The sequence below is a fragment of the Lacerta agilis genome, chromosome 6 (assembly GCF_009819535.1).
Source record: "Lacerta agilis isolate rLacAgi1 chromosome 6, rLacAgi1.pri, whole genome shotgun sequence".
Classification (NCBI taxonomy): Eukaryota; Metazoa; Chordata; class Lepidosauria; order Squamata; family Lacertidae; genus Lacerta; species Lacerta agilis.
The window spans coordinates 11443383-11515471 of NC_046317.1; positions in this window are offsets into that span (position 1 = coordinate 11443383).

The window sequence follows — 72089 nt, forward strand, 5'->3', positions numbered from 1 at the left end:
GATAATTCTAAGAAGAATTTATGCTTTTGAATTATGGTGCTGGAGGAGACTCTTGAGAGTCCCATTGACTGCAAGAAGATCAAACCTATCCATTCTGAAGGAAATCAGCCCTGAGTACTCACTGGAAGGACAGATCCTGAAGCTGAGGCTCCAATACTTTGGCCACCTCATGAGAAGAGAATACTCCTTTCTTCCTGGTTAGAGGGGTCCCATGAGAGTGTCATGTCCAAGGTTCCTGTGATTGATGCAGGAGGGCTTCCATTAATTTATAAAATGGGTGAATAGCTGAGTTCCAGCTGATAAAGACAGGGGGCCTCCATGATTGATTGCTGAGGATCTGCACAGCCCTCTGAGCTTGGCAAGATGCCCTGAGGGAAGTCCTTCAAAGTTGGGACAGCTTTGTTTCTTGTGTCTCTTTAAGGCATGGGTAGCCAACATGGTGCCCTCCATAGACAGTTGACTACAATTCCACAACTATTATGGCCAATGGTCAGTGAAAATGGGAGTTGTAGTCTAAAACATCTGGAAGGCATCATGTTGGCTACCACACTTTAGGCACTGTGCAGAGGCTGTAGATGTTTTTTGAGGGTGTCCCAAAGGTTCTACCCAGGGATATGAGAAGGAGGAGGAGGAGAAGAAGAAGAAGAAGAAGAAGAAGAAGAAGAAGAAGAAGAAGAAGAAGAAGGGGAGGAGGAGGGGGGAGGGGAGGAGGGGGAGGGGAGGAGGGGGAGTTTGGACTTGATATCCCACCTTTAACTCCCCTTAAGGAGTCTCAAAGCAGCTAACGATCTCCTTTCCCTTCCTCCCCCACAACAAACACTCTGTGAGGTGAGTGAGGCTGAGAGACACCCAGCAGCTGCATGTGGAGGAGCGGGGAAGCCAACCCGGTTCACCAGATTACAAGTCCACCGCTCTAAACAACTACACCGCACTGTCAAACCAAAGGAGGCTCAAAAATATGAATATGTTGCCCATATTTTAGGCAAACAAAATAACAGTACCTCATTGTAAAGGAGAAATATATTGCTAACTCCTGAATAAATTTGTGAATGCATCTGCGTTGTGAAATGAACATCTCTGTGACTTGAACATCTGAGTGTATCGACTTCACCAGTCTTGCCAAAACTTTACTTTGTTCTGTTTTATGTTGCTTTATCTGTAGCTGAACAACTTAGTTTTGATCTGTGGTTTTACTATTCATCGTTCCTTTCGTTTTGTTTCTTTGTGTGCTATTTGACTGATTTATTATGCCGTGTGCAAGTTGGAAAGCTAACTGGTAGGAAAGCAGGCTCATAAATGTTGGAATAAATGAAATAAAACAGTTATGGCTGCTGTCAAAATTCCTTTGCTGGCTCGCTTGAGAAGAAACCCTTAAATTTGGTCCAATGGTCATTTTAGGGAAATGTTTAGAGGCAAGTTGAACACATGGGTGTCAGAAATTATCATAGGATGCTGCTACATACTACCTTAGCCCGGGACTGAGATCCCAGGGGCATGACCTGTGTAAAGGGCACAGCTGTGGAGAGTCCTAAAGGCCAGATTGAAAAGTCTAAAGGGTCTCATTCAGCCCTGGACCTGAGGTTCCCAACCGCTGCACTACAGACCAAATTTTGAACTTTCTTCGTAGGAAAAGCTGTTCAAGTCTTTGTCTCCTTCAGGTATACGCTATTGTAAGAATTTCAAGGTCTTTCATATATGAAATTGTTATTAATTTACCAAACAAATAAGGCCACATGTCTGAAAACAGCACAGAAAGACAGGCCTCACTCCATTTTGACTCCTAGCTGGCCAAGTGTTTTCATCTGCAGGGAGGAGGTGAGAAGTCTCTGCCTGAGAATGGGCTATTTGCCTCACAATGGACAGCCATTAGCCCTACCGGCCAGGGCAGGAAACCTTTGTGATGTAGCTCTGATGTATTGGGGGTGTAGTGGTCTTGGGTTACATCTCTTCTGTTGATTGGATGATGCTTCTGGGGGTGGGCTAGACTCCAGGAGGGATTTTGAAATGTCTTTATAAGAGCATGCCTGCATTGTTCTGGGTCTTTCCCCCCTGAGAAACACTGTTGTTGCAACAGCTTCAATAAAGATCAAGCTTACTAGCTGCTTTGCTTATCAATCTTCTCTGGTTGGTCTGTTTTTTACTCCTGCCAATGGAGAACCTGCAAGGGACATTGTAAGGGCTCTTGTGTACCCCATAAGGGAATAAGGGCAGATTTTTTTTCTTATTACAACACAACCTCAGGTATAGGCTTCAAATGGTATGGACTGGTGCGACGAACATCCCTGCCAACTACCCCTCTGTTACTAAGTGTATTATTTCTGAGGTGTTCCGGGTCACATTTTCTCTTCACCCCACCTCGATGCCTTGAATACCTCTCAGCTGTCAGTTCTGGGGCTCTCTCTCATTAGATCCCCCCACTGCGTCAGTTAGCTAAACCCTTTTAGTAACTGTGTAGCCTTACCAAAGTTTCTGCCCTTTTGCCCCTCCTGAGTGAAACTCCAAGACACAAACTATCACGCTGCAGGTCAGTTTTGTCTTTTCCCTGAGTTCACCTCCTCATGAGCATCCATATATTGCTGGACCAAATGAATGCCTCTTTTCTCTTGGCTCAACAAAAACAAGTCTTTATTTATTTCAGAACATCATGTTTCAAGTACTTCAATAGTTCATCAGCTTAGTTACATCTAAATTATAAACTCTTTCAGTATAACCGACTGATCTTCATCCTATCCTAGCCTAACCACCACTATCCTGGCCCCACACCCCTCTTCTTCCCTGTCTCCACACACACCCTCCCTCTTCTCAACTGCCAAAACGGCCGTTCCCTCCTTTTAAACCGGGGACCGCCCCGCCCCCAAAGGATGAACTGTCCGTCAAGATGAATGTGGATTAACTCCTTCTGCGCTGGGATGTAATACCTCCTCCACCCTAGGGCCAATCCGTCACACTGGTTGCACCGGATTAAAATAAATTCTTTATAGCTCAGCTAGATATATACAGAGTACATATACAGAGTGCCATAATTGACTTGTCTCATAGGCAACCAAGGCTTCCAGTCCTTTAGAATGCAGTTATTTTCAGTCCTGCGGAATGAAGAGGGGTATCTTTTTTTATTTGTCACAGCATGAAGTCAAAAAAGGTAGATAATTCATGAGCTTCTCCCCACTTAAAACTATCTAGAGCAACAGAAGCTGACAAAGAAAACAGATGTCAGCATGATAGCTCAGCAAACAAGTGCTGAGGGCCATGTTTTGAAATCCAGTTTTACCTTAAGCAGCAAGTCTCAAATTAACAAGATGTGGTTAATCTTTAATGTGCTGTGTCAGTCAAAGGGTCATTTCCCTGACTGGGAAAGAAAGAAAGAAAGAAAGAAAGAAAGAAAGAAAGAAAGAAAGAAAGAAAGAAAGAAAGAAAGAAAGAAAGGGATTGGAACTCCTTTGGATGATAATTAACCACAATAGCTTCTATTAGTCTTTTCCTCAAACACTCCTTTCACCTGGCAAAAAAAAAGGCCTGAAGCTTTGCTTGGTAGATTAATCAACCAAAGCGTAGTTGTTTAATTGCTGTGGGATCAAACACACACCCTTGCAGAACGCTGGCTGGATGCTTGTCAGTCCTCATATTGACAGTGAACTTTGTATTTTCTCTGCTAGCTTGTGACTCGCCTCAAAACCCTGGGAGGGTTAATGTCTGAGCACACTTGAGGGAGAGGTGCCAGTGAGTGAAATTGAGTGAAAGCAGTGAAATGCAATCTTGCATCCCCAGGGTACATGCAGACTAATCTCACCTCACCTTGAGAGTGCATCATCTTAACACTGCGGGCTCTATCACCAGCTTTCTTACTGAATGCCCCACGCTTTCATTATGGCAGCTGTAATCTGATATAAACAATAGTGGTGAATTGCCATTTTAGTAATTAGAAGTACGGTAGTTATCTGATTGCATACAATCACATCATAAGAGCCAAACTAGATGGAAAGCCGTATGTGTTTTTTGTGTAGCTATATGTGTCCCGTCCATATCCAAAGCCTCATTCCCAGGGCCCTTCAGAATTTCATTAAAATTTTGGTAGTTGTGTGGAGTTTTCAACTTTCGTTACTATGAAGTGGCCTGGGGCAGTGTTGTGGTTTTCTTTCCAGTAAGCAATTCTCCAGAACTCTGCAGCTTCCCCAGCTGAAAGAATGACCGCTGGGAGGAGTGCAGAGAGAAGAAAAAGAAAGATGCAGCTGCAGCAGCACAATTGGATGCCTTCATCTGCCCCAGCTGCAACAAAACATGTCTCTTCTCTATTGATCTCTACAGCCACAGCAGGTGCCATAACCTTCCAACACTTTGACTTCACCACCAAAGGCGCACTCCTCCATTGTCTCATGAGACAGACAGATGCCAAGCAAAGCTGCCCTTGTTTCCTGAAGGGAAAAAAGACCATGAGAGCAATGATCACATAACCTCATCCCCTAGGCTTCAGCTGAAGCACAGGCTATCTGAAAAGGCTGTTGGGAGGGGGGGAACTGATGAGATGCATAATGAATGATGCAGGTGGTGCTGTGGTCTAACCACTGAGCCTCTTGGGCTTGCCAGTCAGAAGGTTGGTGGTTCGACCTCCCCATGATGGGGTGAGCTCCCATTGCTCTGTCCCAGCTCCTGCCAACCTAGAATTTTGAAAGCGTGCCAGTGCAAGTAGATAAATAGGTACCGCTGCGGAGGGAAGGTAAATGGTGTTTCCATGTGCTCTGGTTTCCAACACGGTGCTTTGTTGCACCAGAAGTGGTTTAGTCTTGCTGGCCACATGACCCGGAAAGCTGTCTGTGGACAAACACTGGCTCCCTCAGCCTGAAAGCGAAATGAGCACCGCAACGCCATAGTCACTTTTGACTGGACTTAACTGTCCATGGGTCCACTGAGAGCCAGTGTGGTGTAGTGGTTAAGAGCGGTAGACTTGTAATCTGGTGAACCGGGTTCGTGTCTCCGCTCCTCCTCCTCCGCAGCTGCTGGGTGACTTTGGGCTAGTCACACTTCTCTGAAGTCTCTCAGCCCCACTCACCTCACAGAGTGTTTGTTGTGGGGGAGGAAGGGAAAGGAGAATGTTAGCCGCTTTGAGACTCCTTCGGGTAGTGAAAAGCGGGATATCAAATCCAAATTCTTCTTCTTCTTCTTCTTCTTCACCTTTACCTATAATGAATGAAACAACACACCTTTGGCAACTTCAAAAGTACTGTAACACTGACAGAAGCCCTCTACCCCAGGCAGGAGAAATTCACAAACTTTTCCCCTCCCCTTTTGTCATAATCAAATGCAATTTATTTTACTGGTTAGATGATGGAGAACTCTCTTTTTAAAGGGGGGGGATAAATTTTCAACTTAACGCGAACATTTTCCTCTTGCTCCTATTCCCATCACAACTTCTGAATATGTTTGAATCCACCCCCCACCCCCCGCTTTGTCAATGAGGTTGTAATGCTTGTGTTTATGCTCGGTCCAAGTCAACACTGTTATATTGTGACTTTTTAAAATGGCTCCTGTTGTTCTTGGAATACATCGAGGCGCTTGGATTTTTGTTTTGTTTTGGGAAATAACCTTGAATGCATCCTTTGCAGAGCTTCTGGACCTTGTGGATTCTCTCCCCAGTTATTAACAGCCCCCCCCCCCCGTCACACACACACACACACACACACACACTCCACCAAAACCTGACATTCAACTCATAAACTTGAGACCTCAGGCTAAAAAATGAGATAAATACAATTCTTCATAAGGTGGGTTTCTGCATAGAGAATGCTGTGTATTTGTATAGTTGTGTGCTTGCTATTGCCCTCCAGTGTAATGGCTAATTGCTAACACCCTAGGGGGAAAATTGTTCATACTCTAAATATGGCTTTTTAAAGAGAAATCAGATGCTTTGCAGTGGGAAGTCATAAATTGTACTTAGTGTGCTTGTTATAATGATGGCAGCAGATAGCTGTATAGCCGCTGCTATTACTCCAGCAATATACCATTTGTTTTATGCATACCATAATGAGCAGCAGGCTTCAACTCATCTCTAATGGGCATTATCCCTCCTAGCTATAATTTTACATGGTAAGGAAGCAGACGCCTCTTTTCAGATGGGTAACACTGTGAATAGATCCCCCGAAGTTGTCACAGTAGGATCTTTTCCACCCACCAATGCAATGAAATTTCTCTGATGTGAAGTTAATCGAGCAGCGAGAGACTTTAATTTTACTTTAATTTTTATTTTATTTTTAAAGGAAACAAAGCACATTGAAGGATCACTCTACAAATGCGTATATACAGAGGAGGGTTGTGCTGAATGATCTCCCGCTTCAAGACTCAACTTAGAAAATAACACAGCCAGACAAATCACTGGACACACATGTTGTATGTCCGGGCAAAAAAGTATTTGACTCTATTTAAGGGCAGAAAACGGGATTTTGTTGAATTCTCCAACACATGGAGCAGGAAGCCGATAATCAAAACGTTCTTGGAAATAATTGACTGAATTCAGATAATACCAAATTAAACTTTTGTTGGTTCATATGTGGGGCTAGGGATGGAATTTTCTCAATGTCATCCTTATCTGCACATATATTTTCAAATTTGTGCAACAGTTTGGCACCATTTGTGAGTGAATTGGATAATGTCAGATTTTTGGTGAAATTGTGACCCCGCGGGGTTAGGGATTTTTTTCGAAAAAAATGTTTTTCCGCGGGTTAAGGAACCGATGGCTGATTTTTTGGTCTATGATAAAATGTGGTTTTTGGACCCTTAAATCTTGAAGGGGGGAAATTTGCAATGGTTTGGTACCATTTTTGAGTGAATTGGATAACTTCAGATTTTTGGTGAGATTTTTCGGGGGGGGATGTGTTTTTTTTTTTAAAAAAAAATTATTTTATTAAACAACAAAATCACAACACATCATATACATGACTCATTAAAACACAACATGACAATTTCGCAACACAAAAACACACACACTTCTACATACAGCCCATTAACCTAACATGGTACTTATTACACAATCAAACAAGACTAGAGAAAAGAAGAGTCATGGAAGAGGGCCAAAAGAAAAGGGAGGATAAAAAAAGAATAGCGGGGAGGAAAGAGGGAGAAAGGAAGGGGAGGGAAAAAGGAAGAAGAGAAAACTACATTGAAGTTACAACTTACAACATTGATATACAAATAAATAAGTTTGTACTCTTTGTTCCTTTATCTTAAACCTTCTTTTTCCAACACAGTTCTTGTTACATCCAATTTTGTCTTGTGTTTCTATCTAATGGTATATTAATATTCAATTCATACACAAGAGTCAGCTTCCTACTACCAAGAAATTTTGATGTTATTGTACTGGTTTAAATAATCTATAAAGACTTCCCATTCTTTTTGTGTCTTTTGGTTGAAGTGACCTCTCATTCTTCCCGTCATTGCTGCTAGCTGCATATATTCCATCATTAGATGGAATGATAGAATGATGATCAAAAAATGTTTTTTCCGCGGGTTAGGGCACCGAAAGCTGAGTTTTTTTGGTCTATGATAAAACGTGCTGTTTGCACTGCCAAACGTTGCAGGGGAGAATTTGCAACCCTTTGGCACCATTTTTGAGTGAATTGGATAACATCAGATTTTGGGTGAAATTGTCACCCTGCGTGTTAGGGATTTTTTAAAACATCAGACATTAAAAACTCCCCTAAACATGTATTCCATGTTTAAATCTGTTTAATACACTTTCCTCCATTAGCCCTGCTTGGTAGATCAAGGAAGTTACTGGTGAAGGGATGAGGATCCTGGAAATTGTAGTGGCTAAGTCCATTGCTTTCTTCCAAATTAAGATCTATTGTGTTTTATTTGCAGTTATACCTGAAATTATTTAACTTATCCAGCTCGTTCACAGGTTAAGAAATGTGGGAGAATATTTTACTGAATATTTCCAGGGGCTGAAATTCTTTTAGAAAAAAATAATCAGGGGTAACCCACACTGCGTTTTTGTTGTTGTTCAGTCGTTCAGTCATGTCCGACTCTTTGTGACCCCATGGACCAGAACATGCCAGGCACCCCTATCTCTCCTCTCTCTCTCTCTCTCTCTTCTCTCTCTCTCTCTCTCTCTCTCTCTCTCTCTCTCTCTCTCTCTCTCTATATATATATATATATATATATATATATATATAATCTGAATTGCCTTTTATGAGAAATGTCAGCTCAGTTTAAGTTCTGATGCTATTTGGTATGACATAGTATGACTCCCTGATGGTGGCAGCTGCTGATACCAGAACCATCCCCCCCCTCAATTTGGCCCCCCTGTCATTGGATCTGTTTGGCTCTAGTCACTATGTGATGCTGATTACAGGTTTCTGGGATATTCTTAAATTGCCAATGTCATGACAGAACTGTAAAAAACCACATAGAAATGAGTCAATAAGATGTGTACGGTGGTACCACAGGTTACAAACGCTTCGGGTTACAAACTCCGCTAACCCGGAAGTAGTACCTCAGGTTGAGAACTTTGTCCCAGGATGAGAACGGAAATCGTGTGGCGGCAGTGCGGCGGCAGCAAGAGGCCCCATTAATGAAAGTGCACCTCAGGTTAAGAAGGGTCTTGGGTTAAGAATGGACCTCCGGAACGAATTCTGTTCGCAACCCAAGGTACCACTGTACTGCTGAGCAGTGGCAAGACCTCATGGGGTCCCAGGCATTCACACAGGAGCTTTGCTTCATTGGAGAATTAAAGACACGGCAGAGACTGTCATGGCTTGAAGAAATATGCTCTTTCTCTGACAGATGACCACACCCGGATGGGGTGGATTTTTCTTCTAAAAGAGAAGAGTGAGGCCGCCAATACAATTAAGGAGTGGATTGCTGCTGTGGAACACCAGTTCCCGCACAAAGTAAAGTGTCTGCAATCACCTACAGTGGTGCCCCGCTAGACGAATGCCTCGCTAGACGAAAAACTCGCTAGACGAAAGGCATTCGCTAGCAGAAGGCCGCACCGCAAGACAAAATTGTCAATGGGGCTGCCTCGCAAGACGGAAAAAAAATTTCCATCGCGAAAACCGCTACTTGCTTTGGTGCTTCGCTAGACGAAAAAATCGCTAGACGAAGACACTCGCACCACTGTATTTACCTTTTCAATCTGCATGGAGGGAGTCCAGATCTCACAGCATCACCATTTCAAGAGGTGGCAGTGCAGGCAACCTTCAGCCCACCTGCCCAAGATGGATCTCCGCTCTTCCTCTTCCTTCTTCCTCTCAGCAACCCTTCCCCTCACCCCTCCAGTGTGGTGTAGTGGTTGAGAGTCAGCGTGGTGTAGTGGTTAAGAGTGGTAGTCTCGTAATCTGGTGAACCGGGTTCGCGTCTCCACTCCTCCGCATGCAGCTGCTGGGTGACCTTGGGCTAGTCACACTTCTCTGAAGTCTCCCAGCCCCACTCACCTCACAGAGTGTTTGCTGTGGGGGAGGAAGGGAAAGGAGAATGTTAACCGCTTTGAGACTCCTTCAGGTAGTGATAAAGCGGGGTATCAAATCCAAACTCCTCCTCCTCCTCCTCTTCTTCTTCTTCTTCTTCTTCTTCTTCTTCTTCTTCCAGTTACCCTGACAAGGGGAAAGGAGTTTTCTTGTATTGTTAATGTCTCTCAGTTGTTCCTAGCTCATCCAGGCTGTTTTGCATGAGCTAGCCCAGGAATTCTTCCATCCGGCACAGCTATGCAGCTTGTGCTTTAATCCATATCCCAATTAATCAAAATCCTGGCATTTATTAATTTCTAGGGTTCAGAAGGATCCCCCTCCCTCCATCTATAACATTTCTAAGAAACTACTGACCGGGAGATATCCTTCAACATTCATAAGAATGCACTTTGAAATAAAGTAAGCAGTGTGGGCTCGGCCCTGTGGAGTATATCTCCTTTGATGTGAATCACATGGTGAATTTTGTCAATTGCACCTACTGGGGTGCGGAACAACTGCGCCCAATGTTGTGCAACCCGATGGCCCCTGTTATTGGCTTGGTGATATTTACTATATAGAAGGCTGCAGCCCAAATACAAGGCAAAGGCGGTAACAAACTCTGATTGTTAGCAATAGCTGCATGATTGCCTGTTTGTGCATCACTTAATGCTTGTAATTGCATGTTTGTGCTGATAACCATGGAAAATCAGCTCTTGCTGTTCCTTTCTATGCATCTGTCTCAGTTTATTGGACTGGCAGCCCCACAAACAGAAGCCAAAGTGCAGCTTGCCTTGGCTATTGACTCGCGCTCAAATTTATACCTATTAAGTCAATATTGTTTTGTGCTTTGTGCAACTAAACAGAAAAAACTGCTGGCGGAGAGCTCAACCAGATATCTCAGCCTTTCCATACCGCAACAGACAATGATAGAGAAAGAATGCTTAGCTGTGTATAGGGTTTCTGATTTTTCAGCCTGACAATTTATTTGTCTACCTATCTATTAAGAACATTTGTTGACCACCCGTCAGCACACTTCTGGGCGGTTCGCGTGGACAATGCGCTGTTAAAACAGTAACACATTAATTAAAACATGGTATGCATTTAAAAATCAGTCAATATCCTGTGTTGATTGCTGCTGCAATGTTTTCTTTAGAAAGCATAGTTTGTTTTTAAAAAGGGAACTGGGAGATGAAAATGTGACTACCAAATGAGCCTCACAGGAGAAGGCAATCCTTGACCACCATCATAGAAAGGCCCTCTCCTCTTTAGGTGGGAAGACTAGAAGAAGGGCCTCCAAGAAAGATCTCAAGATCTGGGCAGGAATATATGAGAGAAGGTACCGTACTTTTCTGTGTATAAGACGAGGGGTTTTTTTAAAACTCTAAAATAATGTTCAAAAATGTGCCTCGTCTTAGTGAATGGGGTGGGCGGGTGATTGGCTGCAGTAGCAAGCAGGAGCTTGTCCGCGACGATTTGGTAGGTGGTTGGTTGGCTGCTAGAAGGGCTGCTTCGGATTGGCTGCTGCTGCTGCTGCTCTAATTGGGTTGGTGAATGGTTTCTGCAGCAAGGACTGCTGTGGATTGGCTGCCGCTGCTGCAATTGTCAGCTGCTGTTTTGGGATGCGCACGATTGTCAGCGGACAGCTTTTCTCAGGCGGGTTAGTGATTTTCTGTTGGGGAAGGGTATGTTGGCGATTTTTGGCAATTCCCCCCAACCCCCCCAACCCCCCCAAAAAAACTCTGGGCAATCTGTACAACTCTGGTTAATCCTCCGCAAAAAAAAAGCTCAGCAACTCTGAGCCATCTCCCCCCCACCAATTTTCTTAAATTTGAGTCCTCAAAAATATAGATGGAAAACTATGGTAATTCTTCAGTTAACCTGGCCCAAGCCATTTGGGGCTTGAAAAGTTAATGCCAGCATTTAGGGCCAGAAAATTGTCCTCTAACTTTGGATACCAATAGTCAAAACAAAATACTGTATATTCTGGCGTATAAGACTACTTTTTAATCCAGGAAAATCTTCTCAAAAGTCGGGGGTCGTCTTATACGCCAGGTGGAGAATCTGCGGTCGAGTATATCTCAAACTCTGTATTTTAACTGGAAAAGTTGGGGGTCGTCTTATATGCCCAGTCGTCTTATACGCCGGAAAATACGGTAAATAAATAAATAAAAATCCTTCCAGTAGCACCTTAGAGACCAACTAAGTTTGTTCTTGGTATGAGCTTTCGTGTGCATGCACACTTCTTCAGATACACTGAAACAGAAGTCACCTGACCCTTATATATAGTGAGAGAGTGGATACCAATGAAATACAGTTGCAATGGCCAAACTGGTCGTGACTCAATTTAGATGAATTTGATACATTCATGTTGTTGTTGTTCAGTCATTCAGTCGTGTCCGACTCTTCGTGACCCCATGGACCAGAGCACGCCAGGCACCCCTATCCTTCACTGCCTCTCGCAGTTTGGCCAAACTCATGCCAGTCGCTTCGAGAACACTGTCCAACCATCTCATCCTCTGTTGTCCCCTTCTCCTTATGCCCTCCATCTTTCCCAACATCAGGGTCTTTTCCAGGGAGTCTTCTCTACTCATGAGGTGGCCAAAGTACTGGAGCCTCAACTTCAGGACCTGTCCTTCTAGTGAGCACTCAGGGCTGATTTCTTTAAGAATGGATAGGTTTGATCTTCTTGCAGTCCATGGGACTCTCAAGAGTCTCCTCCAGCACCATAATTCTAAAGCATCAATTATTCGGTGATCAGCCTTCTTTATGGTCCAGCTCACTGGCAAAGTGGCTAGCATAGTAATTATTGTTTTAGTATACAATCTCTTTGGTTGGGGACATGACTCTTAAATGCAACTTATTTTGGTTAACTGTGTTGCAAATTCAGTTTGCACGATGAGCCAAAGACTCGGACTGAGTCTGCAAATATAGTTTGAAAAGGAAAGATGCAGCGAAAAGTCTTTCAAAACTTTGTCTCTCTCCTCATTCCGAGATGAGTCGTGTTGCACCGATAGCTAAAGGAAAGGAGCAGAGAGGGTGAGGAATGAGACATTTCCCCTTCAGAACAAGCCCATTCCAGCTTCAAAGCTGCTTTATTGTGGCAGGAGAACTCAGACCTTTTCAGCAGCATCAAAGTGAGTGCAAACAGATATTAAAGGCAGACTAAGTCATTGAATGGAATCTTGAACCAGCGATCTTAGAGAGGTTGGGCTGGAAAATTTCAGTCTCAAAAGAAGAACATGATTTCAAAGAGAGGTTCCTCTCACAAGCACTCATGTGTTTTCAACTTTGCTTCTGCTACTGACGGGGTTTAAGGGCGCATTCCTCAACATACCGAAGAAAATGAAAGAGAATATGAGTCAATTTTAAGAGATGAAGGGAAGAAAGAGTGCATTTGCTGCCTAGTGGAAAATTGGAGATAACAGCAGGCAAACTCTGTTGTGTCCAAACGTCTCTGTTCACTAGGGGCTGTCTCCACTTTCTCATAACTGAACCACAAAGTCCATTTTACCTTTTAATTATGCCCAGTGCTTTTTTTCCTTTAAAAATGTTTAGGGGTACTCTCATTATCCTACTCATATTAAAATACTGCCCCTCAATGAGGCCAAACTTAGATTCACAAAATGTTTAGGGGTATGCGCCCCCCTGCATCCTCCTAGAAAGAAGCACTGGTTATGCCTTTTGAAAATAGTGTTGGGCATATTTGTTGTTGTTGTTCAGTCGTTCAGTCGTGTCCGACTCTTAGTGACCCCATGGACCAGAGCACGCCAGGCACGCCTATCCTTCACTGCCTCTCGCAATTTGGCCAAACTCATGTTAGTAGCTTCGAGAACACTGTCCAACCATCTCATCCTCTGTACGCCCCTTCTCCTTGTGCCCTCCATCTTTCCCAACATCAGGGTCTTTTCTAGGGAGTCTTCTCTTCTCATGAGGTGGCCAAAGTACTGGAGCCTCAACTTCAGGATCTGTCCTTCTAGTGATTACTCAGGGCTGATTTCTTAGAGAATGGATAGGTTTGATCTTCTTGCAGTCCATGGGACTCTCAAGAGTCTCCTCCAGCACCATAATTCAAAAGCATCAATTCTTCGGCGATCAGCCTACTTTATGGTCCAGCTCTCACTTCCGTACATTACTACTGGGAAAACCATAGCTTTAACTATACGGAAATTTGTTGGCAAGGTGATGTCTTTGCTTTTTAAGATGCTGTCTAGGTTTGTTGGGCATATAGGTAAAGGTAAAGGGACTCCTGACCGTTAGTTCCAGTCACGGATGATTCTGGGGTTGCGGCACTCATCTCACTTTACTGGCCGAGGAAGCCAGCGTACAGCTTCCGGGTCATGCAGCTAGCATGACTAAGCCACTTCTGGCAAACCAGAGCAGCGCACGGAAAAGCTGTTTATCTTCCCACCGGAGCAGTACCTATTTATCTACTTGCACTTTGACATGCTTTCGAACTGCTAGGTTGGCAGGAGCAGGGACTGAGCAACGGGAGCTCACCCTGTTGCGGGGATTCGAACCGCCGACCTTCTGATCAGCAAGCCCTATACTCTGTGGTTCAACCCACAGCGCCACCCGCATATACACGCTTGCATTAAGGTTCTCTAGTTTTAAGCCTTCTTTCTTTTATTTTCAGCGGGTTAAATGTCTAAGTTGGATGTGGACGCATCTTGATCCTGATTAGGGATGTCAGAAAATTCCGACGAAAATAGAAACAGTAGCGGAAAGTGCCAATGTCTGCTTATTCGACCCATGTCTGGAACAGAAATCAATCCAGTGGTTACAATCAGGATTCACTGCTGCCATAGTTGTTTTCAGACCACATATGATACACAAATGATTACAGCCCACTCCCCAAATTGCATTGTGTTTCCTTTGCAGTGAAATAAATGGGGTAGGATTTCATGGACATATAATTTACGTCAGTGCTAATTTTCTAGACAGAGAGGTGCCAGAACTCACCATGAAGGCTTGCTTTGTTCTCTTATAATGGCAGTGGCACTTACCTGAGACGTGTTGGAACTGGCTGAAAACCCCCCAGGATTTATGCCATTTTCCCACAGCGAACAGTGAGATAAAATCACATAGTTTGGGGTGGAAGGTGAACTAATGCAGAATGGAAACAGTGCTGCAGGGCAGAATATGACACCTTCTTGCATGTCTAATCCTAATGCAAAGGTCTGTAAAGGCATGCAGATGGACACAAATGTCCATGAGCTTCTCATAGTAATGCTGGGCCAAAATTTCCAGCAATTTGTGGAGAGTGAAAAGAAAACCCAAGACCATCCCAGGTGGTCATGGTGGTCGTGTAATATTCTGTTTCTCGTGGATGCTTAGATAACCTACATTTATTCTTATTTTTCAACAACAACAAACAACAACATCCTGCCCGTCTGACTGGGTTGCTCTAGCCACTCCCAACAAATATATATTTTGTTGTTCAGTCGTTCAGTCATGTCCGACTCTTCGTGACCCCATGGACCAGAGCACGCCAGGTACCCCTATCCCCCACTGCCTCCCGCAGTTTGGCCAAACTCATGCCAGTCGCTTCGAGAACACTGCCCAACCATCTCATCCTCTGTCGTCCCCTTCTCCTTGTGCCCTCCATCTTTCCCAACATCAGGGTCTTTTCTAGGGAGTCTTCTCTTCTCATGAGGTGGCCAACGTACTGGAGCCTCAGCTTCAGGATCTGTCCTTCCAGTGAGCACTCAGGGCTGATTTCTTTAAGGATGGATAAGTTTGATCTTTTTGCAGTCCGTGGGACTCTCAAGAGTCTCCTCCAGCACCATAATTCAAAAGCATCAGTTCTTTGGCGATCAGTCTTCTTTATGGTAAAGCTCTCACTTCCATACATCACTACTGGGAAAACCATAGCTTTAACTATGCTCACCTTTGTCGGCAAGGTGATGTCTCTGCTTTTTAAGATGCTGTCTAGGTTTGTCATTGCTTTCCTCCCAAGAAGCAGGCGTCTTTTAATTTCGTGACTGCTGTCACCATCTGCAGTGAACATGGAGCCCTGTATATATATATATATATATATATATATATATATATATATATATATATATATATATATATATATATTCTCTGCAATGCAAGCTAAATGCTTTCCTTTGCAATAAGACTTCGTAATAAGTTCTACTCAAGGAGCTTTGTATTAGAACTCATTATCCCCAAAAGAAGAAAATAATTGAAGAGCATGCTTTTAATCACACTTTCAACTTTTGTGTGATGTCTTAGTGTTTTGGCTCAATCTCTCCCCCCCCCTCCCCGAGCAGATCAATACTGAACTTACTGAATTTACAGGGCTAACTTTGTAATTGGTTTAGGTGCTTGGATGTACACAGAGATCAGTTCAGCTTGACGTGACTGGGGAGAAACTGAAGCTGCAATCTTATGCCCACTTACCTGCCCCATTGAGAATAGAGGACTTGTGAGTAAAAATTTGTAATATTACACATCATATCTTTGCCATTCATTTCTTTTAACCTCTTTGTGCTTGAGCTAGAGAGCAAGTTCAGTGATGATACAGAGGTCAATTGCCTTTTCTTTTCTTGGGGATGGGTAACGCGACAGGTGGGATCTAAGAAAGCAGCCAAGAGAAACAACTCCTCAGCAGCCTCTCACTTCTCAGTGGAGAGGGGTCTGAATAATAATAATAATAATAATAATAATAATAATAATAATAATAATTTATTTGTACCCCGCCCATCTGGCTGGGTCCCCCCAGCCATTCTGGGCGGCCTCCAACAGATACTAAAATACATTAAAATATCACAGGTTAAAAACTTCCCTAAATAGGGCCGCCTTCAAGTATTTTCTGAATGTCAGATAGTTATTTATCTCTTTGACTTCTGCTGGGAGGGCCTCTGCCTGGTTCCCTGCAGCTTTGCTTCTCGTAGTGAGGGAACCGCCAGAAGGCCCTCGGCGCTGGACCTCAGTGTCCGGGCTGGACGATGGGGGTGGAGACGCTCCTTCAGGTATACAGGACCGAGGTGTTTAGGGCTTTCAAGGTCAGCACCAACACTTTGAACTGTGCTCAGAAACGTACTGGGAGGCAATGTAGGTCTTTTCAGGACCAGTGTTATATGGTCACACCAGTGTTGCTGCCGCATTCTGGATTAGTTGTAGTTTCCGGGTCACCCATGTAGAGTGCATTGCAGTAGTCCAAGTGGGAGATAACTAGAGCATGCATCACTTTGGCGAGACAGTCCATGGGCAGGTAGGGTCTCAGCCTGTGTTCCAGATAGAGCTGGTAGACAGCTGCCCTGGACACAGAACTGACCTGCGCCTCCATGGACAGCTGAGAGTCCAAAATGACTCCCAGCGCCCTTTATTCAACAGTTTCCTGGACCGGCACTCCCAGTGAAGAGTATGGGATGCGGCAACTGCTGCCGCCTCGTATCTCCCACTTCATGCTATTCAGTGTGCTACCACAAACACATAGCTCAGGTTGCTCCACACTCGGTAGTCAAAGAGTGTTCATGGAGAGCCAGTGTGGTATAGTGGTTAAGAGCGGTAGACTCGTTATCTGGGCAACAGGGTTCGTGTCTCCGCTTTTCCACATGCAGCTGCTTTGTGACCTTGGGCTAGTCACACTTCTCTGAAGTCTCTCAGCCCCACTCACCTCACAGAGTGTTTGTTGTGGGGGAGGAAGGGAAAGGAGAATGTTAGCCGCTTTGAGATACCTTCGGGTAGTGATAAAGTGGGATATCAAATCCAAACTCTTCTTCTTCTTCTTCTTCTTCTTCTTCTTCTTCTTCTTCTTCTTCTTCTTTTTCATGTACTATCGTTCTGCTTTAATTCCAGTTCTAACACAGCCCAAGTCCAGACAGCTTGGCTCAGGGCCAGTCCACCTATGAGGCAAGGTGAAGTGACTGCCTCGGGTGGCAACCTCTCGGGGGCGCAAACCTGGGCAGTGTGTATGGAGGTCCTGGGCTGCCCAGATGACACCCTTCACCCCCAGCCTTGTTGATTTGGTCCAAAGCAGAGCAATATGTCCGGCACCAGCTTGGCTGCAGCAGTTGCTGGAGGGAGACGTACAAGTCGCCATTCAACTGCCTTACGGACTCTGCTGCAGATCTGTGTAGGGTTTACTCCTTAGCCTTTCCTTCTCCTGAAGATGTTCCTCCAGGCAGCAGGTAAGAACACTAACAAGATGAGTTAGGAATGACCACAGCTAAGTGCATGCAGAACACCCCAGGTTCAATCCTGAGCATCTTCTGATGTGGCTGGGAATGTCCATGATCTGAAACCCTGGAGAGCCACTGACCACCAGTATGGAGAACACTGAGCTACATGGACTATTTGTGAAGTAGCTTCCTATGTCCCTACGTTATCTGAAACAATGTGTGTCGTTGCCCCCATTCTTTCATTGGTTGGTCATAAAGACGTGTGTTTGCTACTTGCACTGTTTCTCTACATAATCTGCTTCAAGTATTTGGAGAACGTAGTTAGTTGAAATCCAAATAAATAAGCTGCCTGAGAGTGCATGCTGAGTGCATTTTATTCATGTGAAAGACACACATTGCACTCAACAGATGCAGGAACCTATCAATTCTAATTTCAGATACTATTCTGCTCGTTCCACTTTTCCTCTCAAGTACAGATTTCTCCTTAATTTCATTGAACTTGTTCATTTCTAGAGTCAATTTCTTCCACACAATGATGCCAGAGGGGGGGGGGACTTTACACACAACTTTACTGGGGAGAACTTAAAAAAAGAAGAAATTGAAAAAACTCTAAACTTTAGAAAAGCATCCATTAAAAAAAACATAAGGAGGTTTTTTTGCAGACTACAGAACAAAATAAGACATACTTTGCTATCTATAAATTTCCCAGTTATTGTTACCTTTTTTTCTTTGCTTTTTTAAGGTGGTTGAAACATTCAAAAGACAATAAATAGTCAAGTGTAGGAGATCATTTTCAGCACTGAGAATATGCAGAAAATGTATAGAATAGTAGTCGTTGAATTGTGAGGTACCTCTGACACAATACAAAAAAATAAACTAAAAGCATAATAAACCATGCAGGAGGAATTGCGCAATGTGCTGTTCTTCTTTGGTATGCACCTCCTGAATTTATCTGGTTTGTTATGTGTGCCTCAACTGCCGATTGGTGAGTTGGTGGCATTTATCTGACTTCCTATCAGCAGCGCTGCTGCAGCTTTCTACTACTACCACAGAAATTGTTCTGAGCTTCTTTTCCTGGCCCACAGGGCTCTGCCCTGCCCAAGTACACAAAGTTGTGTTTTTAATAATAAATAATAATAATAATAATAATAATAATAATAATAATAATATAGTATTGTTACATCCCTTCAGGTGTCTAGAAGAGGTTTTATAGTTACTTATCTCCTTGGCTCAGAGGTCGCATAACTCCATAAAGGTAAAGGTAAAGGGACGCCGGACCATTAGGTCCAGTCGCAGACGACTCTGGGGTTGCGGCGCTCATCTTGCTTTATTGGCCGAGGGAGCTGGCGTACAGCTTCTGGGTCATGTGGCCAGCATGACTAAGCCACTTCTGGCGAACCAGAGCAGTGCGTGGAAACACCGTTTACCTTCCCGCCGGAGCGGTACCTATTTATCTACTTGCACTTTGACGTGCTTTCGTACTGCTAGGTTGGCAGGAGCAGGGACCAAGCAACGGGAGCTCACCCCGTCGTGGGGATTCGAACTGCCTACCTTCTGATCGGCAAGCCCTAGGCTCTGTGGTCTACTACCCGCGTCCCTACCCTACAATATTTCTCTGGCAAAAATAGAGGCGTCCTAAGGAAAAGCCAGACATTCCAGGATCAAATCAGAAACTGGGATGGCTTCTGTAAATCTGGGACTGTCCCTGGAAAAAAGGGACACTTGGAAGGGCTGATGTAGAAGTGATAACATTGGTATACTTTCCATGACTGCTTGAAGCGAGATTCTGTGTCCAAAGCAGATTGCATGGAAATTCTGTATACCAGTGGCAGGAAACCCCCTTGTTCTGCATTCCTGTCTCAACACCCTTCTGGGGACCTGAGGTTAATATGGGCAAAGCAACAGATGTGCCTTGCACACCCTTCTCCATCCAGGCAAGTGAGAAGCGTTACCAGAGTAATGCTCCATACAAATGTTTATTATAATTTCTTCATCTCCATTTGTTACCCAAGCGTCCCTTCTCCAAGAGTGGCACACCCTCGTAACTCGAAACGAAAAAAGGAGCAGAATGAAATAGCCGCGATCATGAAACATTTCTTGGCAATTTAATTAGAAGTGTCCCAGTACTTTGCTTCAATTACTCTGAAGCTTTCCACATTGCAGGGAGTCTTGTTTAGAACATGCCTTGGAGACTGTTTGTCTTACCCAATTAGAGCAAAGTGGAATAATCCCACTGGTGTGTATACACACACACACACACACACACACACACGTACAGAGATGCTTCTACCGGGGTGAAAAAGGAAAGAAATATGCTTCCTCCCGACTGCAGTAATTCAGTACCGTTTGAATTTTAAAGGAGCCCGCATACACAATTTAGAAGGCAAAAGACTGTTTTTTTTGTTTCTTTCTTTGTTAATTCTGATTTGTCAGGCAGAATCCCCGGGGTCTTCAGTAAAAGCTACCAATGGGGGTTAATGGAAGCAGTAACTGACCAGAACTATTAAAGGGTGCCTTGATGGTGACAATTTCAATTTGCTGTTGACTTCCTAAGAAATAAACGAACGGAGAATGGAATACTGTAATGAGGCAAATGCTTCTAAGCTGCAGAAGGGTGAATCAAAATAAGCCGGTGGGGGAGGGCAAATATAGTGTGCTGAATTTTACCATGCTGGCATACTAAAGAAGCCATCCTGTCTTAGAGTTATAGTAGTTGCACAAGGATTTCTAATGTCTTATTTTGTTTGTTAGTTTGTTGGAAGGGGAGCAGTCTTTTGCTTTTATTAGGGGTGGTTGGGTCTTGAATTGATGACAATTTCTAACGACTCCAGAGACACCGGTGCTGAAACCAGCTTCTGAGGGGCTTTTACTTCAGCCCAAATTTCCCAGAGGGACGCAGGTGGTGCTGTGGGTTAAACCGCTGTGCCACTTGGGCTTGCCGATCGAAAGGTCGGCGGTTCAAATCCCCACGGCGGGGTGAGCTCCCGTTGCTCGGTCCCAGCTCCTGCCAACCTAGCAGTTCGAAAGCACGTCAAAGTGCAAGTAGAAAAATAGGTACCACTCCGGCGGGAAGGTAAATGTTGTTTCCGCGCGCTGCTCTGGTTTCGCCAGAAACGGCTTAGTCATGCTGGCCACATGACCCGGAAAAAACTGTCTGTGGAAGTGAACAAATGCCAGCTCCCTCAGCCTTTAAAGTGAGATGAGCGCCAGAACCCCAGAGTCATTCATGGACTTAATTGTCAGGGGTCCCTTTACCTTTGCCTAAATTTCCCAGATACGCTAACTCTTAGCGTTACGTGTTCACTTCTAATACATTGAGGATGGTGGTACTGCAATCGATTCTCCTGTGTTCATCATATTGCTTGATTCCTTTGATGACTTACTTGTTATGGGACCTGGTTTACTTTCTCTGTGGCAAATATAATGCAGACGTCTGCAATTCTGTTGATGATACAGTGCAAGAGGCAGTGGAGGGAGGGGGCTCACCCATTCACCCACTGGCACAGAGCCACTTCCTTTGTGACCTTAGCATTACAAAGAAACTATACCAGCAATGGAATCCCTGTTGGGAAGAGACTCAGGCATACAGCCTCCCCCCCCAAAAAAAAAGTTAACAGAATGAGGCCTTGAGCATCTCTTGACATCAACCGAGGTCACAAAACACAGAGAGAAGCGTTTCTCTACGTAGCTAAAATAAACACCTGTATCCAGTGGCATTATTCTTCTCAGTAACTGGGACAAACCACAGGGAAAGTTTGTGAGCATCCCAATAATATTCAGAGTTGGCTCCTGCTGAAAGCAGAATGCTGGTCTGACCCAGCATGCCAATTTCCATGTCGCCATCCATTTCGAAATTATGTCCAAGTGACTAACAGTGTTTTCTAATATGCTTCTCTGTAGCTGCTGAGTTTGCCTAATCAAAAAAGGTGAGGGAGATTTTGGATGACTGATTACATCTCTGAATAACTATACTTTTTATCATTGTCCTGATGTCACTTCCCCATGCATCACCCGGCTCCAAGACAACCTGTTTCTTTAACACCATTGTATTATTATTTTTACCCCGTTGAGATCTCTGATCCTCTATTTAACAAGGCACTTTGTCATGTTCACTGCGGTGTTCTTGTGTCAGGATAGCTCTGACTCCATCTTCACTAACGTGAGCATCAAACGCAGGTGTCCAAGTGAGGAAAAAGGTAACTAACCATGAGTTGCAAGCTTCAAATATATCTTGACAATCCTTTTCCCCATGCCATTTCATGCTTGCTCGTATGGTGGTTAAAAAAAAAAAAATGGATGAAAAATAAGATACCCACTCTTGCTGCTAACTAAGATAAAGCTGTTTCAAGTTGCCAGCTAGTTTGGAAGGGCCTAGTCAACCTTGGATGTGAAGAAAGACAATGGAATGTAGAATTCAACATTCATCTTTAGACATTTATAGTTAGGAATCCTCTTTTATGCTAATACTTTTTATGATAATGCAGCAAAACCACTAAGTGCCCTGGGAAGAAGTAGTGCTATAAAGTAAAATAGTGCAGATTGGAGACTTTTTAAAAATGGAGGGGAAATCTTCATAAAGTGAATTTCATGAGAATTTTGCTCATTTGAAAAATCTCTTTTGGTAATTCGTAAATGCACTTTCTGCCATTTTGATAATTCGTACATGCATTTAAAACTTCCCTATTCAGGGCTGCCTTCAGATGTCTTCTAAAAGTCAGAGAGTTGTTTATTTCCTTGACATCCTATGGGATGCGTGCCACTACTGAGAAGTCCCTCTGCCTAGTTCCCTGTAACCTCACTTCTCGCAGTGAGGGAACCGCCAGAAGTATCTGGGCTTAACAATGGGGGTGGAGACGCTCCTTCAGGTATACTGGACCGCGGCTGTTTAGGGCTTTAAAGGTCAGCACCAAAACTTTGAATTTTTCTTGGAAACGTACTGGGAGCCAGTAAAGATCCCTTAGGACTGGTGTTATATGGTACTGGCAGTGCTAATAATAGAAGAAATCTTCCAGAGGTTTAGACCACTTATTGGTCAATATACAGTATGTTGCCAGAGGCAGCCCAGTCATGTGAAGCCTTGGTTTGCTTCTTTTCTTGAGGAATAAAAATGATGTGAGGAGGCCTTCTGGGGAAACAAAGGGAGTGTATCCAGGGGCGTAGCAAGGGGGGGCATAGGGGGAGGTCCGCCCCATGTTCCATGATGGAGGGGGTGACAAATTATCAAGGAACAATTACTGCCCTACTAGGACGGTTCATTAAAAACTTTTTTTAAAAAAATGCCTGCTCCGAAGGTCTTAGCTTACTATACTAGGGATTATATAGCTATATATGAAATTTTATGCATATTGGTTAATATCTTGACCCTCCTCCACCAAAATAGCTGTTTTCCAATGTCGTGAAGGCTGAAATTTCAGTTCAGTGCAGCAGTTACTGTTCCCAACCCTAACCCTGTGGAAAGCCATCTAATTAGACTTTAATTTGATTTTGAGATGTTTTTAGGAGCTAATTTAATTATTGTTTGATTTTTATAACAATGTTATGTATCTGATGTTAACCATCCTGAACCCGACTTCGGCCGGGGGGGGGGAGGGCGGGATATAAATAAAAGTTTTTTATTATTATTACTTGTTATTATTCCTTTGTAAGAAAATATGAAATTACGTAAAACCATTTTTTGCAGGGGGGGGAATCAATGGGGGGTGGTGACAAGAAATTTTCCGCACCAGGTACCACCTGACCTTCCTACGCCTCTGGGTGTATCATGTTCCTGAACATAGTGTAGAAGAAAAGGGCAACTTTCCATCCACTCAGTGACTGCACATGGGCCACTCTCAGCTGTAATCTATAAATCCGAGCAAAGAATGGTTAAGTGGTGGGAAGATTCCTGGCCAACAGAAGCATGTGACTTAAAAAACAAACTACTAATGCCAGTGTAAGAACAGCACTATGTGTTTATAGAAGAAGAAAGAAAAGCCTTTGGGGTCATTATAATATTTTTCTACATCAGGGAAAAAAAATGAGTTTCTCTTCCCAACAAATTTGAGACAGTAATTTTTACAGAGAATCAGTTACCTATTTGCTACCAGCCAGAGGTCCCCCTCCACCCCACAGGGAATGGTAGGATGTTTATTTTTTATTTTGTTTAAAACCTTCCATCGCGGTGCCTATTTGGTGATCTCGGGAGAATCAGATGCCAGCGACTAGTTCCTGAACCAACAAAGGAGAGACACATGATTTAAGGAATATGGGTACCTTATCTGCCTTTGCCACAGACATTTTTCAGAATTCACAGATTTTTCTCTGTTTGAAAAGAGACAGGGGTTCACCTAATTGCTGATCCTGTCAGCGTATGCTCTGGTAATGCTTTCAGGAAATAATGAAAACGTATATAAAGGAAGATTTTTGAATTGTGCCTCTGTAATTCCTTGTGCTTGCAACTGCAGCTTGAGACTCAGGCTGAGATGGAGCAATTGCATGAACAAAATAAATTTTCCACTTATGAATGCATCCTTTATTTCACTCATTTATCCATTTTTCCGAGGCGGTTATCACTTCAAGAGAGTCCATTGTCATTAGCCATACACAGTAATACAGGTAATGATAGCATTGTTTCAAAAAGCATTCTAAACACAGATTTCCACCAGCAGCACTAATTACCTAATTGAATCTAGCTACTGAGATGTATCCCCTGTTTGCTGTTGTCTTCATCTGCTGTTTCTCTATGGATTGCTGTGACCCTTCCCCCTTCCTTACACTATGCATCAAAAACTTACTATTTATGTGTTCCTGATAGGAGCACCACATGTTAGATGCATCAAATATTCCCTCATTTTTACACTGACTTTGAAAGTAACTCATTTTACACAGTTGCAAAATCAATTTCTCAACACCTCGCCATATATTTGTAGTGTTTCAGTGGGGGTCAGTGTTCTGCTCACCACCATTTTTCGTCCTCTCTGTCCTCACTGTCTTTAGCTTCATTTGCTCACACTGCCCTTGAACGTGATTGCCTGTGTGACAACCCAATGTTTTTCTTTATGGGGATTTGTGTGATGCTTTTAAAACCTACAGCTAGGAGCGGACCGAAACACTTACCACTCGCTGAACTCACATTGTACGTGCCATTTTGTGGGCCGTGATTTGGCCCAGGCTATGCCCAGGACTTCTGGAGCACAGCAGCTGTTTTCTACCACTACTTTCCATGAGCTAAGGTAAAGGTAAAGGACCCATGGACAGTTAAGTCCAGTCAAAGGTGACTATGTTGTTGCGGCGCTCATCTCGCTTTCAGGCCGAGGGAGTCACCGTTTGTCCACAGACAGCTTTCCAGGTCATGTGGCCAGCAGGGCTAAACCACTTCTGGCACAACGGAACACCGAGACGAAAACCAGAGCACACGGAAACGCCATTTACCTTCCCGCCGCAGCGGCCATCATTCCCCCCCCCACACCTGACCATGCACACCTTTGCAAGAAGGGGAAGGGAAGGTGAGGGAGATTTGTTGTCTTGTTACAATGGTTCCCACTCTCCCTCTTTCTGGAAGGCCATGTTGATGAGTTGAGTGGGATGGCAATAATAGCGGGGGGGGGGTCTGGTTGGGTAGCTTGAGTGAGCAAAAACAATGCAGAGTTGGAGACCAAGCTGCCCCCTTAAGCCAGGCACAGAGTCACGGTGAGAAAAGATGGAAGGATCCAGGCAGGTGGATATGGCTTGAAGACCAAATCACTGTCAGAAGAACTTCCTGACAGTGAGAGCTGTCCGGCAGTGGAATTTGCTACCAAGGAGTGTGGCGGAGTCTCCTTCTTTGGAGGTCTTTAAGCGGAGGCTTGACAGCCATCTGTCAGGAATGCTTTGATGGTGTTTCCTGCTTGGCAGGGGGTTGGACTGGATGGCCCTTGTGGTCTCTTCAAACTCTATGATTCTATGTCTCCTGTTTGTTTTTAAGTAGTAGCCAGGAGACATCAAAAAATTGGAAGTAATGCTCCTTAGTTGCCCTGTAATTTGGCCACTAATGTACCGGTACCTTATACGTTGTTTCTGGACATAGTGTCTTGCTCTGCTATTTTCCCCTTCCTTTCTGCTCTTCCAGTCAGTCACTATTTCTCCCCACCCACCCCCACAAAAAAACCACACAGCTGCTGCTTGGATTGCTCTTATGAAACTGTCCTGATCATGCACCTATCTATTTGTCCTGATTTCATTTGCTCCCATCTTCTAAATTCCCCTTCATGGATCACTGCCTTGTTGCGGCGAAGGGGCTTGAATAACTCCAAGAAGCTATGAGCTATGCAGTGCAGGGCCACCCAAGACGGACAGGTCATAGGCAAGAGTTTAGACCAGGCATAGGCAAATTCCGGCCCTCCAGGTGTTTGGGACTACAATTCCCATCATCCCTGACCACTGGTCCTGTTAGCTAGGGATGATGGGAATTGTAGTCCCAAACATCTGGAGGGCCGGAGTTTGCCTATGCCTGGTTTAGACTAAATGTGATCCGCCTGGCAACCCACTCCAGTATTTTTGCCATGAAAACTCCATGGACATTAAAAAGGAGAAGCTTTGAGAAGAAATGTCCAAGGCATGCTCTGGTTCATGGGGTCATGGAAAGTCGGACATGACTAAGACGACTAAATGACGACGGACTTCTAAATTGCATTAACATTCAGTTCCCTTCTTGCAGCCTTCTTGCAGACCTTTCCGTTAACCTTGGATTCGCGTTGCGCCGAAGGGAGGGATCAGAGGAGTCAAAAAGACACTTCGAGGGGATTGCTTCAGAGAAAAGGTTTATTCTGCATACAGAAGGTAAGAGCTGTGTTCAAGCAAGTACAAAGCTAGTCAACACCCAGACAGCTCTTATAGAGATCTTTGGCTCTCCCCACCCTAGGAATCTGCCTTTTGTACATCCTTGTCCATATAAGGAACATTTCCTGTTGTACATTTCCTTGTACATATAAGGCAAAAGGACATTTAGCCCCGAGTTGGTTCCTGTGCTAGCATGCGCACTTCAGCAAGGCCATCCTATCTGTCTCTGACCTAGACAGTTCCTACTTCCATGTGCAAGGTTGACCACCTTCTGTTATCTCCAGACTCTTAGTCATAGCTTACACAGTAATATGACAGTCAGGAGTGCAATGCAGATCAAAGTTCACAGCAAAAAGAAAGATTTCATACAGAAAAGCCTCCACCCAAAAGAGTCTCCATAGGAAAGAGTTTTTTCCTCTTAAAAGAGTCTCTAACAGTACATTCAGGTAAATATATCCAGGTTAGCTAATTAACCCCTTCATTCTAAACTTACTCTGGCTTTTGTCCTCATAGCCAGTACCAGTTATTTGTTCCACAACCTCATGTGCTGACAGTCTATTGTTTGACCCCACCATGGAGACTGGAGTTGGGATGTCTGATCAGGGATGCCCCATAACAAGTAATTTGGACCCCAAAGAGAAGACCACATCTGCCTTGTTAACTTTGGAGAGGGCAGGAACTGCTGAGCAATTAATCAGGGACATATTTTTAATTGATCTTTTATATATATAAAAACCCCAATTCTGCTAAGTGTTGCAACCTTACAGTAAACTATACAGAGTCTTTACATCTAACACTAAACTTATTTTCATAATCAGTGCTATTTTAAAAGATGGAACAGATGGTCACAACAACGTGCAATTCTGCATAGATTATGTGCAAATGTGCTGAGACATTATCATATTATTTTTTATGTTCTCAAGAGTACATGACTGCTATAACACCTTCAACCACTTTGAGTTGGATCCAAAGTTCTCCTTCCCTGACTGAAAGCCCTTCTCTGCTCACAGAAAGACTGTTTCCAAATTGGCAGATCTACACTGTGTGGGAAAAGTGACTCCAAATCCCGACAAATTCTTCCAATTTTGCAAGCTCTTGTCTAATAGGTTCCGTGAGCTATTTTTGAGGGAGTGCTAGACTGTTCATTGATATATTGCGGGGGGTGGGTGGGTATACATGCCACCTTTCAATGAGTTTGCATGGCCAGGATGACTCACAACAAATACAATAAAATCAACTAAACATGACCTAAAAACAATTTCTTTTTAATATACAATTTAAATATACTGTTGATTTAATGTTTCTTGTATCATAGCACAACTCCGAATACAAAGGGGCATGACACTGTAAGAAAATTTGTGCCAGTTCTTCCATAAGAGCTCACACAACAGCACTAAAACATTTTCTCTTTCCCATCACAGTTATTTGAATCTGTGCCATTACACTGTGGGAATTACCATAACTATGGCTTGAACAACCATATTAATGGGTTAAACCACAGAGCCTAGGGCTTGCCAATCATAAGGTCAGGAGTTCGAATCCCCACGATGGGGTGAGCTCCCGTTGCTCGGTCCCTGCTCCTGCCAACCTAGCAGTTCGAAAGCACACCAATGCAAGTAGATAAATAGTTTCCGCTCTGGCGGGAAGGTAAACGGCGTTTCCGTGCGCTGCTCTGGTTCGCCAGAAGCGGCTTAGTCATGCTGGCCACATGACCCAGAAGCTGTACGCCAGCTCCCTTGGCCAGTAACACGAGATGAGCGCCACAACCCCAGAGTCGGACACGACTGGACCTAATGGTCACGGGTCCCTTTACCTTTATCAATGTCATATCTGTATACAGAAGTCTCTCGTATAACAGTTTATTTCCATTTCTGGCTAATGTATGCATCTAAGAGACAAGCCTGTTTTCGCCTGCTCTGGAGGGTAGCACTTGGCTTCAAGTTACAAGAACCAATGGCTTCAAGTTACAAGAAAGGAGGTTCTGACTAAACACCAGGAAGAACTTTCTGACAGTAAGAGCTATTCGACAGTGAAACGGTCTTCCTCGGGAAGTGGTGGACTCTCTTTCCTTAGAGGATTTTAAGCAGAGGTTGGATGGCCATCTGTCATGGATGCTTCAGCCGAGATTCATGCATTGGACTTCCAACACTACAATTCTATGATTTTATGTGTGAGTAGAGGAATTGAAATCTGTTTCTCTTGAGAGTCCCATGGACTGCAAGAAGATCAAACCTATCCATTCTTAAAGAAATCAGCCCTGAGTGCTCACTAGAAGGACAAATCCTGAAGTAGAGGCTCCAGTACTTTGGCCACCTCATGAGAAGAGAAGACTCCCTAGAAAAGACCCTGATGTTGGGAAAGATGGAGGGCACAAGGAGAAGGGGATGACAGAGGATGAGATGGTTGGACAGTGTTCTCGAAGCTACTAACATGAGTTTGGCCAAATTGCGAGAGGCAGTGAAGGATAGGCGTGCCTGGCGTGCTCTGGTCCATGGGGTCATGAAGTCGGACACGACTGAACGATTGAACAACAACAACAACTCTTGCGGTGTTGACTTCACTGGTGTTTGGGTTGTGCCTAAGGACGGAAGGAGACAAATGACTGTATAAAGCAGAAGAAGAGAGGGAGAGAGAGGGGGAGGGAGAGGGGGGAGAGAGAGAGGGAGAGGAAGGGAAGAGAATGTTATCATTACTGCATCTCACAGTTCTTCTATATTACACAATGTTGACCATGAAAATATGCCAACAGCAGGATATGCAATTAGTATGAAATCTACTATTTATGGTGAATATCTCACTGGAATGGTCAATGGCATTCCTCAGGAAACCTGTTGTGAAAAAGACTTCAATCATTCATAAATAATCATGCTGTCAGTTATGATGTTCTATACTTAAAGATCTCCTGGTGCTGACACCATAAATCATTCAGAGGTTGAAACTTGCATGCATTTATTTTCTTTCTTATATATGATAAGAAATCCATTATTTGGATACAAATATTGCATCACTGTGCAACTTTGCAGCTTCAATAGTACACAATTTACGATCAATGTTGAGAGCATGATATACAAAAGCAGACAGCTATGGTGGCATGAGCTTCCCTTTCCACGGTCATCTGATTCGTAGCACACTCCCTATTTTGTAAACCTGTCCTTGGCAAATTCCTATCCCTATTTCCCCTTTGTGGAAGATTTGCTTTAAAATATTCACAGTGTGTGCATACTTACAGTATGTTCCCTGCCATCTCTCAAAGTTACCGTTCAGAGTGGGCTCACAACAAGTGTGCAGTTTTGAACAGTTCCACCTTTACCTTTACTCTAGTGCACATGCCCCAGGGAGTCCACGTAACCTACCCAAGGGGTCCACAGCACCATTCACATAACAAAAATCTATCATAGAGATATCAACATTTTTGAAAGTAGGGGGTCCATGGCTTGGCTTTGAAAAACAAGGGGTCTGCAGTACTTAGCTAACTGGGAACTAGTGATTTAGACTGATGATGATGATGATGACCAGAGGAACATGCAATAAAATGTTGCATTGTGGATTGAGCCTGTTCAGGAACTCCATTGGGCTGGCTCAACTGGTAGCAGCTTAACTTTAGCTGACATGAATTATGCCCACTTCTCGTAGTTAGGATCACACACCCTTATGGAGCAATCCTACATTATAGGAGGCTGGCTGGGCTTATTCTGGTTTAAGTTAAGCCACTGTCAGTCACCCCTGTTCCAAACTCTGTTCATGAGCAGAACTACCGCTGACTGAGCTGACCCAAGCTTGGCCAAGGAAAAGCAGTTTGACGGACATCACGCTTTTTGCCAGTGTAAGTTCTGCTGGGTTGCCAGGGTACATGACTGAAATGAATGGGGTTTGAATCCTTCCCTGCCCTACAGTGCCCCCCCAGAATGTCTCCTTTTGGCTGAGCCCCTGCTGAAGACCATTACACTGGCATATCTCTGATGGAGGACTTACACCGGTGTAGCCCTGGCTGAGCTAGAGATCTATCAGACCAAAAATTGCTCATTCCATGAGATCTTGGGTTTAGATTGCCCACTTTTGGACTCCATACCCCAAAGGAGGTTGCTTAAACCAAGTCAGGCCATAGGTTTATGTAGCTGTGTAATATCTATTCAGCCTGGTAGGAGTGTCCTAAGGCCTCTCATCTGTTATCCTTTTAAAAGGAGATGCCAGGATTGAATTTGGAACCTTCTGCATATAATACATATGCACCATACCACCATATTGTGACATATGTTCATTACCATATTTTTTAAAGGTTTGGGCTCCATTTCTCCTTCAATATGGATGACCAAGGTATTTTGACCCACCAATCATACATCTCAGTGATATGGAAAACAACAAGTCAACGTGCATGTTCTAATTTTAACTAGAGATAGATATATTATTTATGTACTCCAGGTTAGCAGTTTTAATTTACGACCTTCAGAATCAGAGTCAAGATGATGGTACTGTTGGAAATCTTTGAAACACTACTTTTGTTTGCTAAGATATATAACTTTGAAATTGCACCAGGCTGACTGTGTTCCTAGGAACAACTCAGCATTTTCAGAAGCATACTGAATGACGATCTAATTTTTCTGAATATATGATTCACGAAATTGCATAATATCTAATGGCTCGATAATTAGACCAGGCTACCTAGGGCAACTCTTCTCATAAACCCTAAGACTTGTCACAATTTAACCTTGCCCATCCATTTGAGCTTCCATAAACATGGGTGAGGAGCATGGCATATGTTTAAATTAGTCATTGTGGTGCAAAATTAATAAGATTAAAAGGAATATATTTCCAGGGTCACTTTTTAATATTTTCAGGCATTTCTTTAATTTTAGAAGGTTTCTTGTGCACTGATTCTGCTAAAAAGCATCTGCGAAGAGTTTTTATAGTAATATGGCAAAAAAGTGAGGCGTTCAAATGAGGAGCTATACTTATGATAAAATAAATTAACTTCTGCACGCTGAACAGATAAAGACTTTTTATGTGATTGTATGAATGTGTGAAGGTAGCTTGCACTTACTTTGAGATCAGGGGTGCATAGTCCTTGCAATCCATGACAATGTTGCTTTATCCTTCAATTAATTGTAGGGATTAGCTAGAATTGATTATCAAATTGAGTTGCTTGCTCCTGTAGGCAGTTAGCAAACAAATCAGAGTTAGGCATTAGCATACATCTAAATAGCAAGGACAGGTTCATCTCCTGTTAATGGAAACACCCAATGTATGCCAAGACCTGTTTCCCCCGAGGTGCTTGCAAGAGCCCTATGCTTGTACTGAGATCTTTAGACAGAGTGAAGCTGAAGAAGTCAGCTGGATTTAGAACCTGGGCAACATATCAGACCCAGGACATCCCTCACCTCTGCACTAAACCATGCCCCCTTCCCATGCTGTGAAGTAGAGCACTACTGATAATAATCTAAAACAATATTTGGTGGCCAACTCAAGGTGCACAGGCTCCGAAAATATATTCTACACCCTGCAAAAATCAGGGATAAAAGCCCGGAGCTTGGACTACCCAGACTGTCTGCCAAAGGCTACAGTTTTAAAGGTTTAGACGGAGAAACAACAATCTTGCACTTTCACAGCAAAACAGCTGGCTTTGATCAGCGGGAGGTTAGGGAACAATTTGCACCGTTTCAAAGAAAAGCTTGCACTTGTCAGAAAGAGGCACCTGCATTGTGCAGAATATGCACTTGTCATTTTATAGTCAGATTGCATTTGATAAAGGTATGATTCACACCTATAAATGACTCTCTCAGCACAACAGCAAGATATGTGTTCACCGCTCCTCCATTCGGTTCACAAAATTAATGTGAACTGGGCTGAACTTTAAGTACAGCAAGACAGAATTCTGAATCTTGTTTTAACTGGTTGGTAGAAACAAAGAGAGAGAGAGATCTAACGTACAGCTGGGTAGCTGCCACGAAGATACTGCAAATTGAGCAGTAGCATATGAATATATACAGAGCCACCTTATTCTGAGTCAGCTCATTTCTTACATTTTTATAGCCACTCCATAACAAGAGATTGCTGAGAGGCTCATGAAGCAAAGCATTAAAATGCAATACAAACTATAGTGAATCAATTTAAAAGCTGTCAGGAGGGGGCACACCTTTGAAAGGAAGGATAATTGTGGCAGCAGAATAGTTAAACGTTCTGTAACGGGCATTATTATTTTATTAATTGCATTTGTGTGTGTGTGCCTTTTACATATCCAAAGTCATCTGGTTGGCCAATAAGAGAACATGGACCTTTTTTCTGATCATTGATAACTCTTTGTATGTTGCTATGGCTTTGACCTTCTTGTCCACGAGGGACACTGTACTCAGAAATGGTGAGGGCTGGGAATTTAGCTTACACCCTAAAACAGTTTCCTATATGATAATAATAATAATAATAATAATAATAATAATAATAATAATAATAATAATAATATTTATACCCTGCCCATCTGGCTGGGTTTCCCCAGCCACTCTGGGCGGCTTCCAAAAGAATGTTAAAATACAATAATCTATTAAACATTGAAAGCTTCCCTAAGCAGGGCTGCTTTCAGGTGTCTCCTAAAAGTCTGGTAGTTGGTTTTCTCTTTGACATATGGTGGGAGGGTGTTCCACAGGGTGGGTGCCACTACCGAGAAGGCTCTCTGCCTGTTTCCCTGTAACTTGGCTTCTCGCAGCGTGGGAACCGCCAGAAGGCCCTCGGCGCTGGACCTCAGTGTTCGGGTAGATCGATGGGCGTGGAGACGTTCCTTCAGGTATACTGGACCAAGGCCGTTTAGGGCTTTAAAGGTCAGCACCAACACTTTGAATTGTGCTCAGAAACGTACTGGGAGCCAATGTAGGTCTTTCAAGACTGGTGTTATGTGGTCTCAGCGGCTGCTCCCAGTCACCAAGTTTTAGTTAGTATCATTCAAACACAACCATGTCTAAGTCCTGCTGAACACATCGCAAATTACTTTTGCCTTAAAAAAGTAAACAATATTTTACAGGATCCATCTCATCTGGGATATAGTCTTTTTGCACCACTGCCTTCGGGCAAGAGATATAGAACAATTAGATCAAGGACAAATAGATTGAAGAATAGTTTCTACCCAAGAGCTATAACCATCTTAAATGCTGTACCCAGATAATATGACCATAGAGAATTGTGATGGGTGTGTACGTATGTGCATGTTTTGTTTTTTGTGCTGTTTTTTTGTTTTGTTTTTATGGGATGGCATCCAGTTTCGTTGCACTTGTACAACATTGTACTTGTACAATGACGATAAAGAAATCTTACCTTATTTCTGACTGCATGTGCATAGGACTGCTCTATCAAAGTTAAATATCTCCCCTGCCCCCCCGCCCCACTTTCCCCCAGCATTTACAACTAGGAAAAAGACACAAACATGCAAAGCATAGAACCCACGAGTGGATTCCAAAGGCAACACAGGCTCACCACCAGTAAGGAGATCCACCTGCAGAGGTGTGCAGTGTGGTGGATGAAAAGGTCAGATTCTCCTCTAAGGTCTTTGATTTTTAAAAGCAAAAACAAGGACGAAAGCCTAGCCAGGATATTTTATTTTAAGTTACATGATTAACTATTTTTTTGTCTGTTTTTGGAAGGCATGAGCATCCAGTTGAGTGCCATTTTTTTTTTTATTAAAAAAAATGTTTCCAGTTTTGTTTTGCTTACAGAACAAACCTATTTCTTCTCCTTTGGTACCATGCTCTTTGTTTCTTTAAAAAAAGGCAGAGAATACACCTGTCCATGGTGAAATAATTGCCAAAGAAAATAGCAGGAGCCCCTGGTCTTAACACGGCAGACACAACACGAGAGCCAGTGTGGTGTAGTGGTTAAGAGTGGTAGACTACTAATCTGGGGAACCGGGTTCGCGTCTCCGCTCCTCCACATGCAGCTGCTGGGTGACCTTGGGCTAGTCATGCTTCTTTGAAGTCTCTCAGCCCCACTCACCTCACAGAGTGTTTGTTGTGGGGGAGGAAGGGAAAGGAGAATGTTAGCCGCTTTGAGACTCCTTCGGGATATCAAATCCAAACTCTTCTTCTTCTTCTTCAACAGCTGAATCCAACAGGCAGCTTGGGCTAGCTGAAGCACTGCACAATATCCTTACTGCCTACTGTTTTGTACTGTTACACTACATCTGCCTGTGCTGCTGTTTGCACAACAACAACAACAAAATATTTTGTACGGCAGTGCCAACTCTCCTTTTTTGTGCTAAGGTTACATTGGATCTCACTCTATAACTTCATTATGGGTGTAGTGGAAAACGCTCGAGAAAATCAAGGAGGTGTAGGTTTGGCCTTGTGCAACCAACCCTTCCTGGGAGTCCTTGCAGGAGCCCCCTCCTGCCGTTGAGGGTGGCCCAGCAGGGGTTTCATTGCCCAGATTAGGAGCCCTAATTGCCACAGGTGGCGGCCATGGAAACATCCGGCCCTGCTTGTTTGCAGCAGGTGCAAATGGAGCAGGATGATGTAGTCAGAGAGGATGATGGAACAAATGTTGCTAAGGTATTCTATGTCTGGATCTGGTACTGTATGTGGGTGAAGGTCGGGGGTGTTTCTTTGGGGTTATATCTCAGTGTAAGAGGAGTTTTTATTGCTGTTTAAGGTGGTTTACTGTATGAGGGCTTTTGTTGTTGCTGCTGTTTGAGAAGGTTGTTTTTTTAAAAAAAAAAAAAAATCTTTCCCCTTATATATTCTCTGCCAAAGATGGATGTGGGTGGCACTGTGGTCAGCAGTTCAATGGGGTGAGCTCCTGTTGCTCTGTCCTAGCTCCTGCCAACCTAGCAGTTCGAAAGCGTGCCAGTGTGAGTAGATAAATAGGTACCGCTGTGGCGGGAAGGTAAACTGCACTCTGGTTTCCATCACGGTGTCCTCTTGCGCCGGAAACGGTTTAGTGTTGCTGGCCACATGACCCGGAAAGGGACAAACGCCAGCTCCCTTGGCCTGAAGCGAGATAAGTGCCGCAACCCCATAGCCGCCTTGGACTGGACTTAACCGTCTAGGGGTCCTTTACCTTTTTACCTTTTTTTACCCAGGTGGCGCTGTGGGTTAAACCACTGAGCCTGGGGCTTGCTGATCAGAGGTTCGGAGGTTCGAATCCACATGACTGGGTGAGCTCCCGTTGCTCGGTCCCTGCTCCTGCCCTCCTAGCAGTTCGAAAGCACGTCAAAGTGCAAGTAGATAAATAGGTACTGCTCCGGCGGGAAGGTAAATGGTGTTTCCATGCGCTGCTCTGGTTCGCCAGAAGCGGCTTAGTCATGCTGGCCACATGATCCGGAAGCTGTACCCTGGCTCCCTTGGCCAGTAACGCAAGATGAGCGCTGCAACCCCAGAGTCGGACACGACTGGACCTAATGGTCAGGGGTCCCTTTCCCTTTACTAACCAAAGATCCTTTAAAGAACCTGCAGTGTTAACTGGCAAAACAGTGAGCGAGCATCTTCCTCCCCACTCCTACCCGTGCTCTGTCCTTCCTCCTTCATGTCAGGTTGCTGCTGTATGGTGCCATTGCATCTTGAGAGATCTTTGAGTATCCACAGTTGTTTCATGCAGATAATGTGTTGTCAGACCTTTTTTGCTGTCTGTTACAGTCCTCCTTGGAGTAGATGTACTTGTAGGAAAGCATACAAGAAAGCCCATACAACAGCATATAGCAAGTGTCACTTGGATCTTACCCAGAGTTACTTAGAGCTGTGATTTTCCCATAGCTATACAGCTCCTTTTAAGAGATCAACAATCAAAGCTTTGAATAGTATGCGTCATACTTTAAATTCTTGTGTGTTAAGATCCCAAGACCTCCCCCAATAAAGACACAATTGACACAGAATTTAGATTAAGGTTATTGGCATAATTCTGGCCACAACCTTATTGATTACAGACCATGAGCAGTTCACTTAGGAATTGGTTCGTGACTAGCTGCACCTGAGCTCAGCAGGGCAGCAGTGACGCCTGGACTCCGGCAGACGTCAGTAAGGGAAAACATCCTGGGGGAGCATTGGACCAGGTTCATACTCAAGCACCCCCCAAATGTTCCCAGGGGCTCTGGCATGGCCCTAAGCCCTGCAAGGGGATTGGACAAAAGCAAGGTGAGCCCCTGGATTCCTTTAACAGAATACCCTAGCATTGGAGGGGCAGGGGCAGCCTATCCCCATCCCCTCCACCACCATTGAACCAATGCTTAACCGCCAAGCCTTACAAAGTTGTGGCGAGTTGCTACATGGCAGGCGAAACCCAAGTGGCACCAGCCAATCAGCCAAATGGGAAAATTCCTACCGGGCCCCTGTCCCAAGAACAGACGACCCACGACAGCATACCAAGGTCATGATGAAACAAAATATAGGGAGGGTGGCCGGGTGATCCGGTGCACGAGGCGAAAAAGAGGAAGCTCAACGCAACACACAGCAGTATATATGGGTCCCTTGGTTAATAAATGAAATGATTCCATTGGCCAGAATTACCCCAGTAACCGAGGGACCACCAAACGGGTTCTTGTGGCTATCCAATCGCTTCCACCCACAACAGCAGTGAAGTCAGTCTTGATGATCTCACCGCAATGCATGCTCTCTGGGAGTAGGGCACGATTTGTAAGAACTACTTCTGTTCAATGGCACTGTTAATTCTGCCTCCAGCATACCCATTTTATTCTCCCTGTAAAGCTTTTATCTTCCATAGCACCAATTATCTTTCTTCTGCCATGCCTGTCTTTGCCCCATCTTGTAACCTTTGTACTTTAACCACTGTCCAAGAATATCTCATTCTTTAAAAACATGTTCCCTCTAGTGTTTTGTAGATCTTGAAAACACCGCACAGGTAGGTTTGCGTATCATTCATCAGCAACAGAGAAAGAGAGTGAGTTGCAAGGCGAGTTTCTGGGCCTTGTTGAATAAAGGACCTCTCACTCAAAGGCCACGGTGAGAAAGTGAAATATTTTTCTCCCTCTGAAAGAACAAGGCATTTTGATCCTACAATATAGCAGATATTTAATGATGAGAAACTCAGAATGAAGGAGAAAGCCAGTGCACACCTGCTTTCTAGGGATCTTGGATACCCTCTCAAGAAATGTCACCATCCTATTGAAAACTTTGTTTAAGTGGTATGCACCAACCACAAGTTTTCGTTTCGATCCCGTCTGCAAAAACTGCCTGCCCATAGGCTGCCCAGTTCAGCTCAGGGTCTGTCTAAGTCTGCCCTGCCCCATTCTAATTGGGAAATTAAAAAATGGCTTTAACTTTTCATCCTTCTCACAGACATGTATAAAATATGCAAGTGTTCTAGTCTTTCCATGGGGAATAAAGTATGCCTGGGTAAATGGGCTTAGGTGCTTCTGTGTTGAGCACTTTTAAAGTTAATAATAAAGATTATTATTATTATTATTATTATTAAGCACAAGATCTGTAACGTTTTAATAAAAAAAATGGCAGAATGGATGAAATGTGCAGGCAAGGTCATTCCTTCTGAGCAGATGAATCCTGACAAATGTCAGAAAATAGAGAATTTGTTTTTGAAAGAGTAACAGTTAGTTTTATATATGTAAAAAAGGAATCACTTGATCTCAAGCCCCACATTGGGCAAAAAAAAAATAACTGCATTGCAGGGGGCTGGACTAGATGACCCTCATGGTCCCTTCCAACTCTACAGTTTAGCAATTCTACAATTCCCCTGGTGTTTTGTGGGCAGCTGGCCTGAAAACTACAGATATGCAAGAGGTTGCCTCTGCATAAGAAACCTGCCAGGACATTTCATTCAAAAACCACAGCAAAACAAACAAACAAACAAATAAAATAAAATAAAAAATGAAAACCGTGAAATACAAAGAGACAATCTTCTTCTAACTATTAGCTCCTGTTGAGGAGCTGGAGGATTAAGCAGTGATGATCAAACAAAGGCTAAGGCACGAAATGGTCAACCAGCAGGCGTACATGGAAGCCGCTTTAATAGCACACCTAAAAATGAAAACAAGGATATTGCAGCAGAGACATTTGTCAGGGAGACCAAACCAGTTGCATGCCCATCCCATCTTTGCATGCAAAGAGTCAGGCCCCGTTTTGCTTCTGTCTGCAGAGGAAGCTCTGTCCTGCTGGTCTCAAGCGCTGGGATTCATATAAAGAAGATTAATTAAAGTTCTCTTCCAAGCGGAAATGATCCTTTACTTCTTCGCACACACTGAAGGCAATGGTCGTGTGGCCTTTGTTCCATCCACTTGCAGGAAATGACAATCTGACTACGTTCTAATGAGCTCATTGGGGCAAGTGTCACAGAGTCACAGCACCCCGCTTTTTATTATTGCATTGTTGTTTTAATTAAAACTGCTGAAAATTGAGTCCTCTTTTTTTTGCCCATCTGAAAGGATCTCTGATTCCCTTGCGTTGCTCCAGAGCCCATCCCACAATAAATCATTCTGCTTCCCGGTTGCCAGGCAACCCTGTCATTCTTGATTTTTAAGCAAGTGGATTGCTTTCGCCCTTTTGCTAGCTCGTTCTTATCCTACCACCAGAGACACACCCAGCTGAACACAAACACAACTTTGTCTGAATGGCACAGCCAAGATAGGCAAGAGCCCAAGAACCATTTAGCCACAATAGCTCAAAGGAACGTCTTTGAATAACACATGCTGGGAAGAAGCAATGGAGAGAGTAGGGTTGTTACTTTCATGCCGTGCTTCTCAGTTTCCAAAACACACCTCACTTTCTGCTGCTGAAAACAAAATAAAATAAAAAATTCCTTCCAGTAGCACCTTAGAGACCAACTAAGTTTGTTCTTGGTATGAGCTTTCGTGTGCATGCACACTTCTACGAAAGCTCATACCAAGAACAAACTTAGTTGGTCTCTAAGGTGCTACTGGAAGGAATTTTTTTATTTTATTTTGTTTTGACTATGGCATACCAAAAGGGCTACCTACCTGTAACTGCTGCTGAAAAGACAGTGCTGACCCTCCAGCATTTATCCAATGAAAATAGGGGTGCCCTACTCAACAATAACAATATTTATACCCCACCCATCTGACTAGGTAGCCCAAGCCACTCCAGGTGGCTTCCAACATATATAAAAACATAATAAAACATTAAACATTTAAAAAACTTCCCGAGATAGGGCTGCCTTCAGATGACTTTTTAAGGTTGTATAGTTACTTATCTGCTTGGCTTGGTGGGTTGCATAACTCCATACCCTTCAGCATGTTTTATTATGTTTTAATATATGTTATGTATGTTGGAAACTGCCCAGAGTGGCTGGGGGCAACCCAGTCAAATGGGCAGGGTATAAATAATAAGATAATGATGATGGAATAGGACATGGGTAGGCAAACTAAGGCCCAGGGGGCCAGATCCTGCCCAATCACCTTCTCAATCCGGCCCGCAGACGGTCCGTGAATCAGCGTGTTTTTACATGAGTAGAATGTGTCCTTTTATTTAAAATGCATCTCTGGCTTATTTGTGGGGCACAGGAATTCGTTCATATTTTTTCTTCCAAAATATAGTCCGGCCCCCCACAAGGTCTGAGGGACAGTGCACCGGCCCCCTGCTGAAAAAGTTTGCTGACCCCTGGAATAGGGCACCCCTATTTTTATCAGATAAATGTTGGAGGGCATGTTTTTATATCATTTTATTGGGGGGGAGTTTCCCCCCTTCATTTATTTTGACGCTCTGCCCTTATCTTTTGAGTTGTACATCACCTTGAGAACCTTTCAGGCAGAAAGGTGATTCATGTGTTTTAGTAAGCAAGAGAACAAGCAAACAAATTCATTTTAATGGCTGATTGGAATCTTGTAAAATCTTCTAATACTGTTTTATCACTGCATTAAAGTAAATTGTAAATTGGCTCACAGCATGTAAAGTCAGATAGTATAACATGAATTGGGAAAATCAGTCACATTTGGTTCTGCTAAACAGTTCGGCCCACTTTCAGTGAATAGAATCCTGATCTTTTTTTTCTCATGTGACATACTGTACTCATTTTCACACACCCCTACAGAAATTGGCTAACTAAATCTTACTGCAGTTTATTGCATGATGACTCATTTGTCTTTTCTTCCTGGCAGTTCAATATTAAAATTGCAGCTAGACAGGGATGACTAAATATTCCCTTTGATAATTTGTGTCTAGAGCTCTGCAGAAGATGAGTTTGTTAATGTCACTTCAAAATCTGCCAAAATATGAACTACAATCCATAACAGGGATTGAGCATGAACTAAGCAGGTTTCTGTGTTGGTAAAACAAAATATTGGTTAGTCTGTTTTTAAAATATTTATACCTAAATTTAAATAATATCTAGCAATATTTGTGTTTTGAAGCAGGGTTTTTAAAATTCAGCTGGACTTTCCAAAATATGTACAACAGGAAGCCGATTGTGATCGCACACTCACTATTTAGATTTTGTGGACTCCATGGCAGTTGCATCTTGCAAAATACATATCGAAAGGAAGTTGACTGTGGTCATCTTCTTGTTGCATGTGGACTACTTAGCTTCCACAAACCTTCCAGTAACAAATAGAACTACCATAGTAATTAGACAGTAGCCAAGGGAGCATGATACTACAAAAGTTGGGTGCCGTTCCCACTCTGCCAAGCTGCAGCAAGATTCCAAGGGGTTCCAGGCACTCACCCAGGGTCTATGTTCCTTTGGAGAATTGAGACACGGCAAAAACTCTTGTAAATTTAAGAAATATGGTTCATCCACCTGTTTACACCTTCAGTCTGTATGGAAGGGGGTCCAGATCATACATCATGGTCATTTCAAGAGGGGATTCCCTCACAGCAATGCAGCCATGGAGTCCAAGGCATCTCTTCCAGCCAGCTATCCCACTCTTTCTTCCTCCTCCTCCTTCCCAGCTGCCCTTGCTCAACACTCCCTTTTTCTTTCACCCTACACCCAGTTACCCTGGCAACCTTCCAAACCCCCAGTCTCTGTTCAAACATCAGGGCAAGGGGAGAGGACAGTTCTCTTGCATTGCCAGTGGCCCTCGATGGTCCTGTGTCTGCGATGCGATACATAAGTAGCAGTCAAGTACAACATTCCTTGTTTTCCTAGAGTGGACATGCAGGGAAATGTTTGGTCCAGCCAGTCAAAAACTTCCCGTTTCCTCCTGACTGGGACATACTTCCTTTGCATTTGACTAGAGATGGGCATGACCTTACCTGTCCTGGTAACAAAAGGTCAAGGCATGCAGCACTCTCTTTTTTATTTCCCCTGTCGTTGGAGCAACTTTTTAGCTAGAAATGGTTTGTTGGGTTTCAGCCAACAGAGGACACTCGGAATATCCCCATATGGGATAGTTCCACATGTATATACTTTGTAACTAAGTCTGCCTTCAGGGATCCAACTGTGAACTGAATGTGAGTAAACCTCTTTTATATACTTTAAACAAAATTGTGGAACCTAATAGTGAGAGGCTTACACAAGCCTGCAACCAGTTATCAGCTGTGCGTTTAAAAGGGAAATGTGAAAACTCTGGTAAGTAAAGGAACTTGCTACCACAAGTTGGGAAGGATATGAATAAACAATATTTCCTCTCCTGCCTCCCTGAACATTCCCACACTGTGTTGTTTCTTAATGGCCCTAGCTTGGCCAGGTTGTTTTACATAGGCTAGCCTATGCAGCTGGAATTTCTCCTTTCAGATTTCAGATAATCAAAATCCTACCATTTATTAATTTATAGGGTTTGGGGGGGTCCCTCCCAAATATCTAACAATATATAACAATGAGAGTTTCCACTAAACGTCAGGTAAAGTGAAATTTTGAGGCAATTTGGATGTTGGTGCTTGGGTAAAGAATATGGATTACTTATGGACAAAATAAAAGTGTCAGCACAGTGCTAACAAAATTTCTAAAAGATGTGGTTTCTACACATGCCAACCTCATATCCATAGAAAGCATTGACCCGGGCTGCTGTTCAAGATATGCTTTGTTTCTCGCTTATACTGGTTGCTTGCATTTGAGTTTGGGACTGGTGAGGATGTTCTCCATGGAGAGGCCAAACTACTGCTCAAGTTTTTCTGCCATTGAAAACTCCTGATCCCAGGAACATTCCTGTCAGTATTCTTGTATGCTTGAATGCTTACAGACAGGGAACACAAAAGAAGCAAGAACGGGGTCCAAAGGGATTTTCTGGTGGGAAATCTCAAGTGGTTTAAGGTCCGGCATATTATGCAGGTTTATTCGATTATTACCAGAAAGCTGATCAGGGGAAAATTTCATCCAATATGAATAGGAGGGGGAGGATCAATGAAACATCCATTTCCATTTCTCTCAGCTTTTCATTTTTTCAAATCTTAAATTTGGCTTGCTCCATTTTCTGCACCAGTTTGTGATTGGGTTTCAAAAAAGAAAGAAGTTTCCTTGAAAATCTCGATGCATTTTCATGTGCATCTTTGAACGCATTATGCCAACAATTTCTCCCTAATACAAAGCACCTTTGTATGAACATTATTTTCACTAATATATGCATTTGTGTGTGCACTTTTCACTAATATGAACATTTTTTGTACACATCCTTGGTGGACCAAATTGGGGAAATGCATATTTCATGGGAGAGTTAAGTTTCAGTCTGCATTCTGGTTCAGAAAGCATTAATCTGGTTGTTGTTGTTCAGTCATTCAGTCGTGTCCGACTCTTCGTGACCCCATGGACCAGAGCACGCCAGGCACGCCTATCTTTCACTGCCTCCCACAGTTGGGTCCGACTCATGTTCGTAACTTTGAGAACATTGTCCAACCATCTTGTCCTCTGTCCTCCCCTTCTCCTTGTGCTCTCCATCTTTCCCAACATCAGGGTCTTTTCCAGGGAGTCTTCTCTTCTCATGAGGTGCCCAAAGTATTGGAGCCTCAGCTTCAGGATCTGTCCTTCCAGGGAGCACTCAGGGCTGATTTCCTTCAGAATGGATAGGTTTGATCTTCTTGCAGTCCATGGGACTCTCAAGGATCTCCTCCAGCACCATAATTCAAAAGCATCAATTCTTCAGCGATCAGCCTTCTTTATGATCCAGCTCTCACTTCTGTACATTACTACTGGGAAAACCATAGCTTTAACTATATGGACCTTTGTCGGCAAGGTGATGTCTTTGCTTTTTAAGATGCTATCTAGGTTTGTCATTGCTTTTCTCCCAAGAAGCAGGCGTCTTTTAATTTCGTGGCTGCTGTCACCATCTGCAGTGATCATGGAGCCCAAGAAAGTAAAATCTCTCACTGCCTCCATTTCTTCCCCTTCTATTTGCCAGGAGGTGATGGGAACAGTGGCCATGACCTTAGTTTTTTTGATGTTAAGTTTCAGACCAGAATCTGGTAGGTTCATATTAAGATGTGAACAAAACAAATCTCTTCCCCCACCCCTTAACAGTCTAACCCCATTTATCTAGGAGCTAATCCCATTGAATCCTATAGGGCTTACTTCTGAATTGACATGGTTAGTTTCACATTATTAATTAAACCAACCCAATGTGTCAAGTGAATCCCCTCCCAGTGTCAGGGCTGTTCACATATTATATGTTATGGTCATTTCCCATATATTCCCATTCTTAAACCTGTTTCTCTGTGTAACTGCAAAACTGATGATGATGATGGGTGAATAAATATTTCACCGATTCACAAAGGGATCTCTTATGTACTTTTCCTACAGCATCTTGCCTGTGAAACTGGCTATATATTTAAATATACAGAAGGTACAAGTCTACATCACCCAAGGACACAATGCACATAAATACCGAGACCTGGCTTGGCTTATTGAATCTTTCTCTTGTTGCCTGGAGGTGCCATTATGAGAAGAGTTAAAGCTTAAAACCGGCTACTCTCCATTTAAATGAAGACATCAATCTGCAGTCAGATTCTGCGCAAACAGGCATTACGGTGTGGAACAGTGGAAATATATATAGTGGGCAAGGGGGGGGGGGAAAGACCTATCCAAGTTTGTACTTTAGTAGCATTCATCAAACGTCTATAATTGAGTAGTTTGTAGCTGACTCAGTGTGCTGGTGCAGGAATAATGTGACTTGGCTGTCCATCATTTGGGGATCAAGAGCACCCATAGGCTTATGGGCTTCTCCCTCCCTCCTCCTCCCTTGCCCCCTCCCATCCAGATTTGGAGATAACAATAGTTCACGTTTTGTCTTCACCAGCGTATTTTTAAAAACTATGGTGAAATTCACATATGCACAAGCAACAAATTTGTTTCCGACTATGGTTTCAAGCTGTGATTTCATGTCAACTGAAGGTTCAGAGGTAGGTGCCTAGTGCAATTGTTCCCAGACATTTTCCTGTGTGGACCACTTGAGATTACTGAGGGTCTTGGTGGACTACTTAAATTATTTTTTTCCTTCCTCTTCTAGCAACTGTAACATGCTGAGCTAGAAGCTGCATGATTTTTAATTGTATTTTTACAGACACAAAAAAACACCTGAATTTTTATGAACCACCCGAATGAATCCCAGAGACCACTGGTGTTTCATAGGCCACAGTTTGGGAATTGCTGTCCTAGTGGTTAGTGTCAGACTAGGACCTGGGAGACCAGGGTTCAAATCCCCACTATGCCACAAAGCTCACTATGGGAATCATCTATTTCTCAGCTTCACAGGGTTATTGGCAGTGCTATTTTTCTAGAAAAAGAGGTTCCAGAGTTCACCACAAACGCTTCGCTGTTACAACGGCAATGGTGGCCATCTGAGAGGTGCCGGAACTGAGTTCAGGTGAGTTTGAGCTAAGAAAAAAAGGGGAGAGCCCTGGTTATTACAATGATACAATGGAGTGGGAAGAAGCATGTGTGCTGCCTTGAAGTTTGCCTTGAGTTCCTTAGAGAAAAGGTGAGATATGAAAGTAGTAAGTAAATTTAAAAAACATGACTGAAAAGGTCACTATATTTGGCACTAACAAGGGATATCTCCAAAACTGATGGGAGGAAGTCCTGCATCAGAGGACAGGGAGAAGCAATCAAGCCTGCAGATGTTCCTAGTCACCAAAGGGATGCGGGTGACACTGTGGTCTAAATCACTGAGCTTTTTGGGCTTGCCGATCAGAAGGTCGGCGGTTCGAATCCCTGCGACGGGGTGAGCTCCCATCGCTCGGTCCCAGCTCCTGCCAACCTAGCAGTTCGAAAGCACACCAGTGCAAGTAGATAAATAGGCATCACTGGTGGGAAGGTAAACTGCGTTTCCGTGTGCTCTGGTTTCTGTCATGGTGTCCCATTTTGCCAGAAACAGTTTAGTCCTGCTGGCCACATGACCCGGAAAGCTGTCCGTGGACAAACGTCTGCTCTCTTGGCCTGAAAACAAGATGAGCGCCACAACCCCATAGTCGCCTTTGACTGGACTTAATCGTCCAGGGGTCCTTTACATAGTCACCAGTCACTCACAAACCATGACTGGATGCTACATTGTTGTGCTAAATCTACACCAAGCTGCTTTCTTTATGTACACCAGTAACATTTCCAGATTAAATCCAAAACAGTGGTATTCTGTTTCTCCCAGTCAGTTCCTTTATTGCCAGTGTGGTGTAGTGGTTAAGAGTGGTTGTGGGGGAGGAAGGGAAAGGAGAATGTTAGCCACTTTGAGACTCCTTCGGGTAGTGAAAAGTGGGATATCAAATCCAAACTCTTCTTCTTCTTCTTCTTCTTCTTCTTCTTCTTCTTCTTCTTCTTCTTCTTCTTCTTCCGCTCACTTTGCCCTGTTTTCCATTCCCCATCCATTCTGTTTTAATTAGGAAAATATCTGAAAGTAATTCTGGAACTGAAACATATGGTTCCTGCAGCTTTTTCTTCCTTCAGCTCATTTGCACTTCCACCTCTGCATTGATGGAACACTGCAAAAAAAGGGGGAATGAAGCAATGTTGAAGCGAATATGATTGCATCAAGATCCTTCTCATGCACATTTTTTAATTATTTGCAAAGGCACCCCTGCCCGTTGGTAAAACACAGTATTAAAAAAGGCTCTTGATGCAGTCGTATACATGTTCAGTTACATTTTATCGTCGCCTTTTTGCTTTGTTTCATCAATGCACACATAAGGTGAGCATCAGTAACACAGAGGCAGCGAAGGTGAGGAGACATGAAGGGATGGAAGCTGCTGCAAACTGTGCCTGTACAGCAATCTGAACAAAATTCAGAAATTAAAAATGGAGTAATGAAGGATTCTTTAATGCATAGGTTCTACTTTTTGAGACAGGACAAAATTCCACTTTTGAGATAGGACCAGGAAATTTAGAACTCCAACATCTTGGAGAAAATCCTGAGTGGGGTGGGATTTTGGAAGCATTCCCACAAGAGATGCTATCTATTTCCAACTGATCTCTAAGCCCCTCTATCTCAACTTACAATAAGCGGTTATGCACAACAGGACGATGGTGAAGAAGAAATATATGTGCATGCAATACATTTTTTTTAAAAAAAAAAAAGATGAGGAATGTTGCAAGGGTGGGGGAAATAAATAAGTACACTCCTCCTTCCTCTCTTTCTGCCTTTGGGAAAAAGAGATGGAAAGGGAAAGGGGGAGGGGTTTGTTTAATTTGCTTTTTTCAGCAGACAGACCCAACCCAATGTTCCTGAACTTGCTCGGAGATCAAAATGCAACCCTCAGACTGTGAAGTTCTCTGGCTTTTTGTCATGCATTTTCAGTGTGCAAAAGTATGTGTACAAAAGTGTGTATTTTGTGTAATAAAAAAAAATCCCTTCCAGTAGCACCTTAGAGACCAACTAAGTTTGTTCTTGGTATGAGCTTTCGTGTGCATGCACACTTTTTTTTAATTTTATTTTTTACTATGGCAGACCAACACAGCTACCTACCTGCATTTTGTGTAAAATATGCATACAAGATACAGTGGTACCTTGGTTTAAGAACAGTCCGGTTTAAGAACGATTTGGTTTACAAACTCCGCAAAACCGGAAATAGTGTCCTGGTTTGAGAACATTACCTTGGTCTAAGAACGGAATCCGAATGGTGGAAGGGCACTGGCAGCGGGAGGCCTCATTAGGGAAAGCGTGCCTCGGTTTAAGAATGGTTTTGGTTTAAGAATGGACTTCCAGAACGGATTACCGTATTTTTTGCTCCATAAGACACACTTTTTTCCTCCTAAAATGTAAGGGGAAATATCTGTGTGTCTTATGGAGTGAATGGTGGTCCCTGGAGCTGAATTGCCCAGGGGCCAAAAGAGGATCATGCTTTTTATTTTACAAAGAGAAAAAGGGGTGTTGAAAGGACCCTGCTCAGCAGCTGATCAGCAAGAGATCGGGAGAGAGATAAGAGGCCCAGGCCTCCATTGTTGAATGTGCTGCAGAGGGAGGTTGTTTGTTTCCCCAGCGACATGTGACTGGCTGATTAGATTATCTGTCTGGAAACTGTAGAAAAGGCTCCCTTTCCTTTAGAAGCTGCAGAAATGTGAGTTGAACCCCATAAAAATGGGGCTTTTCCTCTGCTTTTTCCCCTTTTCAAAAGGAGCTTTGCTTTTCCCCCTTTGCAAAAAAGCTGCAAAACTTTTAGCTGATCCTCAAAAAACCAGGGCTTTTCCCTTTGCAAAAAAAGCTGCAAAACTTTTAGCTGATCCTCAAAAAAACCAGGGCTTTTCCCTTTGCAAAAAAAGCTGCAAAACTTTTAGCTGATCCTCAAGAAAACAGGGCTTTTAGAGGAGGAAAACCAGAAAAATATTTTTCCCCCCCCTTGTTTCCTCCTCTAAAAACGAGGTGCACCCTATGATCCGGTGTGCCCTATGGAGCGAAAAATATGGTAAATTCATAAACTGAGGTACCACTGTAGTATTTTACTGGTGAATGCACTGAAAAGAGCATCTTTTTACAGTAAAAGTGCATACATAATGTAACCAAAAGATGTATAATGGGATAGAATGGGATTCAGTGGCATGCAATGGAAAGGAAGAAGATGGAATGGAGGTCTGGATGAGCACCAACAAGACCCAAATGGGTTCAAATTAGTTGCTCAGCCCATCCCTAAACAAGATAGATGTGTGAGAAACAAGAGAAGCAAATGGGTTTCTAAAAGGCTATCACAGTTTCTCCGTGGAGTTTCACATATCCCTGGAAACTTTAGTTTCTGGAAGGCTGAGGACAAGAAGGAATCTCACAAAGGCAATGCAGCTGTTCGATCTTGTATGCTTTTTTAGCTGCTTCTAGAATATGTGAAAAGTTGTGTGAGGGAGGGAGAAATAGCAGGGAGGTTGCTAAGAAACGAGATCGCACAAGTGTACAGTTTCCCCATCTCTTCACTTGCAAGAGGTGACAGGAGAGGCTTGAAACAAGACGTAGGAAGAGAGAAATATTAGTGGAAACAGGAAATGTGGCATTATGTAGCAGGGAAGCTATGCCAAACCAGAGGAACTTTTCATATGTGCATTCATAAAATTAATAAATAGTGTTCACCACCCAGCTACCAGAAGTAATTTATCTGGCTGCTGGTTACTTGTTGTCGTTTCCTTCCCCCCCAAAAAGGTCTGTTGAAATTCTTTATGCAAAATAAATAAATAAAAATAAAAATCAGCTGGCTTTTTTGTGTGTGTCCAGTTTTATGAGGCTGTTGTCTTGATTGCACATATTGTAGGAGGCCAAGTGCTCTATTTCAAGTCTTACAGCGGGCTGTGAAATAAAATGTGTAATGGACTCCTTCGCCTGAAGTCAATGTATGGTATTTACTGCCTTCAGTGGACTGATAACTCACTGCTAGTAACCACTGATTCTTTTTTCTCTCTTTTCTCTCTTTAACATCTTGCCCACCGCTTTAAATTGAGCAGGACAGGGGGGAAGAACAAGAGCAGATGCAAGAATTGAGGCAAATAGGGCTGCAATTGCTTGTATATGTATAGCTCCTGGATGTGTTATGTATTGAAGTTCTCACCCTAGGCCACTAGGGGTGTGTGTATATAGTTCATTCTGCTGCAGTTTTCACTCAGGTCCGCACATGCAAATGAGGGATTGAAAAGTGACGTTCAGGGATTGGGTAACTACAGAAAGTTGTTACTGTTGCTTTGTAGCTGAGTTCTATATAAGCAGGCTGCTGAGCCCTTCAGCTCACTTCTGTTCCAGCCTGAGAATAAACAAGAGCTGCTTGGAAATCACTGTGTCGTCTGCTGTGTCCACCCACTATTTAACAGGATGGATATTGGCACAGCATAGGCGAAAGACCAAAACATTATGGCAGTGTCCCTGCTGCCAGTGGTACCCTGCCTGTTTGCTGGGAGGTGTTAAGGCAGGCCTACAACTCCCATGATCCCTAGCTAGCAGGACCAGTGGTCAGGGATGCTTGGAATTGTAGTCTCAAAACATCTGGAGGGCCGAGGTTGAGGAAGCCTGTGTTAAGGGAATGGAAGTCAGCTTTGCTCATTCCTGTCATCTTCTGTGAGCAACCAGAAGGTGTGGCAGGTACAGAGGCTCCTCGGCTAGGGCATTGCCCCAACGTCCCATTAGAAGGATCATGTCGGGCACCACCAACTTCATTCTGGCTTTAGATCCCAGCCCAGTGCACCGGAACGGGCAAAACCAAGCTGGAACATGGAAAGATGAAAGCCAAGTTAAATGCTAATGGAACTAAAAGAAAGCCAATCGGGAAATTCTGTCCCATTGCTGCCAATCAGAAAAAAAGAAGCTACTGTGTATTGAGGAGAATGGGAGGGTAGATGTTGCCAACTGGCCAAAGATGGGACCCAGACCACCTCACATTTTAAAAAAAGAGTCATGGGACAAAGCTAGCTGCAACCACAGCCACCATGGCTTATGCCCAACTGGTCATGTTTTTCAGTCATGTGATGCAGCTCTAAATGGGTTCATAGGTACATGCATAGAACCACATCACATGGTGACCAGCAATGCAGCTGGCAGAAGACGTAGTTAGCACATAGATTTAAAAAATGAGGCAAGGCTAAGTGGCATGATCTGATAGTAGTAGTAGTAGTAGTAGTAGTAGTAGTAGTAGTAGTAATAATAATTTATTTATATCCATCCATCTGGCTGGGTTTCCCCAGCCACCCTGGGCGGCTTCCAACAAAATATTAAAATACAATGGCCTGTTAAACATTAAAAGCTTCCTTAAACAGGGCTGCCTTCAGATGTCTTCTAAAAGTCTGGTAGTTGTTTTTCTCTTTGACATCTGGTGGGAGGGTGTTCCACAGGGCGGGTGCCACTACCAAGAAGGCCCTCTGCCTGGTTCCCTGTAACTTCATTTCATGTAGTGAGGGAACTGCCAGCAGGCTCTCAGAGCTGGACCTCAGAGTCTGGCTGAACGATGGGGGTGGAGATGCTCCTTCAGGTATACTGGGCCGAGGCCATTTAGGGCTTTAAAGGTTGGCACCAACACTTTGAATTGTGCTCAGAAACGCACTGGGAGCCAATGTAGATCTTTCAAGATTGGTGTTATGTGGACTTGGCGGCTGCTTCCAGTCACCAGTCTAGCTGCCACGTTCTGGATTAGTTGTAGTTTCCGGGTCACTTTCAAAGGTAACCCCACGTACAGCGCATTGCAGTAATCTAAGGGAAAGATAACTACAGCATGCACCACTCTGGCATGACAGTATGCGGGCAGATAGGGTCTCAGCCGGCATACCAGACGGAGCTGGTAGACAGCTGCCCTGGACACAGAATTAACCTGCGCCTCCATGGACAGCAGTGAGTCCAAAATTACTCCCAGGCTATGCACCTGGTCCTTCGGGGGCACAGTTATCCCATTCAGGACCATGGAGTCCTTCACAACTGCCCGCCTCCTGTCCCCCCAAAACAGTACTTCTGTCTTGTCAGGATTCAACCTCAAATATTCGTGTCTATATATAGAGGGGGGGGTCCATGTGAACAACCCCTGTAAAATTATCATAAGCTCAGGGATCTAAAACCAATTATAATCACAGGATAGGAAAACCAAAGTAGTAGCTGAAAGCAGGATACCTGGGAGAACAAAATTGGAGGTGACCTGTGTGTTTCTGAAGAAAAGGAAATTTGATGTTAGGTGAGTGCTAAATGGTAGGTGATATAAGAACTTAGGGTCAGGGGCATAGCTAGCTGCTCTGGCACCCGGAGTGGCAGGGGCAGGGCGATCCGTGCACGGGGGCACCACAGTGAGCTGCCCAATGAGTCCCCCTGTTGGATGCAAGCCCTACATTGCCATTTTGGAGAGATGCGTGGCTCATGTGCGCTGCAGGCCAGGCCCTGCAGTAAGTGCTGCCACCCGCAGTGTGCCATTTTGTCACCCCTCAGGGATGACACCCGGGGCGCACCGTACCCTCCTCACCCCCTTCCTATGCCCCTGCTCAAGGTCTCACTTCTCAATTTATTAGAGGCAAGCTGTTGTCCTGAATGGATGGGAGATGGGGAGATGTGGCTTGGCACGTCCAAGAGTTGCTTAGCCCACAGCTTAAGGATCTAGGATAGTCTTTTTCAAATGCTGGTGAGAGCCAGTCCATCCCTTCACCGGTAAACAGTTATGGACAAAATTTAGATGGGGAGATGCAAAAATGAGAGTGGAGGGGGCAGGAAATGGAGGTGAACGGACACAGTCTGTGCCTTGATATCTGTGTAACTCCCTTCCTTGAGGGTTGCAGACGGCTTTGACTTGTTTTTACGAAACCAGCCAAAAGCTTTTTGATGAGAAGCTTGGGGTGAATTGAAATACATTCTTAGTAGGAGCTGCTGAGGTATACATTTACTGATTTTATGACTGGATGGAAAGGTTTATGTGTCATAGGGTTTGAAATACAAAGAAGCCAGGAGGGGCTATGTAAATATTCTTCCCGCTAAGGAGTGTTACTTAGCAACACATGGCCAAAACCAAGTGGGGAAGGACCAACCTTCCCAGTACATCACTATGGAAAGTGTGTGTGTGTGTGTGTGTGTGTGTGTGTGTGTGTGTACGCACATACAGGTGTTGAGGTGGAAAGTAATTGGCCACCTGCCCTCATTTTCCAAAGAGCTACCCATAAAAGTTAGATGCTGACCACTTATCTAGCGAGTTAAAACCACTGGGGGAAAAAACCAAGTGCAGAAATAAAGTACTGCATTTATATGATAAGGATAATGTTCATTTTTACAGGGTTGTAGGGGGGGGGAACCTGCATTCCAGGGGAGGAATGGCATAATGGCCATTTTCAGATATATTTGATACTGTTACCTTATCATGCCATATGAGTTCGCTCTGCAGTTGTACCATTTAAATAATTGGAGATTATTATCAGTTTATTGCAAGCAGTTTCTTTTAAGTGCCATGCTTGCCAAAAAAAAAAAGTTTTTTCAATGTAGTAAACTTTTACTTCTCTATTAACCGTGAAAACTCATTTGATGTTAATTTTACCGTAGTGAGTAGCAAAAGAATATGCAATAATATGCTTAAAAAATGCCAAGTCTTTCTTTCTTTCCTACTCACTTGGCTTTTACCCCAATGTGACAGACATTTGGGTACAATAAGCAGTTATGGCAATGGTGTAGTGATGTCTGCAAAATTTACAAATAGCTGGTTTGGACTACAGATTTGACTGGCTGATAATGCAGGGATAAGGAACCCAATACCCTTTAGCTGCTGCTGGACAGCTCATTATTAAATTTGTATATCGCCCTTCATCCGTAAATCTCAGGATGAGCCACACCATAAAAAATACATGATAAAATGACCACTGGCCATGCCAGTTGGAGATGATGGAAGCTGGAGTCCCAACAACATCTCAAGGGTCACCATACATTCCCATCCCTTTAATAATGTAACACAAAACAAACAAAGAAGACTGATCGCCGAAGAATTGATGCTTTTGAATTATGGTCCTGGAGGAGACTCTTGAGTGTCCCATGGACTGCAAAAAAGATCAAACTTATCCATCCTTAAAGAAATCAGCCCTGAGTGCTCACTGGAAGGACAGATCCTGAAGCTGAGCCTCCAGTACTTTGGCCACCTCATGAGAAGAGAAGACTCCCTGGAAGAAACCCTGATGTTGGGAAAGATGGAGGGCACAAGGAGAAGGGGGTGACTGAGGACGAGATGGTTGGACAGTTTTCTCGAAGCGACTAGCATGAGTTTGGCCAAACTGCGGGAGGCAGTGAAAGATAGGCGTGCCTGGTGTGCTCTGGTCCATGGGGTCACGAAGAGTCGGACACGACTGAACGACTGAACAACAACAACAAAACAAACAAAAGATAATTTCCCCCAGAAGCTTTTCTGCAGTTCGAAATGTTAAACAAGGGTTCATCACATATACAGAAAGTGCTTTTTAAATTCAAGTCTAGCTCAATTCCTGTTCTAATTTGCACTGATTGACAAACTGAGTCTTCTGGAAGGAAACCTTTCTTAGCCTCGCCATAAGCTGAAAGGGTGAGGAAATTATAGGCCGCAAAGACAAGTAACCCACCTGTATGAAATGCCTTTCTACAGGTTACAGCCTGATAGACTGGGGCAGTTTTTCACCATTTGGACAAAGCATGTTCTCCTTCATGGAGAGCATGTGTTGCGGTGGGGGCTAGCAAGTCACCCCTCTGCTGCTGCTGGGCGGGTTTGTATGGATGGCCTCAACTATGATTGGGCTCTGGCTGTCATTGGGGAGATTCATATGTTGCAACTTGTTGATGGACAGTCCAGAGCCTATAAATGACCCTGCACTCAGCGTCGGAGCCCTCCTGGCTTCGTGCATCGGATCACCCACCCTCCCTCCCTGTTATTAGGCCTCTGCATTGACCTTGCTATGCCTGTCATGGGGTCGTCTGCTTTTGGGGCAGGGGCCTGGTAGGAATTTTTCCATTTGGCTGATTGGCTGGTGCCATTTGGTTTTCGCCTACTGCGTAGCAATTAGTCACAACTTGTAAGGTTGGCGGTTAGGCATTGGTTATAAATTGGTTGAGGAGGGGCAGAGTTGGCTGTGGTTGCCCCTCCTATGCTGCTGCTGCAAGGGGAATTCCGTTAAAGGAATCCAGGGGCTCACCATGCTTGTCTGTTTCCCCTGGTCGGGGGCCAGGGCCCACACAAGAGCCCCTGGGAGCATTAGGGGAGAATGGGCGCACACTCTCTCCCCAAAGTGCTTTCCCCTATACTGACTCCACAGGCGGGTGGATGTCAGTTCTGTCCCCAGAGGGACAGATAGTCTTAACCAATGCCTAGGCAACCACTCACTTATTTTGTATTCAATAAAGTTGTGGCCAAAAATAATGCCAAAAACCTTAAACTTATATCTGGTGTGAGGTGTGTTTTATTTGAGGGGTGGTTTGGGGACCTCAACACGCAAAGAAGGTTTGGTGGGAAATCATCATCACCCCCTGCCCACTTGTTTGGAGTCTTGAAGATCCCCTTTGGAAGATGATTTCAGTGGGTTGTTGTTGTTTTTTAATCAGTGTCAACTATTTGTGCAATAAAGAAAATGTTTGAGGCTATTTATGATTCAGTGTAAGGGGTGAAAGGTTTCTCAACTGGGCTGTGGGGCATTTCCACATCAAGTGAAATATTTGCTGGTTATCAGATTGGTTTGCAGCACAAGCAATTATATACCACTCTACAGGGAAACAGAACCCACCAATTTCCACAGGTTTAACACTCGTTCAATCTCTCAAAAAAAAAAAACTCTGTGAGAGGGGAATTAGCACCACTAACAAAGAATTCACAGCGCTCTTACTGGCTCTTATTTATCATCATCATCAAAATTTTATTCGACCGTCAGTCAGAAAACAAGGATTTATTCATACAAAAATTAAAACAACTAAGCATCTAAAGGAACATGGCACTTAAGCCAGCAATAAAAGTAGGTTATACATTTAGACCCATGTCAATGCTGTCAATTTTAACCTTGCGGCACTTAAGTGCCAAAAAAAAAAAAAAAGGAATTTGGCCACCAATGTTGCTGTTGGTCCAGTGAAGTTATTCAGCAAAAACAAAACCTGTTTTTCTCTGTCTACAGGACTAGGTTGGGATAGCAGTGGAGCTATAAATTTTTGTCTAAGGTCTACACAAAATGGGCAGATCAGAAGAATATGTTCAGTTGACTCAACCACTCCCAAGGCACAGCGACAAAATCTCTGGGCATATGGGAATCTCCAGTACCTTCCCAACAAAACCGCTGATTCCAGCACATTTAACCTGGCAGCTGTGAAAAGCCTACGGTACTCCACGTAGTGGATTTCCACCAGATAGGGGGCTGGTGAAATCTGAAATATCTGGTCCCCCAAAAACATCCAAGGTTTCACAAGAGTCCTCTTGTCTTGCAATGTCCCTCAAACTTTGAGAGATCACAGCTCTAGCTTGACTGAATGTTATAGATTCCAGGTAAAGATGCGACAATCCGCAAGTCTGTACTTCATTTATAATCTCCTTTTCCCACGATGATTGGAAGTCATCCCTCAGTATCAAGGGGTGCTCTTATTTATTAGAACTATTTAAGTCCTAACACAAAGGTAAAGGGACACCCGACCGTAAGGCCAGTCGTGAACGACTCTGGGGTTGCGAAGCTCATCTCACTTTATTGGCTGAGGGAGACGGCGTACAGCTTCCGGGTCATGTGGCCAGCATGACTAAGCCGCTTCTGGCGCACCAGAGCAGTGCACAGAAATGTCGTTCATCTTCCCACAGGAGCGGTACCTATTTATCTACTTGCACTTTGACGTGCTTTCAAACTGCTAGGTTGGCAGGAGCAGGGACCGAGCAACCCGTCGCGGGGATTCGAACCACCGACCTTCCGATCGGCAAGCCCTAGGCTCAGTGGTTTAGACCACAGTGCCACCCACGTCCCTGTCATAACACTTACACAGATATAAAACCAGTATGCTGTGTTGATATGCACTATCTTCACAATTCAAAGAGACGGTGATTCCTGCAGCAAAAGCAACGTTTGTAAGAATCAAATGGCACAATGGAGAACGTATGCAGAGATGCTGGCGAAAGGGAAAGTAGATGTTAGGAAGTTGACTTGTATCAAACAAACAAACAAACAAAAAACATCCTCCTCTGTTGCGCTGGCAAAGAACGATGCGACGGACAGGATGGTATCAACGGGAAGGTGACCACGAGCAGCGCCCATGGGCTCCCTTTTATTGGCAATCTCACACAGGTTAATGATTAGTTATACAGAAACAGTTTCACGGTCCAAATAAGGAAACCCCTTACCCAAAGGTGGGACATCCACACCATATAAGGAAATGCTCCTGCCCTGGGTTCCTTTGGTGACACCGCCAACTCCTCCCATGACATCTCCATTGTGTACTGCTTTACCTCCATGCCTCTCTCACATGTGCTCCTCCTGCTGCTCATCTTGTGACTTTCCAGGACTTTTCCAGCAATTGCTTTGTTCTCCTGTCCCTGCCAACACGTGCACCCCCATCCTGGTGCTCCTGTCAGCGTGGCTTGCCAGCGCTGTTTTTCCAACCTTTGCGGAATTGACGTGGCTTGCCAGCGCCAATCCGACCACAATCCCCACACTCCTCATTCATCTGTCTCGCTGTTGTCTCCACTGATAGGTACCAACTCCCAAGTGTTTAACCATCCTACCTAGAGATGCTATGGATTGAAACTGGGATTTGCATGTATGCAAAGTGGATGCTTTCCTAGCGAGCTATACCCCCTCCCCTTACCTTAAAAGCGAACATTGTTCCATAGCTTAAAATAATTGCATTTATCTTTACAAAAGCAGTAATGTATTATTTGATTATTATTTTTAAGGGGGGTGGTGGTAATACCCAAGTAACACTTAGGAGAACTGGCAGACAGTGACAAGAAGCATATGGCATCCAGAATTGTCAAGACCTGAACGTGAAATGTGAAAAATGTGAAATTGTAATTGAAACACCTTTCTTAAAACCCCTCCAAGGAAGTATGGAAAATCCTGTTTTGTTTCAAATATGGGAATACATCAGGAAACAGCACCCTGCACCCCACCAATTTTTTTCCTTCTAATCTAAGAAGAGGTCAAACATTACTCCAAATAAGCATACAATCACGGATAGTGATCACTTCTTAGAGAGCCAGTGTGGTGTAGTGGTTAAGAGCAGTAGTCTCATAATCTGGGGAACCGGGTTCGCGTCTCCGCTCCTCCACATGCAGCTGCTGGGTGACCTTGGGCTAGTCACACTTCTCTGAAGTCTCTCAGCCCCACTCACCTCACAGAGTGTTTGTTGTGGGGGAGGAAGGGAAAGGAGAATGTTAGCCGCTTTGAGACTCCTTCGGGTAGTGATAAAGCGGGATATCAAATCCAAACTCTTCTTCTACTTCTCTTCTTATAAATTAAAGATACTAACAGGTACACACACCACATTCATGTCGGTCTTCTCCAGTGGCTATTTATTGCTAGACAAAAAAAATTAAATGCCAAGAATTACAGTTATGCCAAATTTTCCAGTTGTATGTGAGTAAATGAAGGGAGAGGGAAGACATACTTTTTATTATTATTCCTGAGCAATGACCTTTTGTTGTTTAATTAAATAATAAACTCGTAGGCGCAACTGATCTATAACATAGACATGTTAGTATGACAAAAACATCTAACCAGGTACTAGTTATTTGTATACCAGCCACATTCTGTCTATCTTTCTATCTAAACCACTGAGCCTCTTGGGCTTGCCAGCTGGAAGGTCAGCAGTCCGAATCCCTGTGACGGAGTGAGCTCCCGTTGCTTTGTCTCAGCTCCTGCCAACCTAGCAGTTCGAAAGCATGCCAGTGCAAGTAGATAAATAGGTACTACTGTGGCGGGAAGGTAAACAGCGTTTCAATGCGCTCTTGCTTCCGTCACGGTGTCCCGTTGCGCCAGAAGCAGTTTAGTCTTGCTGACCACATGACCCGGAAAGCTGTCTGTGGATAAATGACACCTCCCTTGGCCTCAAAAGTGAGATGAGCATCGCAACCCCAGAGTCGCCTTTGACTCGACTTACCTTACCTTTACCTGCCAGTCACGTCTTTTGTTTGGGAAATAGCATCTTAATAATCTTGGGCGGCTAAGATAATGTTTCTGAATGGGAGCGAAAGACTAGCAAACAGTTGAATTATCTATGAAATGTAAGAAAAGGGGTGTGTGTGTGTGTGTGTGTGTGTCTGTCTGTCTGTCTGTCTCTCTCTCTCTCTCTCTCTCTCTCTCTCTCTCTCTGTGTGTGTGTGTGTCTTGAAAGAAGCTTCAGTTTCCCAAAGAGGAACACACACACAAAACAACAACAACGAGAGGATACACAGCAGAAGGAGAAAGAGATGAGGGCTAACTGTGAACTCTGGAAGCGCCTATGAGCACTGATACCACTCCCTGATTCTTTCCACCTATACTCTATTTGCATATTTGTAATTGAATCAAGCATTCAGTTTGATTGAATTGAATCAAACATTCTAAGTTTTCAGAGATACATCCTCCAAAAGGAAGCCAAGCCTTATTGCTTTCCTTGGAATTTTCACCATTCAGGGAAGCACAGAGAACATGACAATGAACGTGTATGATGGAAGAATTTAACTTAATTGCAGAGCTAATGATACTCGCATCCAATGAGCACAGTGTCGCACAATCCAAAACATGTTTACTTTGAAGTAAAGTGCCACTGCGTTCAACAGAGCTCCCTCCCTGGTAAGTTACATTTGCGTTACGTTGTGACCAAGAAAGTGATGGATGAATGTATTAAAAGGGTAATTGTGATTAATTTTCTTTCCTAATTCAGCCAGCACTATGAGCAACCAAGAAACATGACACAGAATTCAGTCAAATGAGATTTGATTCTCTTTCTTCTAAATTTCGGTTCCACCATAGCCATTATCGTTGGCTTTCCAGCCCACCTGATGGGAACGGATCGCAGCAGATGCCGCCAAGCTTAGATTAACAGAAGATGGAAGGGCTGCCAGGAATCCTGCTGATATAGGAAGCCAAATCTGGTTGTCAGTTCCACGAAGCCATCTCATCCATCTCCAGTCCAGCTGCCTACCACTTTCTCAAATGTCCCCCAAACAGCAACTTCTATAGTGGAAAAGTGGGATAAATGACTTTCCCTTGCAACTTTCCTATAAGGCATCACAACACCATGGGCAAGAATGGCACACTTCTTTGCGATGTATGTATCTGCACATTCTGTGTACGCATTCAGGGAGTAAGCCCTTGAGCAAGAACAGATGACTGGGGAATTTATCTCAGGTGCCAGGAGAGAGCCAGTTTGGTGTAGTGGTTAAGAGCGGTAGACTCGTAATCTGGGGAACCGGGTTCGTGTCTCCACTCCTCCACATGCAGCTGCTGGGTGACCTTGGGCTAGTCACACTTCTCTGAAGTCTCTCAGCCCCACTCACCTCACAGAGTGTTTGTTGTGGGGGAGGAAGGGAAAGGAGAGTGTTAGCCGCTTTGAGACTTCTTCGGGTAGTGAAAAAGCAGGATATCAAATCCAAACTCTTCTTCTTCTTCTTCTTCTTCTTCTTCTTCTTCTTCTTCTTCTTCTTCTTCTTCTTCTTCTTCTTCTTCTTCTTCTTTTCTTCTACCTCTCCCCAATGGGACCCTGGCAATATTCCTGCTGGTGGACTGTTCGACAGAGCTGTCCCAGAAACTAGAATATTTCATCAATTGATAGAAACACAGCATGGATATGCATGATGACAATAGGTCCTTGTAGGGTCCTCAGGCAGCAAAACAGACCAAAAAAAATCAAAGTGTTATCACCCACTCCGACCAAGAAAATGAAATTACATGGAAGCAGAGTTGCAGTGTGAAAAAGGAATTAATAAGGAAAAAGTTGGGAACAGAAAGCTAGCCGGTATGTTGAGTTTCTAAAACAATGAGAGCTGGACTGAACAAATGGAATCCAATGATTCAATATATGAAAGGAGAGGGGAGGGGAGAAATGGGCACAACTGATCTGGGGATGGATTGTATGCTGCTATAGGAAGTAATTAATGTTGAGAGGAATTTACTGGGATCAATGGGTAAGTATTTGAATTAATCATAGACTCCCCTTTCTTCCATATATTTTTTTTTACTCTACTTAGAACTTTAGAATAAATATTTAACAGTACAAGTTTTTTTGTAATTTTTATAGAAATTACACAAAACGGCTTTAAGATTTTATGATAAAATTTGATAATATCAGATATTTAAGATGTTTTTGGAGTAGCTTAATGCGTTTGTAATTAATTAATTAATCAATTAATTACTTAAAGGTTTGAGCTAATATAAAGTGTAGTTACTGCAGCCTCTATGTGTGTGCATGTGTAGATAGACAGATAAATATAACCTTTTTTAAAAAAAGGTTTGAGCACAAACGAGAATCCAATTAATTAAGGCTGTTGCAGACACATATGTGGCAGAGAAAGAGAAAAAGATGCGGCTGATGGAGGCTGTGTGGAGATATCCAGTAGAGAGAGAGAGAGAGAGAGAGGAGCAGAGCAAAGGAAAGGAAGACAGTGACTGAGTGGGGTCAGGTGGGAGAGACTGAGAAATGTGAAGATGAAGGCAGTGGAAGCATCAGCAGCAGGGAAAATCCCAAACCAGGGAGAGCACGTGTTCCACTTGGTGGGCCCCCCAAAAAATTAAAGGGGATAAAAACCTGGATGCACATTTCCAAAATAGAAAATAAAAAATCGAATAAAATAAAATCTGCATACATCAACAGTGTTTTGTGTTGTGTAGGCTCCTATGATGTAAGTAATTTTATTAATATAAAAAGGTAAATGGTCCATTAGGTCCAGTCGTGTCCGACTCTGGGGTTGCGGCGCTCATCTCACGTTACTGGCCGAGGGAGCCGGTGTACAGCTTCCGGGTCATGTGGCCCGCATGACAAAGCCGCTTCTGGCGAAGCAGAGCAGCGCACGGAAACGCCGTTTACCTTCCTGCCGGAGCGGTGCCTATTTATCTACTTGCACTTTGACGTGCTTTCGAACTGCTAGGTGGGCAGGAGCTGGGACTGAGCAATGGGAGCTCACCCCACCGCGGGGTTTCAAACTGCCGACCTATACATCTTCCTAATGGTATTTCAGTATTAATATACTGAAGGGATGCGGGTGGTGCTGTGGTCTAAACCACTGAGCCTCTTGGGCTTGCCAATTAGAAGGTCGGCGGTTCGAATCCCCGCGATGGGGTGAGCTCCTGTTGCTCTGTCCCAGCTCCTGCCCACCTAACAGTTCGAAAGCGCACCAGTGGCAGTAGATAAATAGGTACTGCTGTGGCAGGAAGGTAAATGGCATTTCCGTGTGCTCTGGTTTCCGTCACGGTGTTCCGTTGTACCAGAAACGGTTTAGTCCTGCTGGCCACATGACCTGGAAAGATGTCTGTGGATAAACGCCGGCATCCTCGGCCTGAAAGCGAGATGAGTGCCGCAACCCCATAGTCATCTGCAACTGGACTTAACTTTCAGGGGTCCTTTACCTTTACCTTTTTTATTAATATACTTCTTATTAATAGTATTTCAGTTCAACAATTACTTTTATAATATATATATATATTGTTATGTGCCAATGGCTTTAGATACCTATTAGGTCCATAAATTACCATATAGCATATATTCAACACAAAAAAACAGCGACAATTGGTTGTTGACAAAGGACAGCTGGAGGGCCCCATTACCTTCAGTAGCTTTGGGCCTCATCAAACCTAAATCCGGCCCTGGGCACCAGGCCACGGGTTTGAAAGATGGACCAATGGGCAGATACCAGAACAGCCCAGTTCAGGGATGCTAGATGAGTTATAGTCTTAGAAAACAGAAACTAGGGACTAAGATCCTAACGAAGGTTCCTTTAGGGGGCATGTTCAATAAGCAAAGTTTCACTTGCGGGATGCTGCTGCCAGCAAAAGTGGGGTGGCATTTGGGGGGCCCTCTGTAACGGCATAAAAGGAGTGGGTTAAAGGAAAAATTACTTGGACCCTTGCTTAGGAACTGTGGGTCAAACAGAAAACCACTCGGGGCAATGCTTTCTAGGTGTGGCACAAGCAGAAGAGTGGATGAGCCCTGAGACACAAAATGAAGCATCGGGGCAAAATGAGAATAAGGTGTCGACAAGCTCGTTGTATCGTTGTTGTTGGTTTTGGTCTGGAAGGCCACACTACCTTCCTGATTCTTCAGGTTAGGGGTGGCCCAGGTGTTTTCCTGGCCCGCAATAGGAAATAAACTCAACTAGCTTGGAAACTCATGGGTGGAATTTGACCCGAGTCACAATACACTGGAAAATCTCCTCAGTCTGGATTTGCAGATCGGGTTCTTTTGGGTTTCGGCTCAAAACCAACAGCTGCCTTCAACACAGCCCTGACGCTGGGTTTTATCTTGTGCTACTCTTATCCCCAGGATCAGGTCCAGGGAGAAGAAGAAGAAGAAGAAGAAGAAGAAGAAGAAGAAGAAGAAGAAGAAGAAGAAGAAGAAGAAGAAGAAGAAGAAGAAATGACAGAAAGGTATAGCAGAAGATTTGAATTTTGCTTTCTGACAAAGACCAAATATGGTTCAAGACGGAAAAACGCATTGGCTCAGAGGCTTGTCACCGCTAGAAAAGCAAACAAAAAATGAATAAAGTCCACCCAAACTCAGAAGCCAGAGGGTCAGCTTAGAGTTTATGGATGCTCTTGGTTTCTAAATCCTATGGAACTTATGGCATCCATTTTTTTATAACCTTGTCCCATTTAGTGTACACTTTTATTCCTTTCTATTCTATTGTTTGAGCGCAGGCTATGTAATTTGAAATGGTTGTATAACCTGCCATAATGTGTTTGATAAACCACACATCACCAAAATTGAAACTCCCCCTACCCCTTTAATACACTTCTTGCATCAAAGGAAGACTGTAGAGGGAATTAGGATAAGAGTTTTTGATTGATACCTATTTTTCGCTGGTAGATGGTCATGCCAAACACAGTCAATTCAATTTCTAAGGTGCATTGTAAATTTGGAAATCAGTGGGTGCTATTATGCCTCTTAGTTATCGCACCAGTTTACTAAGAAACTCCCATATACATGAATGGGGTCTGAACTAGCAGCGGCCCAAATATCTGAAACAGCATCTCCTCCCAGACCAGCCTGTTCATAAGTTCATCGGAAGAGGCACTTCTCTGTCTTTCATCTTGAGAAATACATAGATGTAGAGAAGAATCTTCCCTGATGCAGTGCCCCAATTGTGGAATGCCCGTCCATGGGATACACATCAGGAGCCAACACTGCTTATTTTGGGTGCCAGGTTAAACCTCCTTTATTTGCCCATGAATTTTACATTATGTTATTTTGAACTGGCTGAATGGTTTTATTCATTTTAACCTTATTTCATTGTTGGTTTATTGCTGTAATATTTCTGTAGTTTTATTTTTCTTTGCGTACCACTCTGGAATTTATTTTTGGTTGCAGGGCGATTTATATTTTTTTAAAAAATAAATAAATATATTTGATGAAAGGGATGTGGCATTTTCAGAGAACCATTTGTCAATTGCCAACTGAATAACTAAATACGAGTTGAAACCCATCATTATTACCGGTATCTCTAAAAACAGTCACTTATGGGCATTTCTTTACCTGTTAAAAAGAGTAGTATCTGTAATTATGGTGCATTTTAAGATGCAGTTATTTCTAAATAAGATGGAGTGCTATTCATTTATACGCCAAGTGGATGTTTCATGAGCAACCTACATAGAAGAGCTTTCAGCTTTTGTACTTCTGTACAGATATTCCTCCCAACAGCTTTCAAATTGGTGCCGTGTTTAATTTGATACACAAATAAGCTTATTTTGCAGGGTACGACTGTAATGAATTCTGCAGCATATCCTCATTGTCCCTCATATCTGTAACTCGCAATATGACAATGCATGCTGCAGGTTTTCTTCTATTAATTACATATTATTCGCCGTTTTGGAAGGCAGACCTGGTAAAAGAAATGAAGACTAACACGCCGATTCAATTGCCTATTCTGTTATTTTACCAATGTTTACTGACCCAGTAAATTTCCAAAAGAAGAATTCTAATTGGAAATTGTGCTCCCTTTTTAAAAACTTTTTTTTAAAAAAACAACAACAGTAATGAAAATGAGTACACTAAGGAAACAGTGTGTGAAATTGCTTTTGGTATTTCTTCTTTCAATACATATTTTAAAATGAGGCAGCCCCGTATAATAAAAGAGAATCACACACTTAAGGAAAAAGTGGATGAGATGGGGAGAATAACCATGGGATGCATAGCTGATGAAGTGACAGTAGCAGAGTGTTGTTTAAATATATCAGCATGAACTTTAAAATACCTGTTTATATATATATATTGAAATGGCTCTGTGCCCACAATTTGCATTGGCGCTGTAACTTCAGAAACGCTTCCATTAAATCATTAGACACTGACTCTGTTCTTAAAATGCACTGTTCACATTTACATTGTGATCACATCTATATGCATGGCTGTTGAGGGAAGGCTCATATAGGCATATGTTCCTATGAGAACATAGTCAGATGCATCTTTAGGAAGAACAATATTTTACAATTTCCTGCACATGTTACCAAAGCAGTTTTGGTTTGGTTTTTGGCAGAATTTAGGCCACAACTTTATTGATTACAGGAAGTGAGTGGTTGCCTAGGTTCTGGTTCGACTAGCTCCCTGCTCCACAGGTAGCGCTGACCCAGGTTTCCAGCATGGGTCAGCCAAGGGCGAACACCTGGATAAGCGGAAAGCCGGGGACCTGCTCTATCCGCCACCCAAATGTCCTCCTGGACTAGGGCACAGGCACAACCCCCTCTCGGGGGTTGACCAAACCATTGAGTCCCTGGATTCCTTTAACGGAATACCCTTCACATAGGGATGGCGAGAGCGTTCTCCCATCCCTATCACCTGAACCAGAGCCTATCTGCAACCTTACAAGTTGTGACGATTTGCAACGCGGCAGGCAAAACCCAAATGGCAACAGCCAATCAGCCAAGTGGGGAAAATTCCTGTCCCCACGACATACGACAGACGACAGCATAGCAAGGTCAAGCCCACAAGCCCTAAAAGTAGGGAGAGGTGGGTGGGTGTTCCGATGCATGCACCGAAAGAGTTGTGTGCATGGGTATTTATAGGTCCTTCAATCCTTTTAGCTTGCGTCCCATTGGCCTGATTGAACCCTGCATCGAGGGACCTACCGATTGGGTGTTGTGGCTGTCAATCATACCCACCCACAACACAGGGTTTGGTTGCCAGGTCTCACCGCAATAGTGCCCTCTTTAAAGGAGGACGTGATTTATAAAGCACTTTGAAGTATTCAAAGTGTTTCACATACATTATCTTGTTGGTAAAACCAAAGGAACATTAGCAGTATTAGAACCTCGGGATTTAAGCCCTAGATACCACTGGGTTATGCATGGCTGCTACAGTCCTACTTTCCCAACATGCTACTGTAAGGCTGTATTTTTATTATGATGCATTTTAAATACTGTATTTTTAAAATTGCTGTGCAATCAGTTTTTTTCAGTTTTGTAAACTGTTTGGAAGCCATCTTGGCTTTAATCATATATTAATTAATTACTGTAATAATCCTTGCAAGTATGGGAAAGCAAAGGGGCAGCAGGTTGGCCAGTAACCGAAAATGAACCATTTAGGTGCAGATTCTGGAGGGATCCATGATTGACTCTAAATGGAACTGGGGTAATAGAGTTATTAAATCACATGATGAAATCCCCCCCCCTTTCAGAATTGCAGTGCATTCTCATCACTAAAGGGAGCAGATCATAAGACTGAACACTGGTCTCCAGGTGGAGGAAGCTGATGAAAAGGATGGCAGTAGGGAGTCTACAGGGAAAGAACAAGACAAGAATGAATATACGCAGAAGTTCACATCAGATCCCATCATCTCCTTCCTCAACAGCACTGCAAGATCTATATTGGCTGCAAGAAAAGAGCTCGAGGAAAGTGCAAATAAACTTGCATTGGTATCCCATTTTTCACCCTTCTTTCAAATCAAAAATAGAAAAGGCCAGAAGGAAAAGAGAGTGCCACATCTGTCTGTGACTATCACTTGGATCTGATGTTGAATGCAAAAAAAAAAAAAAGATTCCACATGTGCAGCGCTTGAAACGGGAAGAAAATGAATGCGCACAATTAAAGAATAATCTGGAATGTGGGCTAATTGAGGGCTTATTTGACCTTGCAATGACCATTTCACAAAACCCTTTCCTCATACGTATGGACTTTTCAAGTCAAGAACAGCTTCATGGGATTGCAGCCAACAGTTACCTTTATAAATATACGAGGGAACTGTACTAGGAAAATGCCAGGGGAGATTGAAGAAAGGAGAGTATAGCCACTTCACTCTTCTTGAAACGTCCCATTTCCCTCCACTTAATTTCCAGGGGCTGAATCCATAGCTGTGGTATTTGCACTCTCCTGCCTACAGCTTCACTGAGCCTTAAGCATACTGGAGACAAGGAAAAGCAAGGAACGTGCTCCATAAGATCTCTGAACAGCAGACACAGGGAACTAACTGTGGTCTCTGTGTGTTGATGGATTACAACTCTTTTCACTCCTGACCATTGGCCATGGGCTGATGTGACATGGAAGTCCCAACAACATCTGAAAGGTTGCAATCCCCCCTGTTAGCCATACAGTGAACTTCCTCTACAGCAGGCTTCCTCAACCTCGGCCCTCTAGTTGTTTTTGGCCTACAACTCCCATGATCCCTAGCTAGCAGGACCAGTGATCAGGTATGATAGGAACTGTAGTCTCAAAACATCTGGAAGGACGAGATTGAGGAAGCCTGCTCTACAGCAACCTGATGGGATATTGCATCTCTCACCACCTCTCCCTTTCAGTGGAGTACATTGAACATGGGACTGGCTCACCAGAGTAGTGCATGCTCTAGTTATCTCCTGCTTGGACTACTGAAATGAGCTCTACGTGGGGCTACCTTTGAAGGTAACCCGGAAACAGCAATTAATCCAGAATGTGGCAGCTACACTAGTGACTCGGAGGGGCCACCAGGACCATATAACACCAGTCCTGAGAGATCTGCATTGGCTCCCAGTACGTTTCCGAGCACAATTCAAAGTCTTGGTGCTGACCTTTAAAGCCCTAAACAGCCTCGGTCCTGTATACCTGAAGGAGCATCTCCACCCCCATCATTCAGCCCGGACACTGAGATCCAGTGCCAAGGGCCTTCTGGCGGTTCCCTCATTGTGAGAAGCGAGGTTACAGGGAACCAGGCAGAGGGCCTTCTCGGTAGTGGCACCCACCCTGTGGAACGCCCTCCCATCAGATGTCAAGGAAATAAGCAGCTATCCTATTTTTAAAAGACATCTGAAGGCAGCTCTGTTTAGGGAAGTTTTTAATATTTAATACTGTATTGTTTTTAACACTCGATCGGGAGCTGCCCAGAGTGGCTGGGGAAACTCAGCCAGATGGGCGGGGTATAAATAAATTATTATTATTATTATTATTATTATTATTATTATTATTATTATTATTATCCCTACAAAATGGGGTGCTGCTGCCAGAAGCACATCATAGACTGCCGACGCTGGACAAAATGAGGCTAAGATAAAGAGGTCCCCCTATCAGTGGCATAGCAAGGGAGGGGCGATGGGGGCAGGGCACCACGTGTTCTAGGAGAAGGGGGGTGACACTCGGCTGTGCCAGAAAGGTGATACAGGATCTGAGGCAGAACTGGATGGGTGGGCATTGTGCTAAGTTCATCACTGTGTCAACAAGGAATATTGTTTTTGTAGACGATTGTCCCACATAGACCTTGCCATTTCATCCGGGGGGCGGGGCGACTTAAGCTATGGGGACAACTATTATATTCCCATAATATAATATTATTTACTTGTGTTTCATTTTGTATGATGAAGGGTGGGATATAAATTGTTGTAGTTGTTGCTGTTTTTAGAGATTGTTCTTTGGAATGGGAAATTAGGCCCAACTAGAAGAAGATGAGTTTGGATTTGATATCCCACTTTATCACTACCCGAAGGAGTCTCAAAGCGGCTAACATTCTCCTTTCCCTTCCTCCCCCACAACAAACACTCTGTGAGGTGAGTGGGGCTGAGAGACTTCAGAGAAGTGTGACTAGCCCAAGGTCACCCAACAGCTGCATGTGGAGGAGCGGAGACGTGAACCCGGTTCACCAGATTGCGAGTCTACTGCTCTTAACCACTACACCACACTGGCTCTAAATCAGTTAACTGCATATGCAAAGTAGGAGTGTGTTTTTTGGGGGGGTGTATGTGTGTGTGTGGATCAGGCATACTTTTTTATAACAACATTTGAGTCTTGAAGCCATGTTTCTGGTCTTCAGGAAGGTAGAAAAAGCTATGAAAACAAATGGACCGTTTTCATATATACCACACTGAAGAAATGCTAGCACGTATTATTTTATCTGGCAAAGGATAACCTGACTGAGGTGCATCCATAGCATTATAATCAGTTACTTTTAGATATGTGAGGGTAAAGGCTATAGTAATTCACAGTTTCATGGGTACCAGGCTATTTAACTGGCTAAGTACCTGAGCAAGGGCAAGTATTAGATCCAATTTGCTGTTTGACAGGGGGCCAAGGCAATGTTTTCAGCAATCTGCTGATATAGCTCAGTTCTACCAAGCAGTCTGTGTGGTAAATTTGACACCAACTGAATCTTATAAAGCAAACAACTTTGAGAGGGAGAGTGTGTGCTAGAGAGAAATTACAGTATTCCAACCTTGATACAAGAAGACATAAATCAAGGTGTTCAAAGTCCTGCTGAGGCAGCACCTTCCACAACCTTGTTCAATCGCCACCATTGAAACAGGATGTCCATTGAATTGGATGCCCAGGGTTCTGGGTAGAGATGTGAAGGCCCGGAAAAACCCCTGGAAAAATTCGCAAAAAACCCCTGGTTTTTTCCATTTTTTTTTTCTGAAGCCTTTTTTGTTTTTTCCGAAACATTGAAAAAAATAAAATAAAATAGATTACGGAATGTTTTATTTTAACTTGATGAATAAAATATTTTAAGATAAGGGGTTCAAATATTTTATAACTCATTTCTAAAAAATATGTATGGTATCAGATTATTCTAATTTTTGTGAGGACAAGCAAGTCCTAGGTTACAAACTGAACTCTCCAATGAATAATTGTTACTTCTGGATTTTTAAAAATTGTTTTGTGGTTTATTTTGTTTTGTTTTGTTTTGTTTTTTTGTTCCACATAAACTAGTAAACAGTTGAGGAGATTGTTGCTCCATTTGTTACAAATACAAATAAATATTATTTTAAAAGTAATTTCTGTTTGTAATAATTGTTTGGATAAACTATATTTTTAATATGCTAGTTGTGATAATTTTATGCCCGTTAAAATTGTCCATAGTTATATTTTATGTTTCTTAAGTAACAGAATGACTTTCAGTCTGGAAAAGAAAAAAGAAGCGCTAATGTATCATTTTTTTCAATTTTTCCTGAAAATTTTCGTCCGTCCGTCTGTCCATCCCCGCCCCCGGACAAAAACCGGGTTTTTTTCCAAGCTTCAAAATTTCCAGAAATTTAACATCTCTAGTTCTGGGAACTGAGTATTCAGTGATATCTGAGCATGAGTAGAAGGGACTTATGCACATGCAATGGGACTTCCCCTTCCTCTTCTCTGCCCTGAGGTTTGTAATAATTGTTTGGATAAACTATATTTTTAATATGCTAGTTGTGATAATTTTATGCCCGTTAAAATTGTCCATAGTTATATTGTCCCCTTCAAAACCTACTCCAGAAGGTTAGAGTACAGCTTCTCATACAAAGTTATATTCTAATCTGTATCCCCAACAAATAGCAACAAAGATGAGAAATCACTGTTTGTCAGTCAGTCAGTAAAGCAAACTAAGTTCAATACTACATGAAATAAAGGAACAAATGTTACCGTACTTCCAACACTTGAGCTGCCATAAATATTTTATCTAAGGTGAATCTCAAAGCAAATTTTGGGATTCTTCCTCAGGCATTCACAAACATGTGAAGAAATTCAAGGGGAGCCAAAAGAGTTTGGATATGTTTAGTGAAAGCTCTAGGCGGTATTACTCATATTAAGCGGCCACTGAACTTTGCCTGCAGTGAAACCTCTGGCACATTTTGGCAGCCTCCTTTAGGTGGATCTCCTGAGGAAGGGTGAGGAATGCCAAAAGGGGGTTTGTCAAAATTAGCAAATCTCCGCTGGATGGCTCCATGCATCATATCTTATAAAAATCTTTCCAAATTTGAGATACTTCTGCCTGTCTGTTTATGCTCACTTGCAATATCTCTATTTTATCAAAACAGAAGAAGCTCTTAAGACAGAAATCCTGTACAGACTTACCTTGAGTAAGTCACATTGGACAGTGGGACTTAATTCTGAGTACAGTGGTACCTCGGGTTAAGAACTTAATTCGTTCTGGAGGTCTGTATTGTTTTTAACACTTGATTGGGAGCCGCACAGAGTGTCTGGGGAAACTCAGCCAGATGGGCAGGGTATGAATAATAATAATAATATATTATTATTATTATTATTATTATTATTATTATTATTATTATTATTATTATTATTATTGAAGCAAAGCTTGGAAGAAGAAACTGCTCAACACCAGTATCGATTGTAACTCATACATGAAGTTGCTTTGGCTGACTCAGAGAACTGATCAATCTAGTCCAGTACTATTTACGTTGACTGGTGGAAGCTCTCAAGACCTGGATCTGACCCAGGCCCGCTTCCTGAGATAGTGATGACAGACCCAGAAATGTTTGCATGCAGAGCATGTTCTTTTTCCTCTTCCTATTCGCTATGCACTTAGCTATCATATCTCATTGTAACGGAGACTCTCTTTTTTTCCTTATCAAGTGTCTCTAGTAGCAATTCCCCCTGAAATTGCTTACATGCTTCCACCAACCCTCCACCCCGAAAAAGGAACCTCCACATTTGCCTTATACTTCCACATAAAGTGATGTTTGTGCTGCGGTCTTATTAACTTTGCCCCTACTTTGTATCAAGACACCCAGTGACAGTAAAAGGTAGAGGGCATCCATTCAGGGACGGACTCTGGCAATCTTCAGTAGTATGGTGCCCTGAGCTTAAAATTTGGCACCCCAAACAGATCTTCTCAACTTTGAATGCTCTCAGCTCAGTGCCCTGTGCTGATAAGCTGCACACACTGCCATAAATAATAATAATAATAAAAATCCTTCCAGTAGCACCTTGTTGTTGTTGTTGTTGTTCAGTCGTTCAGTCGTGTCCGACTCTTCGTGACCCCATGGACCAGAGCACGCCAGGCACGCCTATCCTCCACTGCCTCCCGCAGTTTGGCCAAACTCATGTTAGTAGCTTCGAGAACACTGTCCAACCATCTCATCCTCTGTCGTCCCCTTCTCCTTGTGCCCTCCATCTTTCCCAACATCAGGGTCTTTTCCAGGGAGTCTTCTCTTCTCATGAGGTGGCCAAAGTAGCACCTTAGAGACCTACTAAGTTTGTTCTTGGTATGAGCTTTCGTGTGCATGCACATTTCTTCAGATACACTGAAACAGAAGTCACCAGAGTGGGGAGGTTCCATAAATCTAGCACTCATCCACTCTGCAGCTCTACTAAAAGCTTACAATTTCTAAAGCAGAGATGTGTAGAGAAATCTGAGGCCTTTCTATACAGTGGTACCTTGGTTCTCAAAGTTAATCCGCTCCGGAAGTCCGTTCCAAAACCACAGCATTCCAAAACCAAGGCACACTTTCCCTTAGAAAGTAATGCAAAACTAATTAATCCCTTCCAGACTTTTAAAAACAACCCCTAAAACAGCCATTTAACTTGAATCTTACTATCTAACGTGACCATTGATCCATAAAATGAAAGCAATAATCAATGTAGGCCTACTGTACTATAAAATAAATAAGGCAGTATTGTAGGTGATAAAAGTTAAAATTACAGTGGTGCCCCGCTAGACGAATG